The sequence below is a fragment of the Haemaphysalis longicornis genome, unplaced genomic scaffold, assembly GCF_048455015.1.
Source record: "Haemaphysalis longicornis isolate Haplotype H1 unplaced genomic scaffold, Haemaphysalis longicornis Haplotype H1 scaffold_16, whole genome shotgun sequence".
Classification (NCBI taxonomy): Eukaryota; Metazoa; Arthropoda; class Arachnida; order Ixodida; family Ixodidae; genus Haemaphysalis; species Haemaphysalis longicornis.
The window spans coordinates 5,056,231-5,128,319 of record NW_027526266.1 but is presented as its reverse complement, the minus strand read 5'-3'; the positions used below and the strand labels follow the sequence as shown (position 1 = coordinate 5,128,319).

Sequence of the window (72,089 nt, the reverse complement as noted above, 5' to 3'; positions counted from 1 at the left end):
TCTAAGATCATGTCTCTTACCAACCATCCTTTTAATCCTATCATGAACGATACATCAAATTTACAACTCTTTTTAAACAGGCAATCTCCTTACCTTTTTCTCTCAGAGTTAGAGAGGAGGCTTCTGTACTGAAGGTCCCTCTGTCAGACACGCACAAGACACCCATCCATAATTTTAATCCATCATGGCATCTTCGTCCTGTATCATGCGACCTATCATTCACACTAGTAGAAAAAAATAGGGTATCCAGGAGTGCACTTCTGCAGCACTTCCTTTTCTTGCAGGACAAGTACAGGTGCGCAGAATGCTATAGCGACGCGTCGAAAACTGGTTCTACAGTCTCTTGTGCAGCGCACGGACAAAATTTTAGAGTAAGCAAAACAATAAATTTTCATAACAGTATTTACACGGCAGAAGCATATGGCATTTTACTCGTTTCAAACCACATCATCAAACATACAATTCCCAAGTCCATTGGGTACACAGACTCTCAAAGCGTTGTACAGGCAATGTCATTAGGAAGGTCATCTAAAAACTATGAGATCAATGCTCTTTTCAAGGTAATAATGACTGCATATGCCTCAAATCTTGGAATAACTATATGCTGGGTACCAGGGAATTGTGGAATCCTTGGTAATGAGGCCGCCGACCAAATGGCTGGTGATGTTGCTCTCATGACTACAGTTGACATTACAACTGTACCTTACACCAACCTACAGACACACATCAGACGACAGCTTCGCAACACATGGCAATTACACTGGAGTCAACAAACAAACCACAAACTACATGTAATAAAACCACAATTGGGACGCTACACAACTGACTCACACAACAGATACACTGAAGTCGCCCTGGCTAGGCTGCGGATAGGCCATACACATGTGACGCACTCCCATCTGCTCACTGGAACTTCGGGACCCACGTGTAGCAGGTGTGGAAAAAGCCTATCTGTAGTACACATACTAATCACATGCAAGGCACTTGACACAACACGACACAAACATTTCCCTGAATTACACAGACGACACATTCCTTTGCACCCATCCCAGGCGGCACAGAAAGTGTGCCCCAAGACCGGCCCGTCTATGGCCGCTTTCTGGCATGTCCGGCCAGCATCCAGGTTCTGGCAGCCACTGATCATGCGTTGAACGGCCAACATTCGGCAACCAGCGCTTCGGCATTTTTCCGTCCGCCCGTGTCCGGACGCACAACGGCAGCTAACCGGCTGCCAGATATTCAGTTCTCTTACGGCTGCCGATGTTGAGAAAGAGAACGGCCGAAGTACGGCCTTAGGGCATCCGTTTTTTCTTCGGGAAGCTGTAATCGGCCGAAGCACGGCAAGCGACCGGCCACAGAATATGCGTATTCTTGCGGCAGTTGGTGTTCGAAAGGAGACCGGCCGGAGCGCGGCCGCCGTGCATTCGTTGTTTCAACGGTGAACCGCGCGTCCGGCGGACGTACGGCCCCAGAATATACGTTTTGCATTCGGTTAGCTGTCTTCGGCCGAATTACGGCCAGCGAATGGCCACAGAATATTTGGCAACCGGTGTTCAAGAGGAGACCGGCCTACGTAAGGTATCTGGTTATACGTCCTTTTTTCGGCAAACGGCATCCAGCCGAACAACGGCTCGCGCCTGGGCACCGAGAATTCATGCACAGACGTATTTGGAAGGAGACCGACTGGTTTTTTTCTGGGGGGACAAAGAGCCGTTAGGGAGCCGAACGACGGGGACGCGTTTTTCATCCGCTCCGTGTTTCTACGTTTTAAATGAACGAACATCTTTTGTCAAACAGTAATGAGTGTTCTCGGTGAACGGGCAAGGTACAAGGACTCACTGGACATTAGCAGGGAACCTTTTAGGCCATCGAAATGTCATTTATTGCCACAAGAAGACTGTGCCACACCGACGGGTGAGCTAAGCCTCGCCAGTCATCGCCGCTACCACGCTTCTGCCTCCGGCTTCGTCGACGCATCATCTCGAGGCTATTCGCCCGCTCAAGAAATGGAGAGAGAGCATTGGAGACATCGACCCGGCAGAGATGTCCGATCCGAGATGGAGATGGTTCACCAAAATAACTGGCCTTCAAGGGCGTCGAGCAAGCGGCAACCACGCAGGAGCTAAACCGCCACCATGTCAAGGACTCCCCACCAAAGAAAGGCAAGTTCGAGGAAAAGCGCAAGTTATTCTGCTTACAATTAAACTGCGACAAGCAATGTTGCACTATGTTGTTGGTGATAAACGTAGAAGAGACTCGCTCGTGCATTGGTAGGATCAACTTCATGCCCTGCACTATGTTACTTCAGGAGATTTTACGACTGCCTATTTAGAAAAAAAATTATTTTAAATTTGCGATAACAACAGAGCCTTGTCACTGGCGAAGCCTAGCTGTTAATTTAGTTCTGATGTTTGAAGGTGAGCTTAGCTACTCTTGGGATATGACTCATTTGTTTAAACATAATCGCCAGCATCCTAGCAAACACGGATTTTGTCAGGATTTTCTTGCTCAACGCAGATTGTTGAGTTCACGCACGATTTGGCTCTTGCAATAGATAAGCTTAAAGTGGTTGACTGTATATTCTTGGACTGCAGAAAAGCAAATGATGGTGTTGCATATCACCTTCTGCGTAGTACATTTCATCCTATGAACTGAATGAATTGGTTTTTGCATTGTTATTACTATTGGCCCTATAGCTTTGTTCAAAAGTACTGTGTAGTCAACCGGACTATAGCGAATGAACGTGATTCCGTATACCTGCAGCTTTATTCGCATTTAATAACATCCTGGTGTGCTAATTCAGAAAAGTTTTTGGATGTTAAACAGTGGGTTAACGGCACCTTTACAAGAAAACCTTCATTCCAATTGGATACGTATACCGTAAATTATGCTGCTGTGACAACGGCCGAGGAATATAAATACCTAGAGTTTATTTAGGGAGTGGTTAGAGGTTAAATAGGCAGGTTCACACCATAAAAGTTACAGCTGCATATGTTTTTGGCTTTCTGAGACGAAATTTCAGTGAACCTCCATCTAACTGAAAAGAACAACCGTATTTCACTCATGTGCGCTCAATCTTGGAGTACGCATGTGTTTTCGTGGATCCCTACACCAAAGAGCTCGTTGATACGCTCGAAAACATACAGAATATGTCAGTGCAATTCGTATTAGGTAATTGGCACGCTCAACTTAGCATGAGAGAAAGTAAAAGTAAACTGAAATGGCAGGACGTGAAAGATCACAGACGAAACCACAGGTTTAACTTTTTTCGTAATATCTATTATTCGAAAACTGTTGTAGAAGCGGAGAAGTATGTCCAAGCGCCATTCTACATATCTCAAAGTGGGACCGCTAGCTTAAAGCAAATTATTAACGTTTCTTTAAAGGTGACGCCTTGGGCGATTCCTTTTATTTTACATCAATGGTGCAGTGTAATTATCTTCGACGTATGATTGCATTAACTGTTTATATTGACGATTTTCAGCGCACTTTGTAGAATTATTTTGTTATTTTGTCTCATATTTAATGCTTAGTGTTATGTATATCCCTTCTGTAATGCATGCAAAGGAAAGCAGGTATCAAATAAATAAATAAATAAATAAATAAATAAATAAATAAATAAATAAACAAAACAATGAATAAATAAATGAATAAAAATAAATAAAAAAATAACCAATAAATAAATAAATAAATAAATAAACTTCCAGAGGCGCAAGTTTGCCTCCGACGGGTTGAGATGAGAACCCTACGCATTCAACCTTGATCAATAAAATATTTATTGCCCTATTCGTTGCAGTATGCAAGGTTTCCTGTATACATGCTACCATTGCTATGTTATTGGTTTGAAACAAATTATGTAACTCTAATTTTACGCCTTTCCTTGCATGAACACAAAGGGATACAACTGCAGCCACCTGAAGCAGGGCGTCATTCGCGACGGGTCTAGAATTTTTTGAACTTAGTATGACATTAGAAGAAAATTAAGTTCTTTTGGACTATTGAGTGGTGTGGACGTACACTCATGAAAACAACATTAAAATAGATTGAAAATGAAAGTATCTGTTCGCTCCTTCTTAGGATCAGCCCTGCGCAAGATCATCAGAAAAGTTGATCGAGTAGAAAATGTCTTTGCAAGAAAAATGGGCAAAAAACTGGACATACTTTTTTTGTGAAGGAGTTATATTAAATGCTCCTGAGTGTTTTGTTGAGAACCAAAACGCTTCGTAAAGGCATTCACGCCGGTTTTATATACATCAAAATTGGTCAAGCAACTGTTATAAAAATAGTTTATGTAGTCATAGCATGAAAGTGTTCCGGAATATTGCCCTAAAAGAAATTGGCTAAAAGCGGAGCAATTTATCTCTCTGAAATTCAACCCACTAAAGTATGCGCCCTCCGCCGCCCCCCACCCCCTCCTCTTTCCCCGTTTATTACAGGTAAGCCGCCCCACAGAGGATATCAGGATCCGGACAATACATCTATTCAAGCTCTACAAAGAACTGAATATTTTCTTTGTTCGGCAGTAAAAGAGGCACAGCAATTAAAGGACCGACAATTTGTGAGCACTGTTTAATAAATGAATTTTGCTGTCAACTGAGGCTGGTAATTAAGCAAAGCTGCGCTGAAAGCTTGACGGCTGGTGCTTGCGCGCGAACTCACTTTGATGTGGCTGCATTGGACCCAAAATGCTGGGTTTGTGCTGCTTCTGCACTGCGCGAATGAGTCATCTGCTTGCGCGACATGCAGTGACCGGCCTCAGTACAGCTAACGTACTGTGGCTGAACTCCAATGCCCGTAGCACGGCCGTATTTCCGGTAGCTGTAGTCCGGCTGGAGTCCGACGACCGCATCTCGGCTGTCCTCCGGCGGACGTACTTCGGCCGTACACGGGTGGCTTTGGAATGGCCGGAGCCCTACGGCTGGAATCTGGCCGTATGACTGTAAGCCGGTCGACTGGCCGACGGACACTGGCCGTTGGACAGCCATCGGAGTACGGCCGTATACGGCCAAAAGGCCCACATTTGGACATGGGCCGAATACGGCTGCCAGAAAACGGCCGGACAGAAAATCACCGGCCAAAGTACACCGGCCTGTTTTAGGCCGAACAGTCCTGTGCTGCCTGGGATCATACTTTTTAGTCGACGAACCAATGTTTTCTACTCAATGTGTTCTGAAGTTTTAAGCGGAACTGAAATTTCTGCAGCTCTTATCATATCACGTGTAATCATCCTAACCCTATACACCAGCCATCTCCATTGTCTTTTGTTTTGCGTCACTTTTATTTTTAGTCACATGTTTTATTATTTAGGGTGCCATCAAAATTCAGTAATTTCTTCTTTGGCGCTCTTTGCCCATAGTCGGCCGTGCACCAAAAAACCCAACCATCATCATCATCATCGTTTGTATTCCTTGATTCTGTTTCGTTCGCGCTGTTTCGTCTCTTCAAGAGCATGAACGATCTAACTCGCGCCAGAATCCTGCTAAGTTTTGCATATGACCATCACTGCCATGTTCGTCACGACTTTAAAAAGCTGCCCGGATCGTGAGCCTTTGGCTCATGACCACAATGATCCGAGTTCGATCACAGCATCATGGTTCCGTTTTTCTGACCTACACGAAAAACGAAACATCTATGTGTGGCGATTGATCTGTTGGCCTTATAGCACAGGAATAACTTCGCGAAATCAAACACACCATGACTATACGACACGTGTGTTTTCACGGGCTCATCTCTTGGCTTAACCAGTGCACATCTTGGTCATTTTATCGTGTGCAGCGCCAGTCTTGCACCCCGCGAAACGTGAAAGAGCAGACGACGCGATAGCGCCATCCACACGAGGAGCGTTTTGTCCCGCCGCCGCCAGGGGCCTACTGTGTTCTATCTCAGGGGGAATATAGTGTCATCGGGGGCTTTGCGAACCTACCTCCTTCACCCCCTCCCCCTCTTTGTTTCCGGATGTCCCAGTCTTTTCTTTGAGGTTTTCGAAATTGCACTACCACGGTATTATTGCATGTAGTCGCTTATTTTGTCCTGACAGGTGCAAAGGACGCGCGCTCAAGAACATTCTGCTGTCGTTTATAAACACGGGCCGAATTTGTTCGTTCCGGTTTGGCCTTTTTCCCGATTGAAGGAACTGTTTTCACTCTACTGGCACAAATGGGCGAATTGTGCTCGGAGCCGCGCAAGCGCCGCAGATACTAAGTCTGAAAACACAGACCTAATTGGACCGCCAAGAAGGAGCGACGAGCTCAAAAACGCCAGCCAAAAAACAGTAGAAAACTTTAGCCTAGTAGCGTGTTTTTTCTTCGATAAAAACAAAAACTAAAAAACTATTTAGCTTCTCAGCTGTGTTGTGGCATTGTAGGAAATGTCCTTCACTTCCGACTGGCACGTGACAGTCATACAAGAACCGCCAGCATCTTGCGGGTCGAATTACTCCACTTCGCACACGTAGCTTGCTGTACACACCTTCAGACCTTTATTTATTAAGCTTTTTCTTATATCGTCTGCTGGTCATGGTACATTCCCAAATACACACCGCGAAGCGATATGCGACATCGACCCAGGTTAAACCCGGCACAAAATATAAGCCGCACCCGCTGCAGCAGGCACAAACATGTGCGGACAAGTACGGATCCGTTGCTTTCGTACTACTAAAAGTCTCCGAGACGCTTCCTGAGGTGGCACTCAGTGTATGATGTTCGGAGTACCGTCTACCCCGTGATGGATCTTTATTGTCGGTGAGATGTTTGAGTGGCGCCCCCTGGCACCTGACGTCAACTTTCGGACTCGCACCGCTATCGTCGGATACACTCCGCTTGTGAGGGGCGGCAGTGCCTGTGTGATAAATCGCCCGTTTTGAGTATTTAGTACATTAAAAAGTGGATTTCCAGTAAATCAATCACTTTGCCTGCTTGTGACCCGTCTGTACAATTTCAAGCTGCATGGCGAACAAGGTTGCGACACATTACGAGATAACTTTCTTTAGAGCGTCGGTTATTACATTGTGTTTAACTCGGCGTTTCTGGCTTATTCGTGACGTTTCGTGCTCTGAGCTGCTTGATAAGTATTTAAAATTCGTAGACTTCCCCAAAGTATTTTTGAGATGCTTTTATGAAGACTCAACCTTCCGTAATGCTACGCTGCAAGCAACGGGCCCCTACACACGCAACGAACAGCCGCAAATAAAACGGGTATCTTATATTTCTTTCGTTGTGATTAACCTGTACTAGACGAATGTTTTTTTCCGTGTCCAATGCAGTAATTTTTCCGCACCGTCACAAACGTCTTAGTAAGAGGTTTGGAGATGTTTGGAAGGTTTACAAAGTTCGTTTAGACTGAATGGCACGCATTCTCTCCTTCAGAAATTGGTTTTTGGTATGGCAGCATGCAAAAAGGTGCAAATGCACAGTGTGCGTTGTTTATTCACATGCAAATACACTGAGAAGTTTTCTGCTACGCCAACGCGAAACCACGCAGACAAGGGTGTTCAGAGTACTTGAAGGCCGCATTTGTGCCCCGATATTCTATAACAACCATCGTTAAAATAGTGAAATGACTCTCAACTAGAGCGGTTTTAACATAATTCCGGTGTTGAAGGCTTTATATACTCGCTATCGAACGCACTAAACAGTATACATGCCGTATTCCAGAATAAAAAATCAAAACCGAGGAATATGTGAAAGCAGCTCTGTATTGTTTTCCAACCGCGTCGGGGGTAAACAACAAATGCCACCCTACTAGGAACGACGTTCAAATAATTGAATAAAGGTACTCGTGCTCAAGAGAGTGCATTTTTACTATGACGCATGTCTGATAATAGGTAAATTGGTGGGCTCATCAGCTGCAGCATGGTCCATCGGGTAACACCGTTCGTGCTTACAACGCATGTCCTCGCTGCAGTCAGCTTCGCTGACGCCTCCAGCAATGCGGCTAGCGCTTCGTCCACTGGAAGCCGCGACAATGCAGAAGCTATTGTGCATGCGTCGTCCGCCAGTTACTCTTAACGTGGGAGCATCAGCCAAACACCTGGACCGAGTTATGACGCCATCATCGTTTCTACAGAAGAACTCCTATTACGTCAAGCATCACAAAAATCGTCTACATCACATAAACCCTTCTATTGCTTAATAAGAAGAACGCCCGTGAACCAATGCTTCACGGGCTCATCACTTGCGCCTAGGTTCATAGCCTAACGCCATTCGTGTTTATCGCGCAGGTACAAAATTACGACTCTCTTTGTTTAAGATCACAGGCACTCGTTAACTGGTACAGCTGCCGAGCCTCCGCTGCCTTATGCTACTGTTGTGTAGAAGTGTTAACATTAGGGGAGAACTGTTGTTTCTATAGAGGAAAACCGGGGAGATATAGAGGAAAACCCAGGCCCAACCACACTTACCTCCACTACCGAAACTGACGAGACTGTTCACGGTACTAACAACATTATAAGTTGGCCAGGCTGCCATCTTTGCTGAAATATAGTCTATAAGACACAGCTAGCTAGCACTGAACACACCCTTGCTGACTTCGTTAATCCCTATCCTTAAGGCCGAAGAACAGTTACGCTGCTAACCATTATGCGGTCTTACGTTTAGAATTTGCTGACGTCATCCGTCCAGACTTCCGATAGACTCGCCAGCACAGATAAAAGGGTAAATGGCTCAGACAATAGGTCGCGTCGTTGTAATCCTGTCTTCTATGGTGTCAGTTAAGGCAAGTCCGAATCCTCGGGCGATAGCGAAAACCTTGTCACTAATATCTGCCTAGATAACTTTAAAATAACATCTGAACCTGAAGATATTCACAGAGTGCATCGAATGGGCAGAGTTCCTCCTAACAAAAATCACTCTATAATTGTTAGTTTCACTTCCTTCAGGCCTTAGGGTGATGTTCTAATGAAAGCCTTCAAACTGAAGGGCAGAACAGCTTATGTATCAGAGGATTTCCGTCCCGCCACCCGTTGAACCCATCGTAAGCTTATTTGTTTCGCTCGGGGACAGGAGGCTCCCTTTACGCTCCATTACTAAAACATAATCGGCAAGAAGACCTACTACTATGATGCGGCTAACAACTTGGTTGAAGATAATGCACCGCCGCCCAGCTAGGAAAAGAAACAAATAGTCCAAACTTCTCTTCGAAAACCACCCATTTTCGATGCACCAAAATGTGCTTCGAAAAGAACTGATGAGGTCACACATTCTATCCTTTACACCTACATTAGCAGCATAATATTGAAGCGCGTCAAAGTATCCATTATCAAAACTTGTGACTGTGATGTCGTCATTATTACTGCGACATGGCTTTCACCGCTCATGACTGACGCTGAAGTTGCTTCGTCGATGCCTGGGTTTACCATATACCGCCCTGATCGCTTACTAAACCGAGGCGTTTGCGTTCCCATTGAGATATAAAATTTCATGAATCATTTTTAATTAAACACGAAAGCATCTTAGACATAATTTGCGTAGCATGTCGAACCCGATCAGGCCTTACTGTAATTGCAGCATGCTACCGCCCACCGAAATCAGACGCTGATTTTTGGAGGCAAATATACCACTCACTCGACGGTATGCAGAAAAAATTCTCTTCCTAGTTTGATATAATGCAGCAATTTTAACTACCCTGCTATAGACTGGACGGATCAATATCGCGTAACACAGGGGAATCCGGCCAATTTCTGAGTATAATACAAGATTTTCAGTTAGCGGAAATTATAACCCAAACTTTGACATAGATCGCACATGCTTCCAACATTGTTGATTTTTTTTTGACGTACCGCAAGTGCAGTTTCCAAATACTACACTACCTACAAAAAATTACTGGTCATAAAGACATTTAGCGTCTTTTGACTCTTCGTTCAGACGCAAAAACCACCTATAGGGAAATAAACTAAATTTACGACAAGAAAAATTATAAAAGAATGGTCGCTGGGCTGAAGACGTCACCATTTTTCCGAGCTAGGTTTCTACGACCGCTCAGTAGAACAAAACTGGAGCTTGTTTTTCCAGAAAATTTAAGAATTAACTGACCTCTGTGTTCCGATGGTAACACTTGAAGTAAAAGAATCTGCGCCATGGTTTTCTAACGCAATAAATTGAGTATGCAGAAGTAATTAGAGTAGGACCTCGCTGTTACGTTCCTCACTGCTGCGTTTTTCTGACTGTTACGTTGTGTGCCATCGGTCCCAGCATAGCTCCAATAGGATACAATGTATTGCGAACCCCGGCTGTAACTTCAAAACTGTGGGCCCGTTCCCGTATAATGCGTTGCAACCTGACACTCCAAAGCGGCTTGGGCACCGCCATTTTCGCTTTTGATGCGTCTTGGCCAGGCTTCGTTACTGACCTGGCTACAAGAAGCCGCAAGCGAGTATGAGAGGCCGTCAGCAGATGGCCATCCGTTGAACGTGCTTTCACGATCATTACTGAGCTTGCAACAGCAGTTTCACTTCGGAACGCCGGAAGCGCGTTATGTTAGCGCCACCGCAGTGTTGTAATGGTGCCGTCCGGTGTTTCTAGATAAAGTCAGTTGCTAAAGAGCGCGGCCTTCTAGTACCGCGGCATAACCCGGTGCGGCCGCTGACCAGGCGGTGGGGCTGCGGTATCGTTGAGATTGGTCTCGGGGCGTCGTATGCTGCTCCTTCCTTGCTACTCTCGACGCTTTCTACACCACCCATACTGTCAATTGCGGCAGTCCTACACCGCCCTTATACACACTGCGCTTTCTCACCACCCATACCGACGGTCGTAACGGCGGCCGAGTGGTGCGGTTGTTTCACGACGCCCGATTGTGTTGTCGACCTTCACGAGTAGGGTAACGGCGAGCGAGTATTACAGTGATGTTACGACGACTAACATGACTTGACGCCCTCCTAATTGCTCTTGGCAACACTAAATGTGCTCATGAAAATGCAAAAAAGGCTGCTGCATTTCGCACAACGGGTAGAAACAAAGTTGGCAACAATGAAGCTTTCGATTGGGGGTGATTTAACGACGCCAGTTAGACGCCGACCAATTTTTGCGGCTTTCTTCAATGTTATGTTTTCCCGGTTTTTACGTTTTTTCTTCCCGGTCAGGTGAAAAACGTATAACGGGGTTCCAGTGCATTCAGAAAAGCAAAATTCAAAATAGCCCGTCCACGTGGAAACCTATCACCGTGCGCTAAAAAGCTAACAGAAACGATTCGTATTCGCAGGCGAATCTTTTTTGAGACAACACTTCCCAACATGCCACTAGTGGGCATGGGAGCAACGCTTTCGGCACAGCTCCTAATCTTCAAACTTTCACCATGTGCGTCAATCAGGCGGCCCTCGTGCCATAGTTATCGGTTGTGGTTAGTCGCTCCACAAGCTGCTTCGCCACACCGCTGGCGATGACTACTTCATTTGAACTGCCAGAAGAAATGTCAACTGCGCAGACATGCTGCGTGGTCGTTCCCGAGTGGTTGGCAACGCCTGGACTTTACTACTGCCAAACAGCGCAATATACAACTGCATCTCCTACCAGAGACGACATAAGCAGTCGCCCCGCCAACGTTCCCTTCAGTAAGCATGGGAGCAGTGCCTTCGACACCGCTCCTGGTCGTCACTTTCACCATGCAGGTATGTACTTACTTGCTACTGTATGCGAAAAAAGCGACGATCGTTAGTTATTGCTGTTCCCATTCCCACAAGTCTTAAGAGAAACCTTGTCTGAGTGTTTTTCTATGGCTCTGCTCTTACAAGGCTGCGGCGACATTGAAACTAGCCCTGGGCCTACCACTAAAGCAGACGCCCTTCTTGATAGCGAAAAACCCAAGCGAGAAAATAGGGGCTGTATTTTGGTTGATAAAAGAGGTTCAGACACCTTCAATTCAGAGTTCATTACCTGAAACCGGTCTAGCAGCCGACATAAAAAGCATCAAATCAGGACGAAACAGGAGTTACACCAAGGTATGCAATATTCAAAGCAGGCTCGATGGCCAAAAAAAAACATGTAAATTAGACCACCTTGGCGCACAAATAGCACAGGTACAGTCGACGGCTGAATCACTGGCTGTACAGAACGATATCTTCCAGTCACGTATTGCTGAACTTGGAGACCGTTCGCGCAGAAATAACCTAATTTTTTATGGCTTGCATGATGATAATGAAACTTGTCAACAAACGGAGGGCTTTGGCATGGTAAAAAAGCGCACTAAAACGAAGACACAAGAAAAGCCGCCCGCATCTTCCCACGGGGAGAACTCGAGTAAATGCGTCGCATCTACTCGAGTCAAGCAAAGCGTCACGTCAAGCGAAAGCCAAGCAAAGACGCCCTTGACTCAATTCCGAACGCGCGCTCCGCCGCTTATATACGTTGAGGGGACTGCGTAAGCCGGTCCCAGTCGACGACGTTGGCGTACTTGTAAAGCGGCGTGGACTCTAGGTGTTTGAGCCAACCGCGGATGTTGCTTGGCCGGAGAACGGCACACCGGTTATATGCGCAGCGCGCCCGAAGGAGAGGAAACCGCGGAAGAGAGAGTACTGCACATGCGCCGGCCCAAGCGCGTCTGCCGCGGTTATGACGCAACGTGCCGCGGCTATGACGCAACACAATCCAACACAATCCACTTTAATCCAATCCAATCCAAATCCAATCCAAGCCAAGCCAAGACAATCCAATCCAATCCAAGCCAATCCAATCCAATGCCCCTCACGAGAGAGTGTTCGAATCCAATCCAATGCCCCTCGCGAGAGAGTGTTCGCTTTCGCCTCGACTCGACGCGCATGCGCAGTGAGCGTGCGGACTACGGACGCCAACGCGGGTGACATCGTGAGTTACTGAAATGCTCTGCATTTAAAAGGCGGTGACACGGGACGAGCGCTAGCACTAGCGCTCGTCCCGTGTCACCGCCTTTTTCTTGTGTCCTCGTTTTAGTGCGCTTTTTTACCATGTCGAAGTCCTATCACCAACTAGCCCAAATTTCTGCCCTGAAACGGAGGGATGTCAAATAACCAGGGGTGTTGAGCAAAACCATTGATTTATTTCCCACAGGCTCAATTCAACGCTCGCATCGTAAAGGCACGCAATCACCAAACAAATGCCGCCCTTTTGTTTCAACATTTTTGAACTTTAAAACAAAGAAATAGGTATTTTGCGCATGAAAGCTGTTTTAATGAAAAAATTTAACAATATTCGAAGACTTCTATCTGGCTACTCGGATTGCTTATAAAAAAACTAACCGAATTTGGCAGAAGCCAACCCGGTTCCCCTCCCTTTCAAATGAGCTACAACAAGTTCATTATATATAAGAAACGCTGCCATTACAATACAATAATGGATATCATCGAGAAAATTAAGGGCAGTTAACACCCTCAGACACATGATAACGTCACTGCCACAGCAAACGATGTCGCCCAGGAATGCGAGAGGGGCAGTGGACGGCCGCTCGCACAACTGTCTGTCAAATTAACTAATGCCCGCCGTGTCGTAAACAAGCATGATTCTTTGTCATCAGCAATAGATACCTGTTCTGCGCATATTATCGCACTCACAGAAACTTTATGTCTTGAGATGTAGAAAGCTCTCAAATCTTTGAAGGAGCTTCCCACTTTAACATAAATCCATAGGACCGCACTACGTCTCGTGGTGGTAGTGTACTTCTCGCGATTTTTAACAAAATTCTTTCATCGACCGTATCCCTTAGCACCAATCTCAAAATCACCCGGGCTTCAGTAAAAGTTGGCCACCGCCAAATAAGTTTTGGCGTGAGCTATAAATCACCGCCCTCTTCACACGTTTTGTAAATGAACTGCACGACATCCTTCATGAGAATATTACCCGGTTCCCTACATCATCCGTCATACTTTGGGGTGATTTGCACTACCGTAATATAACGTTAAATACTATCCCTCCCACGCTAGCTCCGTTTTCGGCCAAATCGCAAGGACTCTTGGACATGTGTTCCACTTTTTCACTCACCCAGGTTGTTTCAGAGCCAACAAGGCTATCACCAACCGAATCGAACCCACCAGACCTAGTTCTCAAAACTGCCCTACCTCTGCTTTACTTGCTTTCCTGGAATTAGTTACCATCGACTACTTAGTTTCATATAAAACTACAGTGCCCGAACGCTACAAAATGTGCAAAACTACATTCGACTACAAGGGAGCGAACTTCAACGCAATCAATACTGAGCTCGCTACATTTACAGACGCCTTCTGGAGTAACTTCGTCATTAATGCATTGCAATCCCAGTGAGACGCATTCGAAAACAAAGTTCATAAACAAATAAAAATATATATTTCAAATCGTGTCATTACCCCGAATTCTCACGCACCTATTATAACATTCATATCAAATGGTTATCGAACAAGGAGAAACGTCTTTATTGCGCAACTAACTCTTCACCTTCCAGCTCGCGTTGGAATGCTTACAAGACTGCAACAGAAGCATATTTTGCAGCAATAAAATGACAAAAAAAATTTTTTCACCTACCCTGCTTTTCCCCATGCTGTGCGGCACTTCTCAATGAAACATTTATCAGCAATGTTTTCTCTGATTGTTCAAATGAAATGGCCCCACACAAGCGTTCGAATTACGCATCTATGCCTCCCGCACGAACAGACGTATCTGCTGTCACTAAGCTTATTGACGGGTTCAACAACTCGTTATCTCCCTGCTTTGATGATATAACACCAAATATCTGAAGAAAGAAAACAGTACTGCGTATTTTCAGCTTCATTAGGAAAAATATTCCAACAATCGTCGGACAAGGGTAAGCTTCATGAACAGTGAAAAATAAAGAAGGTGATTCCACTCTTTAAATCAGGCAGTAAAAACTCCCCTACAATTATCGCCATATTTTTCTCACCAGTAACTGTCGAAAAAAATTAGAACACATTCTCCACAGTAAATTCGTTAACTTTCTCGAATGTAACTAGTTTTTTACGCAGCTCATCATGAGGTCCGTCAGTCCTATTTCTGTGAAACCCAACAAATACGCTTTACTTACAAATTGCTCCAAATATTAGATCGATCATCCCATGCCGATGGCATCTTCTTACATTTCTCAAAAGCGTTTGCAAGATTTCACATAGATTGCTTGAACAACTCGTCATCTCCCCGCTTTCATGATATAACACCAAATATCTAAAAACAACACTGCTGCTGCTGCAGTGTTTTTGTGGTGTAACCTTGCGAACCAATGCTCAACTGGCGAAGCTAATTGAGCAGTTGGAGGAGTCGTATGATACTTAGGTGGGCAAGGCTGTGGAGGCTGCCGTTTTTTACGCGCTGTCCAAACTGCAGCCTGAGCCCGTTTCGGGGAGCGAACCCCTGCAGAACAAAGTCGCTGAATGCCGGGAAAGCATGACCGCGCTGATTTACCTGGTGGAAGAAGTAACGACTGAACTGGAAGATCTTAAGACTGCCAATAAAAGGCTAAATGCACGCAACGAAGAATTGGAAAACAGAGTAGCGGAACTTGAACAATACTCAAGAAAAACTAACAACGAGATCAGGGGAGTTCCGGAAACGCAATGCGAAGATGTAGTAGCACTAATGGAAACAATTGCGGAAAAATATGAATGCCTGTCTCCGAAGCTGACCTTGATGTCGTATACCAAATACCAGTGAAGGGAAACGTCAAAAATCAAATCGTTCGCTTTTGCTGTCGCGGTAACAAGGCTGAATTCATCGCGAAGGCGCTTAAGGCACGACTGCCAACAAACGAAATCTACTTTCACGGTACTGACTAAAAACCGGTCTGCATTAATGACAACCTCACCCTTGCCAACAAACGATTGTGTGGGGAAGGCTCTAAACCAGAAAAAAGAAAACAACTGGCGATTTCTCTGGACCGAAGATTGCCATTATAAAGCCAGCAAAACCGAAGACAGCAAAGTTCACCGTATTCGCAACGAGGCGGACCTTTCCATCGTCTGTTAATCTGGCACCCGAACAAGCAAATAACACCAAAATATGGCCCACATTGGACAACAAATTTCAATCGTTATGTAGTCACACATGCTACTCTGCTGTCCACGCACATGCTACTCTGCTGTTCACGTTACCGCCAGTTGCCTCCGAAAACATTACAACAAATTTCACACTTTATTTTAGTCAACGACCTCCCCCATTTCGTTCATTTGTGTATCGGAAACATGGCGATCAGAAAGTGATAACAACCTGTATGGCTTCCCGTCGTATACCGCAGAATACTGCCAACGACGAAATTCAAACCATGGTGGATCAGACCTCTTTGTACTAGGTAGCGTAGCCTATAAACGTAGACTTGACCTTTCTCTCAATGCACCGGATCGCGAATCTGTATGGATTGAAGTTGAAAGTCTCAATTTTGTAACGATAACAAGGAAACCGTTTTTGGCTGCGTCTACCGTTCCTCTAGCTCTCCTATCCTCAAACATCTGCTTCGCTTTTGATAATCTCTTGTATTCTCTGTCAAAGAAAACAAAAACGCCGTGATCTTAGGGGATATCAACATAAACCTCCTAGATGACTCGGTCATGCACGTTAATGAATACAATAATTGCTTTCTTGGCTATGAATATGAGATTGTGAAGTTCGGGACACCCAAAATGAACACAACAGAAACAGATACAGTGATGAGAGAATAGCAAAAGTTGAGCTTGGCCAACTGTTGGCACAACGTTACAGTCCAAACAAAAGTAGAGAAAGTACGTGGTTTGTCACCGAGAATGGTCCACCGCACCTCACTTCCCGGTAGAACAGTCAGGGCGTGACATCTCGTGACTGGAGGTAGGGCAACGCGCTTCAAGCTCCCGTCGCTGAAGAGCCGACGCAGCTCTCTTGGAACGTCGCTGCCGCTGTCCGACGAGACAACTTGCTTGCGGGAGAGGGCGTCAGGTGCTTTGTTGTGAAGGACCTCTTGGACGTGACCCGGGGCAGGGCACCCGGCCGCCAGAGTTCCGGTCTCTTTTCACTCTCGGTCTTCCTCTTCGGCTGCTCCTACCGCCAGCTGCTGTCGCTGGCCGTGTCCCATTGGCTTGTCGCCGGCGCAAGCTCGTGCCGTGGTCGCGAGCCTTCGGCGCCATAGCCGGTGTCGATGACCTTCGCGCCGCGTGCCTTGCGTCTTCTTTGTTGTCGTCTTCTTTGGGCGTTTCTTGTGGTGTTACCCTTTTGTCATACCATTCCTTCGCATGACACGTCCCCCCGCTTAAGCAATTTTTCAGTTGAAAAATGTCTTTTGACAGTCCTACACACGTAGTTCCGGTAACTAACCCTCACATAATCGCACTCAAACACATCCCACGATAATACATCCTAGACAGATTTCCGGTATTCTATGCGCGGCTCAAGTAATCGGCACCAATATTGTCTGCACCCTTAATGTGTCGTACTCGGAAGGAAAACTCCTGCAGCGTTAAAGCCCAGCGTAGTACGCGGGAGTTCTCCATTTTAGCTTTGTTCAAGTATAGCAAGCGCTGATTGACCATCAGCGCAGGATGATAAAGTGTGTGTCATACAGATATAAGTGAAACTTGTGCACTGCCCACACCAGCGCTAGGCATTCGCGTTCTATAGCAGATTACCTGGTTTCCCTGGGTAGAAGTCTCCTACTCGCCTGTAGAACTGGGTGTAGGGTGCCTTCGTGTTCTTGCATTAGGATAGCCCCCAGGGCAGTTTCTGACGCGTCTGTGCACACCGCAAACTCCTTGGAAAAGTCCGGGGAAGTCAATAACGTATGGGTTGAGAGTGCTATCTTTAGCTTGTGGAAGGCATCTTCACAGGTAGTGTCCCACACAACTTTGTTAGGCATGTTCTTTCGAGTTATAGCTACCAAATGCTCAGCTAGTGTCGCATAGTCTGGAATAATCGGTCGGTAGTAGCCGGCTAGCCCGAGAAGGGCGCGGACTTGCCTCTTGGTTTGTGGCCGTTCGACATCTAGTACTTTCCTCATCGTCGCAGGCAGGGGTTCTACCACTCCAGAGCCGATGACATGTCCGAGAAACCCTAAGCTTGGTTAACCTATCTCGCATATCTCTGGCTTTACTTTCAGGCCCACTGCTGATAATGCGTCAAAGACTTGGTTGAGCGCGATTACATGGTCTTCCCAATTATCGGTGGCCACCAACACGTCATCAATGCAGTGTTGAAAATTGGGAATCCCTTCTAATGCACGCCTCATGAGCCGCGTGAAGACAGCCGATGCGGTCTTGATGCCGAAGGGCATAAACCGGAACTGGTAGTGGCCCGAACTTGTTGAGAAGGAGGTTTTCGTTTTCGACGACTCTGTCAAGGGAACCTCCCAATACCCTTTGACAAGATCGCATTTTGAAAAGTAGCGTTCCTTGCTAACTTCAGCGAAAACCACATCTGTTCGGGGGATAGGTTCCCCGTCGGCTACCAGCACGCTGTTAAGCCGACGAAAGTCAATGCATATCCGGTAAGATCCATCGGGCTTCTTACCCACATCAGAGGGGAATTATAGGGTGACGTTGACTTCTCAGCAATGCCCAGTTTCAGCATTTCCGCCGAGTCCACGATTCCTGCCCAAGCGCCCCTAGTTCTCATAGCTGCCACCACGTGCCGTCGTCGAATGGAATTTTGCCTACACGGCTGTTTTCTCTTATTCTTCTCGGGGCGGTCGCGGCGTTCGACCGGTTTGACTGTCAAGTGCGACGGCGCGGTCAACTCCTTCTCCTCAAGTTAATTGTTCGTCTGTGAGCGGGGAGTCAATTCAATAGAGTTCCCCCGCGACTATTGTGGGATGGCAAGCGGATGCCTCAGAATAGTTGAAGCTTGAGCCGGTCGGTGCAAAAGTTGGGACGAAGCGAAGGCGAGACACACACAAGCGCTTTGTGCTTGTCTCGTCTTCGCTTCGTCCCGTTCATTGCGCTGCCCTCTACTCTGAAAGCGGATGCCCTCTGCGTTAGGATTTTGGTGGAGCTTGGAAAGGTTGTCCGCTGCGAAGTAATTCACGACAACTACTAGATATACGGCTTATGTCTATCTACGACACTATTTTCCGGTTTATCGCACATTTCATACCACCAGAAAAAAAAGCATTCGATAATAACTACTTATTTCGGACAGCTACAACTGCGGAACGATATTTTTGAGTAAAAAAATGCTACGGCAGCAGCCGCCGTTTCTTGGTTCCGAAATTTGGTATTCTTTAATGGCTTTTGAGAAAATTCAAATTGCAGGGACGCATCTAATTATGTGAGCAGAAAGCATGAAATTTCAAAACGCGTTCAAAACAGTACCTGCGAGCGATGTTCCCGGCGCGTCACCTTAGCTACTTCAATGAAGTTCTGGAATTGATTCATTTTATGACATCGTGACGTATCAATAATTAGTTTTAGAATTCCTCTGTCACTGCTCATTATTACCTTTCCGCACGATGCGAACTCACGGACACACCACTAGAGATAAAGATTTGTAACTAGTGCTTTAACTAAGGGCTTAGCTTCCATATGAGTAATATTCTACATATATTTATTTATTTATTTATAACTATCTCTCAGTTTCCTCGATAAGGCATTGAGTAAGGTAAGCTAAAAAAGACACAAGTACAAGTTTTAGCATGTGTGACAAGTAATGCGTGAACGGGGTATATAAAAATGAACGCTAAACATAGGAAACGCATAAAACAAACCTACACATAAATGAGGATCTCACCTCATGGGAGAACAAAAACTGCAATTCACTGCACGGATATCGCATCTGATGAATATTACATTTTACTGCATTTCCTGCAAACGATGTCGATCGCATGAAGACTCCTAACCTTCGGCGGCTTCAGTAATTTATGTTGTCGGTCGCCCTCCAAGCCCGTGGTATTCGCGAGAATTATTCGTTTTAAAAGTATTCACATATACTGTTTTCTTTTCCGTTTTTCTTGTTTTTCTAGAAATAAGAATTCCCGTTGCCAACACGCCATTTACCACAGCAGAACGCCTTTGAGGCGATATAAGATTAACAAGGACACTGCGCTAACATGAGTGCTCACTGTATATGAACTCCGAAACGTATTGTAGAAAAATTCTGAATTTAAATCACCCCGAATATGTGTACTCCAGTTACAAGGCCGAATACAATCAGCGAATTGGAGTGAATTGGTAAACATTCATGTTGGATACACATAAAGAAGTGCGGGGGTCATGAGCAATAGCGTTAGGTCAAAAGGGGGAAATCCCCGCTTCACGTTTTATGAGGCGCACCACAGTGGATTCCTCCGGATTAATTTTGAACACCTAGGGATCTTTAAAGTGCGCCGAAATCCCGGACACACGGTGGTTCTTGCTTTTCACCTCCACCAGAAAAGCTGCCGCCGCAGCAGGGAATCGAACCCGCGTCCTTGTGCTTAGCAGCGCAACGCCTAAGCCCCGCTTTACCCACACCCTCTCTTTTCGGAACCGGCTTCGGAAACAACGACAGCGAGCCGCCTCATGACAAATACATTTTTTAGGCGAAGCTCATTTGAATGTATAGTGTTTTTTTGTATTTTGCATGTATGCAAACAAAAAGTTACGTATCTGAAGAGTGAGGCGTTCTTTACCGTGGGGCGTTCGAAAAAAAATGTCCCGGTGTAGGCATTGTCAGTACGCGGTCACCACCAATGTGACTCGCCGTTCTTGACCTCAAGCTTATGCGTCTCAACACTCGATCCGCACCATCAGTAGACTAGTTAATATGATGCACCGTCTGCACGTTCGCTAGAATCAAAATAAAAGTGCGTGGATAAATGTATATGTCTTTCTTGAGGATGCCCATCGTCAACTTTCAACAGAAATTAAATTTGTTTACACCTTTCTGGTAAATTTCGCGCCACCTGCGTGTCACGTACCAAGACAAGCTTAGCTGGTAATCCACATTCACCAGGAATGTCTCGTGATTTTTCTTTTCGATTATTCCTCACAAAATTGGGAGCTACCAATCTACATTTAATCTACTATAACACTTACATGTTCCAGCGTGACCAATTCGACACTTATTGTTGCTGCGGACATAAATTCTTACGCAGTAATATTACCACTCCAGGCACATCGGATAACCTAAAAAAAAACTGCGCGCAAATTAACGGGGTCAAGAACACACGAAGACAGCAGAGAACCCCGTTAATTTGCGCGCAGTTTTTTTTTAAATGCAATATTACCAACTCGCCCAAATCTCAACCCTTTTACATCGGATAACTTGGAAACCCGCTCAAAACATTTTAAAAGTGTAGCTTTTCTGTGTGGACTCAACACGCAAACCCTTCTGTCCGTCTGGGGTGCAGGATGTGCCAGACTTTCCTGCATGCGAAAATTGTAAGAATAAACGGCCCTGAACCTTCGTGTTTTAATACAAGAGCACTCATATCGGCCTTCCCAGGGAAATCGAGAAAACGGCCGCAACAGCACTCAATTGTCGTCGTCATGATTCCACAGCTCAGACGACAAGGACAGAAAGAAAAACGCAAGACAGGCGCTATGTGCGACCGGCGCATGCGATTCGCATGCGACTGATCCGCCAAAACCCGTCCTAACAATCAGTCGAAACGATCAGTCGCATGCGAATCGCATGCGCCGGTCGTTCATGTGTCTAGCGCTTTAAACAATTCCTCGCCAAAAACGAGCATCTGCAGTATCTGCGAGCTTCCAAAAAAAAGAGAAAGGTATGACATCATGAAAAGTATGTCATATATGTGGGCTTTTGTTTCCGTTCCATGGATGTATTATATATACATGGTGGTTTCGTCAATAAACTTTCAGCGCCTGTTTGGTGTGCTTTCTTTTATCTTTTTACTGGCCTAAAATAACGTAAAATTACGAGCAACAACAGTTGTAATAAACACGTTCGATTTGCGTGCTTGCAACTCCCATGGTAACAACGGGCGCGGATTTTGCTGCCTCAAACGCTCGCTCGAATTCGTTTTCGTACCGAAACGACCTGTACCGAACCGCCCTGTACCGAAATGTCCTGTACCGAAACGTCCGTGTACCGAAAAGACCGTACCGAAACGCCCTGTACCGAAAAGACCACGACCCCCGAAATGTCCGTGCACCGAAATGTCCGTGTACCGAAAAGACCGTACCGAAACGCCCTGTACCGAAAAGACCTAGACCCCCGAAATGTCCGTGCACCGAAATGTCCGTCCACCGCAATGTCTGCGCCGAAATGTCCTACACTGAAATGTCCGGATCCCCATTTGACTAAAATGCCACCTTTGAGCTGACACACAACGTTTTTCAAAACGATTTGATTGAAATGCCGTTTGAGACAAAAGAGCTCGACTATCGACCTTTAAAAATCTCCAAGGCCTTTGAAACGCGAAAGCTTGTACTCTCGCACCCAGTTTGTTCATGCCGATTTGCAATTATTTGCGAGTAAAACATTGTTAGTAAAGAGCTCGTTCATAATCACTTTTCTTTTGTTTTTGTTTACTATCACTTGGTCGACTACTAGAAAGTAGCTTAGACTCCCAACACCGGTGGTACGAAAAAAGGAAAAACAACTGCCTATGTTGTGCACGTTTTGTGAGCTGCGGGATGACGTGCCTTCGAATATCTATAAAAGTTCGTATGCACACGTGCTTGTGGGGTCGCAAATGATCGTCATTCAGCGGAATCAATGGGAAATTGGGTAGGCCCATTACCAATTGGTTCCTCTGTAGGACCCACACAACATGCCGCGAAGGTAAACTTTTGGCTGCGACCTGTGTGGTTGGGAGGCTACAAATGAAAAGCTATAATTACACTGCAAACAATGGTACAATAAATGGAGAAGCCGACGTTTCACAACCAGCTTTCTTTCTCAGGGGTGACTGGGGTCAGCCTGCTGCCGCGTCCGATAGCCTTTCAACGCGTTAGGTATCTCACAAAGCCCCTCTCTGTCCAGCGCAGGCCATGCGTGTACACAAAAGTGAGAGTCCCAAGGTAGCGATTAAGGTATTGTGACATTGTGCCACCAAGTTTTCTATCTCGACGATGGCCGTCCCGACGAAGTCGATTCTGTGGCCGGGTGCATGGCAGTGCTATAGCTATACATGCACCATGAGCTGACATAATCTCTTTACTGCACAACAAAGAGCCACCGAAAAAGCCCCCCAGGACACAATGACCAGTCTCATTCGCCCCAGTGTCGCCCATCTCAAGGAACAGGCTTGATCCCTGCACCCTTCCGCGCGTCGCCGTCACACCTAAGGGCCTTAGTCATACCGATGGCTCCCCTTTCCAGGAATCGCTCCTTTTTCGCCCCCTTGGCCTCCACGGCTTCAAGCCGGGTATAATAACACTTCCGACATTGTTGGATGCAGACGTCTCCTCGCCTGCTCCCATTATAATAGAAGGAACTTTTAATCGGGTGGTGTGGCGAGAGCTGCAACAGTTGTCTATACGCTTTCGGCGCCCACTTTGCACAGTGCAAAAGCACAAATGCCCCCCCCCCGACATAGGAGGCTGGTTCTCCAGCAACACCCCCCCCCCCTCTCTGGTCAATCCCCTTAGCAACGCCACTGTAAGTGCGATCGCTGATTATTTTTGAGTAGAACCAGAGTCCTTTAATACACCGAATGCAACGACGACGGGGTTATAGAGAATATCAAGAAAGGCGAATGCACACGTGCTTAAATTACAAGGCACTTTGGTTTCTTTCCTTTTTATTTTTTTTAGTGACGGTTGAGGGGCTCATTAAACGCGGAAAGTTTGGTCTCTCTCTTCGTCTGTTTGTCAGCCTCTCTTTCTGTTCTTCGATTCAGCCGTCCGGCCAAAGTTAATGCAGATGAGAGTTCTAAACAATTAAGTCCGCTGGCAATGTCAATACTTGTGATTATTGTTGAGCCGAAACAAAACATTAAGCATATTTGAAATAAAACACCAATGCATACCAGGTATTTGCATTGTTCCTTAGAAAAATTCCAAATGAGTAGTCCTTGAGAAGCTAATTATCTGTACGTATGCTGCAGAAAACATTATTACAAAGCATTTCCAACTTCTGATAAAACAAACAATGCAAACCCGCCGCAGCCCCTGCTAACAACGAAGCCGGGACGGAAGCGTGCGGCGATAAAAAGAGAAAGAGAGAGAGAGTAATTTATTGCATGGAAAGAAAACACAGAGAGGTCGGCCTGATCGTATAGTCTCTGACCTGCTACTTTGTGTGGGGATGGGCAAGGGGGAATAAGCATAGATGGAGAGGGTGACAGGTATGACGAATATAATAGGTGCCTTCCGTAATGCATTTCTAAAAACGCCTGATTAAGCACTTGCGTTATCAAAAAAAACGAACGCATACAAATGCGGAATGCCGAGAAATTGCCCTACATCATTTAGCGGTCTAAAAAGGCACAGGCTCTTTTTCCCGCTCAGTGGCCTTCATTTCCGCAGCCTTTGTCGTAGGGGATCCGCAAAGTGTGAAAATAAAATAGTTACTCACTGATTTTTAAAAAAAAAAGCGATAATAAGTCGTCAAAACACGACCGAGGAAATACGGTGATACTGTCACTGATTTGTTATATAAAATACTAATAAGTCGCTAAAAAAATAATGAACAATCAGGTTTTATAAATGCTACAAATATCCCAGCTAGTATTCAACCAATAAACAGAAGTTTTTTTTGGCAAGGCCGCACAACCAACTGCTGGCCTAAAATAACGCAGAACTGCGAACAAGAACATCTGTAATAATTAGGTACGAATTGCGTGCTCGCAACCACCACGTAAACAACGCGCGCAGCCTACAGTGCATGCCGGAATTCGCCTCTGTACCGAAACACCCGTGTCCCGAAAGGTCCGTGTCCCGAAACGCCCGTGTCCCGAAAGGTCTGTGCGCCGGAAAGACCGTACCGAAACGCACTGTACTGAAACGTCCTGCACCGAAAAGACCGGAGCCGAGCGGGGCTGCCGGCGGCCCGCCGCCGGCAGCCGACCGCGGAGGCTATGGGGGCTGTAGAGGATGCCGGCCACTACGAGAGAGGGCACCACACGTTCCCACTCTCTAACCTGGCATCACACTCCAGACAAAAAAGTGCCCAGTAACATTTTTCTGTGAACCAATCACGTGGAATTTTATGGCGTCTTGAAGTTAACATACTGTAGTACTCAAATCCGGGAGATCAATTGGATATCTGATCTTGCAGCGACACAGTGCTTGATTTAGGAGAGCCAAGTGGTCCATTTTTCAAAGACTGCCCATAGACGCCATTGACAAAAAGTTATATGCCCAGGTAACACGCATCATTCGAGTTACATGATTGAAAATATACAGTAATGGAGAGTGAAAGCTGTTCTGCATACAACCGGGAGAGCAATTAGCTCACTGGTTTGGGTGAGGAGCTATTGATTTTTAATTTTTCGCTCCCTTCAGTTACGGAGCGTCGCGCCGCCACACGCCGACAGAAGGCGCTGCTCTCTACGGAGGCGCTTGGGCAGGAATCCTGGGTTCTTTTACTTCTGCTTCAGCTACCTCTTTAAGGGCGAAAGGTATGGGGTACTGGGGCGTGCTCACAGGCACATCCGTGGTTAGTTCGAGATGGCAGGGAACCAAAGCAGTTTGGCCGGGTTTGCTTGAGAATAGGACGCTGTGTTTCTTAAGAATTTCCCTTATCTGGAGTTGTTCCTCAGAGGTGAGATGCTTGGAGATTGCTACATCTTCAACTCTGCGTCGTACCTTCACGTCGACTGTAGGCAGTGCTTGTTCGGCCTCATCATCGTCCACGGCCATAAAGGCTGCGACGATTTCACCTCTGGGCCCTGGGTCACTTTCTTTGTACGGTTTCAGCATGTTGAGATGAAACAGCTGTTTCTTGTGTCCCAGATCCAGTAAGTAGTCCATTTCGTTCCGTTTCTCAATCACTAGAAACAGCCCTTTCCAGTGGAGCAGCAGTTTGTTGTGGCTTGTAGGCACGAGTAAGAGCGCCTTGTCTCCAACCTTGAGCTGCCGACGTGAAGAGCGCATGTCATAGTGCCCTTTTTGGTTCTTCTGTGCTTCCCTTAGCCTTTCATGGGCGATTTTCGTCGTCGCTTCCAGGCGTTCTCTCAGCTCAAGGATGTACTGTTAGGTTGTCTTGATTTCACTGCTGATAATTCTTCTTTTGTCTAGAGCTCTTTCATCAGCGTGAGTGGTCCTCTGACGTGCCTGCCATATATAAGCTCGAATGGTGAGAATCCCAGACTTCACTGCGGGACTTCACGATAGGCGAACAAGAGGGAAGCCAGATAAGTGTCCCAGAACTTCGGGTTCTCTTGGTTTATCTTTTGATCTTTTGCAGCATATGCCTAAATGTTCCATTGAAGCGCTCCACTAAACCATCGCACATAGGGTGGCAAGGCGTTGTATGTAGCCGTTTTACTGACATCAGATGGTTCACCTCCCTCATGAGGTCTGACGTAAATGTTGAGCTTCGGTCGCAGAGAATCTCTCTTGGGAATCCGACCGTTGAGAACATCTCTACGAGTCCTTCGGCGACAGATGCTGAGTCCATTGACTTTAAGGCTACAGCGTCAGGGTATCGGGTGGTGAAGTCTACCAAGGTCAGAATGTACCGCTTGCCAGAACAGGACGTGGGTGACAAAGGGCCTATGATGTCGACTGCAATTCGTTGAAATGGTGCATTTATAATAGGAATCTTGCCCATGGCGACCCGCTGTATCATTCGAGCAAGCATTACTGATCATTATCCAATAGCCCTTCGTTTTCACTGTGCAAAAAACGTTTTAAGAGATCAGTAATACAGAACAATATTCAGCAAACAGCAATTCTGAGAGTTATTATCATGCGACCCCCCGTCCCGCGTCTTGTCGTGTCAAGAGGCTCAATCCTCCAACCGAGATTTTACGGCGCTAATAACAACTGCATAAGGTAGTCTACATCTACAGTAAAGTGCCGTAAAAACTACTCATTCCCAGAGAACTCCTGGTTAACTTCCGGATTGCTCAAAAGCATTGGTAAAAAAAACCTGTACAAAAAAACTCAGCTGCAACCTTTCAACACCGCGGTTCTCAGGCGGTACAAAAATTTTTTTATTACCTTGACGCAATTGCTAAAAACCGCTAAAAAGAATTATGACTAATGACGAATAAGTGAAACCGCTGATGATTAATCACTGATTGTGGGGGTTTAACGCGCCGACGCAACGCAGGCGATGAGGCGCGCCGTAGTGGAGGGCTCCGGATTAATTTTGACCACCTGGGGATCTTTATCGTGCGCCGAAATCTCGTACACATGGGCGTTTTTGCTTTTCGCTTCCATCAGAAAAGCGGCTGCCGCGGTCGGGAATCGAACCCGCGACCTCGTGCTCAGTAGCGCAACGCCTTAGCCACTGAGCCACCGCGGCGGGTATTAAGTGAAACCGGTAGTAACAGTGGAACGCAGTGGGGCATCATTAACAAATATCTGAACAACAACACTCCTCCGAATTTTGTCTCAAAAATACAATACAGCGGTCTTTCGTTGAGAACAAACAAATAAATCGCTAACGCCTTCAGCTCATTTTTTTCGACATCAATTGTAACGAATGCACCCTTTACTTTTGCACAACGATAGGTTTTACAATCATTCTTTCTTTCCCCAGTTTCACCCAGTGAAGTTAGTTATACTATCATCAATCTTAAAACAACCATTGCCTGCCTTGATAATATTCATGCGCGCTACATCAATGACACTGTTGATATTATATCTGAATACAAGCTTACATTGTAAATTTATTCTTTAAAAGTGCTGTCGTCCCGCAGGACCTAAAAAGAAGTAAATTATTTCCTGTCTTCAAAAAAGGGAATCGTACTGCCGTGAATAACTCCAGCACACTTTCTATACTTCCATTTCTAGTCAATTGATGGAAAAGCTAAATTACCCAACGTCTTTTAAACTACCTCAACAAGTTCGCATTTCTGAGGCCTCGACAGTTCAGTTTCGGGACCGGTTACTCCACTAATCTAGCTTTAATAGCGCTGACTGCTCAATTTAAGAAAGGCAATTGATGAAGGTAAAACAGTTGAACCCGTCTTCATAGATTTTGGTAAGGCATTTTATTTCATGAATCAGAATATTCTTTTTCAAAAATTACCCTCGTATGGTATACTTGGTCCACCTTTAAACGTTATTAGGAATTACTTGCTTGGAAGAGAACCAACCGTTAACGTATCAGGTGCAATGTCGGATATACAAATAGGAAATATAGGGATACCCCAAGGGTTTAATTTTGTTCCAGTCTTATTCTTAATTTACATAAAGACCAGCCAAACTGCCTAACACCTCCAGCCGACTGCCTACTTACAGCGGGATAGACACCCGTTTGCACCGCCCAGAAAAATATCGATTAAATAACACTGAAGCTAATTAAAGACCTTACGAATCTTAGCGTGTGGTGCCACAGGAATACGCTAGTAATTAATCCCACTAAAACATAATTCACGACATGTAGTTCCCGTAAGCTCAGGCACGATAATGTGGCCATACTCATTATCTCCCACGCCATATTCCCAAGCGATAAATGCTTGTTTTTTAGTGTACAACTGGACTGCTCCCTCAAATTCACTGCCCACGTTGAATATTTCAAAAAGAAGACGGCATATTCTTTCAGAGTTTCGTTAAAAGCGCGTCAATATTTCAGCTTATCAACGCTCATTTCCCTGTACTATGCATCATTTGTTCATAGTAACATCAACTACTGTATCGTGTCTGGGGGCCTTACTTATCATTCGCACCTCACCCCCCTTTAGCCCATTCAAATTCAAGCGGTACGACTGCTATCATCCGTTTAGATAGATGTTATGACAGCCCCCACTTTTTCGGAAACTAAGCCTTTTTACAGTTTACAAACTCGTTCTGTTTAACCCGGGAATATTTGTTCACCGTTTAACCAAAAAAATTGGAAATAATTATACATATTCCATAAAAAGCAACTTACCAATCCTGACAACACACTGTTCTCACATCAACACAACTATCTGCTTTCGAGAGTGCGCACAAACTATCAAAAACAATCGGCAGAATTCGCTGCTATAAAAAACTGGAACAGCCTCTCCCTTTAACCTAAATATCTTTCGCCTCTTTCTTCATTTAAACACTCACTCAGGACATGTTTATCCCGCTAATTCTTGTGCTCTGGTTTTTACTGTGATTACCTTGAAAGTTCATTGACCCCATCTATAAATCTGTTGCACTGTGTACTTGGAATGTCTTAGAAAAATTTCTGTGACCCAAACGTATATTATTTAGTAGCCTTGTTTGTCGTATTTTTCACATTATCTACTGTACGCGTGACTGCATTGTCTGTACATTTTTATATCAGTTCTCTCATTTACTAACAAGAGGTCCTACTACAGTGTTTACTTTAAAACTTCTTTCTGTATATTGTGTTGTGTGGCATTCACCAGGATCCAATAAACCTCGTTTCAATTCAATTCAATTCAATTCATGAACTAAACGGTTTAAATTTGGACAATTAGTGGTTGAAATAGATAGAATTCTTTTTAACTAATCGTTCTCAGTTAGTTGCTGCTAATCAGTGTGGTTCTGTTTTAGTCACGTTGCCTCACGTTTTCCACAGGAATCAGTTCTTGGGCAGCTATTTTTTCCTTACTTATGTCAAAGACTTGGCTAACTTCTTAAAAACACGCGCGGAAATACGTTGACTAAGATGAGAAATACACCCGACGACGCGCGTCGTACTGTGTATTTCTCTTCTTAGTCAACGTATTTCCGCGCCTGTTTTCAAGATGAATTAACACCAACTCGCCCAACTTGCCATCCTGTTAGACTTGGCTACTTTTTTACTATCCAATGTTCTTCTATTTGCAGTGAAGTTACGAGTTACGAATGTTCTTCTATTTGAAGTTACTCATCAGCGGGTCTAGATGGAGAACAAGCAGATCAGTGTTCCCTTCATTAAGGCGGGGTGACGAGTTGTAGGGGACCACAGCCTGCTGGTTGGGAAGCGGAGTAACTTCGTGATCTAAAAATATATTGGCATATATCTGAGGTTTCCGGACGCAGGGTTGGCTGAGCCAATCAGTTTCCGAGGCTGTTTGAAAAAGTGGCAGCCTCTATGATAGCGCTCATTCAAGGACCAGTGAAGCTATCTTACCTCAGGGTGGTAGTGCAGGTCTTTGAAGGAAGGGCGGCACGGGAACCCACACCTTTCAGCCATTGTCAAAACGTGTTCTCGCAGCGGCCTTAACGTCGTCTGTGCCAACTGTGAGGATGAGCTCATTACTGAGCAACGGCCAGCACCCACTCCACGTCACCAAGGAACTTACCCATCGGATAGACGTGTTCTTCGGTCACCGCACCTGCCTTGAACACAGAAGACTCAGCAACATTTTCTGTCTTCGTGGCTGCTTTGTGGCGGCGCCATTTACAAACGGCGTCCCTCGCCGCCGTTACACACGTACTGGCCGTAGACACAACCCGCACCTTCAAGATGACCATACCACCTACAGCCACAGCGCTGGAGCTTCGCGCCATCGACGAGGGCGTCCAGCTGGTGGTACGCCTACTGGCAGCTGATCCCCAAACGTACCGAAGCGTCAGCATATTTACGGACAGCGCAGATGCTTTACGTTATCTCATTGAACCACCCAGACGGCAATAAGTCGCTCATAACATTAAACGTTCCTGTGCAACGTTGCGACTGCGCACTGGCATTACTGTGACCATTCGCCTGACACCCGGGCACGCAAGAGACCTCGGTAGTGAGTGGGCCCATCAGCTGGCTTGTCGAAATTTCCGCCCCCAGCTTGACGGCTCCCGCACTGAGGTGTTCTGCTTTGATCCCGATGGCGCACGCCGCTGCCGCAAACAGCGCCGCCGACAGGAGATCCTTTCAGCAGTGCCCATCAGCCCGGAGCCAGTGCCTCCTGGGCTTAGCCGCGCTGCACATGTCTTCCTTAACCGTGCGCGCTCCGGATACGCCTTAACTGATGACGTCGTGGCCAGGTGGAGTCACGCCTCGAATAGAACAATGAGGAGCGGCTATTCCACGGCAGCAGCTTCCGAAGACCTTTCATCTGCGGTGGCATCACCATCCGACCCTTCGTACGTCTGCTACGCATGTGGGCAGTCACTGAAGCCAACCATCTATCACCTTGTATGGGACTGCATTGGTCTCGTAGGGCCACGTGAGATACATCGGCCTGCCTGGACACTCGCTTACGAGGACTGGATCCGTCCGAAGGGCCGCATCAAACAGACTTTATCCGCACTTTGGCGGTTCGTTCTGGACTCCTCCATGTTGGGATACTATTGAGGTCTTCATCTCCCCTCCTTCCTCTTTCCCATGTGGCCTTGAGCCATCCATTTTAATTAAGTTCGTTTGCGTTTTTTTTGCAGCGACTGTTGTTTTTAGGGAAAAACTTAGTGATGATGACACTACCGAGATAAATTCTGATCCTAATGCTGTAGCTAGCTGGTCTAAAGCATGGTTATTAAGACTGAACTTTAGGGAATGCAACGTGATGCGTATTTCCCGTACCACGCCTGTCCCACCACCCTTTTATCTTAACAGTGACCAATCGGAACCAGTCTTATCTTATAAATACCTTGGCATCCACATTAGCAATAACCTATCCTCGAACATTCACACCGAATGCGTAATTAGAACTCAACCGCATGTTAGGTTACTTACTTCGTCATTTTTATAAGGCGCCATCGAAACCTAAAATATTGGTCTACAAAAGCCTAATACGTGCCAAAATGGAATACGCATGCTCCGTATGGAACCCAAGTGAGAATAAACTTTTAAATTCCCTTGAACATGTTTAAAATAACTCTGGTTTATTTTGTCCAACTACAATCGAGCAGCCAATATTACTGCCATAAAATGTAACCTTGCCCTCCCATCCCTGTTGGCACACGGTCAAATTTTCCGACTAACTTCTTCAAAAACTGTATCAATACCATGTTCTGCATAACCAGCTTATCGCCGCGCCCTATTATCGATCTCATCGTATCGACCACAGCCACAAAGTTGGAATTGAAATTTGCGACACCCAGCACTTCTTGCAATCTTCCTTGGCAAAGACTAGTAGGAAATGTAATCGCCTTCCTTCTGGCCCTGTATCTATTGCTGATAACGAAGAGTTCCAAAGTTTTCTTGCTAGAATTGTATAAATACGAGCTCTGCAATGTTTGTTTTCTTGTTGTGTTCGTGAGTTTTTTCCCCGGGGATTAACTAATATTGTATAATTACCTAATATTGTATTGTATTTTTCCATTGTTTGTTTGCCTGTATTACCCCCCCCTCCCTTCCCTCTGTAATGCCTTTGGCCCTGAGGGTATCATAAATAAATAAAATAATAAATAAATAAATATACGAAAAAAACACTGTAAAGCCGTAAACTCATATTCTTCTATAGCAGTAAACCCCTGCAACGTTAAGTACGTGGAACGCAGTCATAGTGACTCGGCTATCACACTTAACATGACATTCTCGTAAATTGTCATAAAAAAAACCAGCCTGAATACCGCCGTTTCCTCGGAACCATTTATTACAGTACAAATGCCCCTGATACAGATTACACCCGGTGGAATAATAAACATAAAAAGCAAAATGAAGCTTTCGTCGGCAACTGGACAACTCGAAATCAACTCTCAAATCCCCCCAAAAAGCCAAAGACCCTGTCAGTGTCACGCTTGCTTTGCTATTCTCTAACTAATTATCGTCAATCGACATCTCTGTTAAATGAAAGCTAGATAACATCGTCCCAACCTGGAAAAGCGGTAATACCTGCCACAGAATAGCGAGTTGGGCTAGTTGCTTAAATTACATTGTGAAACCTTCAGAAAGCGCAACACAGAAAAATACGCGAGACGAAGAAGGGGAACACAAGACGACCGCTTACTCACAACTAAACTTTAATTAGAAAAGGCGAAAAACATATGCCATACCAATCATCATACCAGGCATGCGTCACCTATAATCAGATGGGAACAAACCAAAAACCACAAATAACCATAAGAACCCACAAAAAACAAAACCAAACACCTACATCATCAACTGCCACAGGGTGTACAACTCAATGTCTACCAAGATACGCAATTCCTTTGTCGTGTAAAGCAACAGATGCCTGACTAACACAATCATCCCCTCTATGGATTATCTGGAACGTTTCAGCTACTTCCCTTGTCAATTGCCGCACATATCTGAACATGATCTTTGCATCAGAGAAAAGCGGCCTGCAACCACCACGATGCCGTTTAGTAAGCGCTCGTCCTGTGTTCTCTTTCTTCGTGTCGCGTTTTTTCTGCGTTTCAAAATACAAACAAAAGCTGTAAAAGGACATCCCTGTTAAACTACCGCCCAATATTTATCACGTCCCTATCATAAACAATGTTGGAACATGTGCTTTTTCGCGTATCATTATTCACATTGAGGGCCATAATTTTCTCTCCTACTGACAGCACGGTTCCCGCAAAGGGCTACCTTTTGAAATGCGCCTAGCATCATTCACAAATGATCTGCACGTAAACCTCGACAGTAACATACAACCAGATGTAATTTTCTCGATTTAGAAAAAAGCATTTGACTAGGTACCACATCGCCGCGTACGGCATAAACTATAGGTGCTCAATCTCGACACGTTTGTACTTCATTGGTTTGAAAACTTCCTCCCTAAACGAAAACAATTTGCCGCCGTAAGTAGCGCCCAATCTCGCACAGCACCCGTTTCTCCAGCCGCGTCACAGGGTACACTGTTCGGGCCCTTCTTGTTCATGATTTATATTGACAACCTCCCGTATGAAATTACTAAGAACATGCGCCTATTTGTGTGTTGTATGTAAAACTATATCAAAGCAAGAGAGTTGAACTTGCAATCTGGCCTTATGCGTATTGAAAACTGGTGTAAGAATCGTAAAATGTCGTTAAATGTATCATAACGCAAATATGTCACTTACCCGACGCGCACGCCTTTTAGTTTTTAATTACACTATCCATGGCTCATCTTTACAGACCACAAAAGTGTAGAAATACTTAGGCGTTCATATTACCGAAGACTTACCTGAAACCGCACATGGTAACAAAGTAATTCGCAGCACTTGTAGATTGATCTGGTATCTGCAACGTACGGTGAAACTCGCCTGTGCAAACTTAATGCTAGCCGCACAGCACACTAATCTACCCAAAACCTCAATACGCCGTAGCCATATATGGGGCTCACATAAACGTTAGCGTGTCGATAATATAGATGCTATTAGAAACTTTACAGTTAAGTTGACTTTTTCCCATTATTCTTTATTTACCAGCATCACAAATCTCAAATCGCGCGCAGCCCTCCCTTCCGCCACCCATCGTCGGATGCTCACAAGCCTGCTGTTATTTCACAGGTTTCACTACTCATTATCACCCAACACTTACGTCACGCCAAAGTCACTAGCATAATTTCGTTGGAAAAACGAATTACAAGTTTCATACTCTCGCCCGCGTACCAACACATTCCCGCAATCATCGCCTCGCCAAGGGATGGAACGATCTCCCCATCACGTGGTATTCAGCGAAGATCTTCCCTTCTTTAACTGTTTGCTTACGGAGCTAGGAATTGTGTGATGTGCTTGTGCGTGGTTTCTTTCTTGTCGTTATTTTTTCCTCTGCTGTTATTTCTTTTACTTTTTGTTTGTTTATTCTGTCTTCATCGTGATCACTGCAGTTGGAGTACTGTAGTGTTGCATATTCATATAATGTTGACATAAGTTGTTTTTGCGTCACACATACTGCTCTTTCTCTTTGTCGTCTTATGAATACCTATTGTACAACTACAGTAATACACTTGTACAGTTGTACAACTATACAACTGTACTACGGTGATTTTCGTTACAAGCTGTTTCATTACTTATTACTTCTCGATCTAAAACGCGCTCTGCTATCAAGCTTTTTCAGATCAGTTATTTTTTATGTAGAAAAATTCTGTATCATGCTCGAACAACCCCCCTTTGTTCTTGTACTAGTCCACCACTTATTGTACCACACCTTATGTAATTCATCCAATACAGAGGCCCTCGCGGTGCGAAAAAAATAAAAAAAAAATAAATAAAAAAATAAATAAATAAATAAATAAATAAATAAATAAAAATAAATAAATAAATAATGAAGATAAATAAAATTAAAAGTGAAAATATGGCTTTGGAAACTCTATGGTAATATACCACCAGGTATCAGCAAGCATACTGTTAAAGTTTTTAAATGCAGAGCATTTCTTTAAATCACGATGTCACCCGGCGTTGTCGGCGTGCCTCGGCGTCCGCAACAGCCGTTCCAGGTGCGCCCTCTGCCCCACTCCTTCTCTCCCGCATCACGCTACCCTCCTCGCTCTCAACAACAGGTCCGCACCCCTCCCCCTACACTATATAAAAAGGTAATTCTTACCGGCGCCTGGTTTCGATCCCACGACCCTGCGGGCGGGACGCAAGGTACATGGTGCTCTACCCACTGCGCCACAAAACCGACACAGAATGAAAGGCTACGAACGCGCCTTATATCCTTGACTCATTCAAACTACGCCAAGAAGCTGCTGGTACAACGCATTCACTACCACCAACTCCCCAAACACTGAACGTTAACGCAATACACCCACCCCCTATGCGACGCATTTACTCGAGTCCCCCTCACGGGGAGATGGGCCCCTTTTTTACTTTATACGTGATTAGCATGTCTGTATGTGCGCATGCGTGCGTCCGTACATTGTCTGTGTGTGCCCGTGTGTGTGCCTGCCTGTGTGCATGTGAATGCGTGTGCGTGTGTGTGCATGTGCGTGTGTGCTCGCTTGTGCGTGTGCGTCTGCTATTGAAAATTTATGTTATTACACCTCCAGGTCTGAACAAGCATACTGTTTGTTTTTTACTGTATGCGTGACTAGCATGTGCGTGCGCGTGCATGCGTACGTGATTGTTGATGTGTGTGTGTGTGTGTGTGTGTTTGTGTTTGTGTTTGTGTGTGTGTGTCTGTGTGTGTGTAACACAAGAGTAATTAAACAGGAACATCAGTAAAATCAGTAAGCGACAATTATAATGGCTGGGTTAGGCCAGGTTGTGATTATGCGTGATTTGAAATTACATCTAAAAATTTTGCTTCCGCTAAATATTTAAAAACATTCTTGGCAGAGAACATGGGATCGTCATACAGGACAAACGCTGAGTGCAGTGAGATGTGCAGCCTGTCAAGTTGTGGAAGTGTTTGCGTCGGGTTGTGTCAAATGCATTGCATTGAATGAGTATGTGAACTCCGGATAGGGCGTCTCCGCCCCTGCTACAAATTGGTATTGAAGACCCCGTGAGCAGATACGGGTGTATTGATTGTGTGTGCCCTTTCCGAAGCCTAGCAAATGCAAAGTTTGTGTATCCGCTGCGTGTGTCAGTGGTGTATTGCCCCAAGTGTGGTTTTATCACGTGTGGCTTGTTATCTGTCTGTACACTCCAGAGTGTTTGCGATGCCTTGCGAAGTTGTCTGACGTATGGCTGCATATCGGTGTAAAGTAATGTTGTTATGTCTACTGTCTACTGTATTCAAGAGCGTCGCAGCAGATCTGCGGTTTTGTTCCTGGCTATATCACGGTGGCCAGGACCCCAGCATAGTGTAATCTCAAAACCTCGGGCGTATGCCGACATAAAGGCCTTAAAAGAAGATTAATTCCATACGTTTTGAACGTTCTCTGGACAAAAGTATATGTACAACACTAAGAGAATCCGTATACACGATGGACGTTAAAATTTGAAGTTAGACACTGGGGTGCAAAAGAAGTAAAATGCGCTGTTCGTCAGACAAACAAATGCTGTTCGGGATGTTCATTCTTTAACACACGCCAAATTTCTGTCCGTGCGCAGCACATGACACAGCCTTACCTGTCTTTAATGCGTCGCAGTAAAACTGCATACTGGTGCTTCCGATGCACGAAGAGCACATTCTGCATAAGTGCTACTCTTGGTGCCCCCTTTTTGCTGAATTTTAATGGCAGGGCACACCAAAACGCCCATATTTGTCATGGAGCAATAAAATCAGTGCTGCGTGTCTTGTGAATGTCTGAAAATGACTCTGCTAGCTCAGAAGCTTCTGCACTCACTGTGAGGAGGAACGGCATGGAAATAGATGGACGGTTTGAAAATGCCAGCTGTGATTATGCGGCATGAATAGTCGAATAATAATGATGATGCATCATAGACATTATTTTGGGGCATACAACATGTCACTGTATATCTTCTGGTGGTATAGAAACCATTTGTGATATTCCTCATTGAAGCTTTGGAGAGGTGTCACAGGCAAGGCGAAGCCCCAAATGCTGCAGCCAGCCGAGCATTTTTGTGCCCATTATGTCGCCGACCCATACATGTCAGTGCCGTAGTCCAAGCGAGGTCCTTCTAATGCACTATAAAACGCAGGATGGGGTGCTTGTCTGCCCCTTAGAATTGGTGTTGCAGCAGCCCGGACTGTCGTCTGATAAAGGAGGCGAGAAAGCAGACGTGGAGCTGGTTTGCAGTTCCAAGGCAAGACTGTTTATTTGGAAAAGATGCGTATGCTGAGAGCATCCTTCGACGATCCCCTGCGTCCTTCAAAAGAGAGAGGAAAAAGGCTCCCCAAGAGAGCAGACGGAAACCGGGCCAGGACTTATGCCAGGAGTCGGCCAGATAACAAGTAATGCCTCCCCCGGCGGCAACCGTTGCAGAAAGCGGAGGAATGACCCCCGAAGTAAGCAGGCGGTGCCGTCAACAATGCGCGTCTTCCACAAAGGCGCACAGTCGTCAAGCCGGCGGTAGACCGGATCACTGTAAACGCAAACTAGCCGGAAATGGAGTTTTAATCAAGTAATGTGCCCTTAAAATACCTATAGCAAAAAATGTACTCCCTAGGCATGATCTAAAAAAGTGGACGAACCTCCATGGTAGTACCGTTGCCCATCCGTGTAGCAAAAGAGAGGATTTAGAACGACTTAACACCATTTGTGAGATGGCGTTCGGTTCTTTGTAAACTACCACGTCCACAAAAAACTCCCATTCTGAGGTAATCATCTCAAGCGGGCGGTCGACATGTTAGTCTTGTGTTGTTTCTGTGTATCAGCACTTCAACCGTGGCCTAATGCTAATTAAAACGAGCAAGCAGGAAGCGATGGTCGCATGCAGCTACAAAACCGATACCGTACGTATACCCGTATAGATGCTTAAACCTGCGCGATCACAGGCAGACAGCGCGGCCGTGTTTTTTCAATCTGTTTATTTTGGCGATAGGTTTGGTCAAACTCTGCTGCTAACGAAGAGACAGTTCTCGCCGTTGCAAACAATTGCAATGTTCATCTGCTTCGCTTGCATGCGCATACATAGACGATTTATATTCTCGCGCCAACGCGACAACGCACCCGACTGCAGCGACTCAACTTGCCCTGGCGGCACGACTGGCTGCCCCGATGCAAACAACCTCTGTGCTATCAACGCAGCGCTGCCGGTGACTTGGTGCGGCCGGAGCTTCAAGCCTTGCCTTGGGCCGCCGTTTTTTCTTATTTGTGAAGGACTAGTAGTGCCATTTCGTGGAAAGATTTTCATGTGCCCCTGTCACACGAGGAGCGGCCGCAAACAGCATTTAGATACGGTGACAGCTGTGGACAGCTCGCTGGTAAGTGGTCTTTCATCAGTCGATGCGTTCCTCAAACGTTTGGATAGGGTTAACAGCGAAGTACCCGGGTACCCGTGCCGCTCACAGCACGTACACGCACGGGCAAAGGAAAAGCGCACGCTCGTATTACCGTATTTACCCGATTCCAACGCGCACTTTTTTTCCGAAAAAATAGGCCGAAAAATCGCTTGCGCGTTAGAATCGGATACAAAACCGAAACTGCCGAAACAGCGAAAATTTCGTCCCGCCCATCGCCATCGCCATCATTCCAAAGCTTTTAGCAACGATTTTTCGGACGCAGCAAGCGTAGGCGCCTAGGCTTTTCTATCGGAGTTCACACAAATCATCAAATCGTTTCACTTGCGCGCCTAATTACAGCAATGGCAGCAGCGGCTCCCACGCGTTCAAAACGAGTGGTCGGCTGAAGCGTGCACCTCTGGAGAAGCTCTTGGGATGGGCGTGCGAGGCGTGGACCACGATCCCATAGACCATGGTTGAACGTTCGTTCAGAAGTGTAGCATCGCGAACGCGCTTGAAGGCACTGAGGCCGAGATGTTGTGGTCAGCGGAGAGCGACGAGGAGTGAGATGAGTGAGATTACTTCGGGAAATAAATCCTTACTTTTTTCGCATTCGTTTGTCTGGGTCACAAAGTCCCGTGCGCGTTACAAACGGAGGTGCAAGTTTTTTCGGTTTTTTTGCCAGGAAAATCGGGTGCGCGTTAGAATCAGGTAAATACGGTATTTTACTTGTTTGTGGGTTGTGGGGTATGCATTCGCTTTCTTTTGTAGGCAGGTTTGTAACAGGGCATTCGAGATAAAATCGTTTGTCGCGCGCGGCGTCGTTTTAAAGCAACGTGACGGTTACTTCGTGCTGGCGAAAATCAGCGCAGTCAGACGCAAGCGGGAAGGAAGGTAGAGAGATCGGGAAAGAGGGCGCTAATATATAAAAGAAAGCGTAATGCAAGACGAGAAATGGAACGCAACCCGCCTGCGTTTCTCCGAACTTCAGGACAGAGCCGCACACGGGTACGTTGTCACAAACTCGAGCGTACGACGTCTAAAAGTACCGTATATTTTTTTTCATTTTTCAACGTGACCTGAGCCACTTATCTTCGCATTGCCGCGCATGCAGACCTGATTGTGTCCCTGTGTTTGAGTGCACAGCCATCCTTTTTCGACATAAGAACCAGCAAACGCGAGAAATTGTAGAAACTCGCCACATCAGAAAAGCTGGTTCCGAATGTATCAGTCATCCCTATATCGCCCTGCTTATTCGAGAAGACGCATATTTAGACGCACATTGAGCGCTATTTCGGTGCCTCTTCTGGGCATGCGTATTGGGGGTGGGAGGGGGGGTCTTAACAAAGGTGTGACGCGGTTATCTTTGCTGATTTTTCGCCTTTCGTGCGCCTAAAAGTTCGTTTTGTGGTTTTGTTGTTACGGTTTTTTAGTATTTTCGGCTGAGTGCGCCGAGAACTGTCACGCATTGGGGGCGCGGCAATTGGGCGCTTGGGCATTTAAAGCTTTCAATTGTGCAATAATAAATTAGTTGAGAGTCTGCGCTTGTGCTGTCTTCATGTGTTCTTATCCTCGTTAATTTGCGCGCAGTTTGTTTTTGGAGATGCATCATTACCAACTCGCCCAACTCTCAACCCTTTTACAGATCATATACTCCGTAAAAATGAGTTGCCTGTCCTTTTGGGTACGGCAAAATCTCGCGCAGCGCATCATTCTGCCAGGGGGCCATATCCTAATGTACATGCACACACTATGAAAGCAGCTTGCACCTAATGCGTCACATTGTCTGCTGATAAGCATTTTAGCTTCGCCACTCTTATCATCATTCACTTCGTGGAGATGGCGGGATTTTCTTTCATAGCTTGTTATCACTGCAGTAATTATTACCAGAATCAGTCCTACAAATCAAGGAAACGGTTCGTTTCACGTTGAAAATACTCACAGTAACACACTTGGCACCACACGGAGGAACAATCGGTTGCAGTGATGAGGCATAAGGGTAACTTGTTGTTAAAGGGTCATTGAAGACAACCAGCAAGTTAATTTCAAACGGAAGTCGGACCTCTGCATAGCCGTTTCAGCATTTATTTCGTGCCATGCCTTAAGTGCTGAGAAATCGCTGTTCAAATGCTCATCAAACCTGGCGCAAACACGACTGCAGTCGCTGTTTGCATCAGGATAAACCGGAAGCAAGTGAAGCAGCGGTGATTAATAGCAGTATACGAGCAACTGAATACATTACCACGTACCAAGCAGTATGGTCAGTTTCAGTCAAATCGCTCATGCTTCCCCAAACTCCCCTGTCATTTGCCGTTCGAGATCATTAAGCAAAATCTTCCTCCATTGGACCCGTGATCAGTATTTACGCTTCATTGAAGAAAAACATTGGCCTTTTGAGGCCCCGCAATTGTTGGCGTCGAACGATTTTATCGTGCGTACTTCGCATGCTCCCTGGGAAAGCGGTACTGCCACCCCAAGTATGGACGAGTAGCACCATCCAGCGGCAGCCAAGAAAGAAGTGGCGCGCGTCAGGCCATGTAGGCCCTTCCGGTGAAACCGTGTTTTTGCTAGTTTCAACCTCATCTAAACTTTTTAACACCCTTTAAGGTGCTAAAAGGGTGCACTCAACATTTTGCACCCTTTTTGCACCTCTTAGGGACCAAAACATTGCTCCGGCACCCAATCATGAGGGTTCCACAAATTAAGGGGTGTAAATCTTAACATTTTTACACCCTTTAAGGTGCTAGAAGGGTGTACTGAACACTTTGCACCTTTCAAGCGCCCAAATATTGCTCGGGCACCCCACCTCGAGGGTGCCAAAATTCAGGGGTGTAATCAACAGTGTCAAAGGGTGCTACGACCATTAAAGGGGTGCTAAAAAGTATTTCTTCTCCATTGGGGTGTTACCACGGCACCCTATCATTAGGGTGCCTAAAAGAACGGTGTAAGAATGCAAGCGTGCCAAATTGCACAAAAACAGGCTGAATGTTTAAACTGCACATTGCACTATTTCACCTCCCGTTGAGAGGTTTAAATATGAACTTTCCACATAGACCAGGGGAAATGCTCTAAAATTGCTGTTCGTAAATTGAACAAAATGTGCTGAATGTTTCAATTCCACTCTGCACTAATCTACACACTAAAAATTTTTACGCCCAAAAGGGTGCTTCAGCTTGTCGCCGCAGGAGCACCCTAAAAACTGAATATTTTACGCCCTTTAGGGTGCTTGGATTTTGTCGCCGCAGGAGCACCCTCTGTGAAGCACCCCAGAAGACAGGTGCCTTATAACACCCTTGTCCGCCTAAAAGTATCCTAGGGTGCTACTTAGCACCCCAATCTGTAGGAGCATCTTCTGCAAAAGCACCCACCTAAAGGGGTACAAAACGGGTGCGTCATCCTCGGTTCACAGGTGCAGCAGGTGTGAGACCACATATTGCACAATATCACACACGATTATGGTATGAAACATTCGTGCTTTCCAAGCTCGGTTCTGTGAGACATTCCATTGAAGCTCAACATCAGCTGATAATTTCCTTGAACTTGTGTCACCGATTGTTAAAACATCAATTTAAAAAGTCAGGAGCCACATCTCAGTACAGTTATAACTTTAGAGGTAGTTGATTACCCAAAACTTCGTAAAAAACCAATTATATGTTCACTTTGCCGAACTGCAGTACACATCCTTCGAGATTCACTGCAGAGCCTAACCATGCTGTGCAGTGAAAGCAATTAGGTGTGCAACACTTCAACCACACAAAACTTCCTTGAACCTTAAAACCCTTGGCTTCTTAGTATTGCATCAAACTTCCAATCAAGGTAGCTACCTGCAATGTTTAGTGCCTTATTGAGCTGAGCAGGAAGGTTCAATATCAAGGAAGACCAAATGCAAAATGTATAGTTCCCTCCGTACTGCGGCTCATAATCTACGTATAAAAGTTGGGTACCCAAGCCATTTATTTTCGTTTGCATTATTCTTTTTGCTCTACGGAAAAATATTCATATGGTACAGCACTTGCAAGGTTTGGTGGTATTTGGAGTTTTATAAACATACCTTTAGACTAAATGACCCCACATAGCAATAACAAGAACTGCAAACATCACAGAACAATGCATACAAGTTCCCTGGTGAAGCCCATGGTTGAAATGTAATGCCATTGTTCAGAAAACATTATTTTATCATGAGGCTAGCTTGTACATGGTGCCTTGCATTATGTCCCTGCCGGTGGATGTGGGGTCATTTGTCACTGTTGCAAATGAAAAGCCAACAGCCAGGGCCCATTAGTTTTGGCTAGTATTACGAGGTGCCTCACGGTAAGCATTCTACGTCGATAGACTTTTTTAGAGTTGACTAGAACTGAAATCAGCAAAAGATTCTCTACAAAACATTCATTCTATCCGCAGCTTTAGGGTTTGCTAATTTCCATAGTTGGGTTTCTTCTGCCTTTCTTAACAACATTTTTCTTTTGATAAGAAGGTGCACAACCAAAAGCAAAAAGCTTTTCTGTAAACCTTTGGTAGCTATATAATTGTTACAAAATATTTTACTCTAAATATGGCAGCTTAAACTGAGAATATTTGCATCTAAAAACATTAAAATAAGTTTAAATTGATCATAAATTTTTAGCTGTTTTTACGCAAAACTGTACATGGGATATGAAGTGCACCACAAGGAGGGCTTTGGATTAGCTTTAGCAAATTTGGGACATTTAAGGTGCACTGAAATCTCTACACATGCGCTTTTTCACTTTCTGTATCCACCAGGAAAATGGCTGCCAATTTAGACAGCGATTCTAAATAGTAGTTGACGTGCATTTTAAAATAATTACAAACATTATAGCCACAAAATTAATTTTTACAAGTTGTAGACATTGCCCGTTACACCAGACATTGGACTACACTGTCAAGAGCTTTGACATCTACAATGACGTCTACAAAGCAGGCTTATACTGGTAGAATGTTTCATACCATAATTACTGTGTGTTCAGAGCTCACATGTGAAGTATGGATACTGCTGCTTCAGCAAAAACCGAGGATGAGCACCCTTCCTGGTTCTGAAAAAAAATAACAGAGGAAATGCCTTAAGCAGGATTCTGAAACGGGGTTGAATGAAACAAGAATGTACAAGAAATTCTTTCAAAACATGTAAAGCAATGCAAACAAATATTTATTTCAACTTATTTCTACAAAAGACCACCTTATGAAGACTGGTGGTGGGGTATTGGCTCAAAAAAAAAAGCAGAGAGCACTTATACAAATGCTACAGGGAGCCTTCGCAGCCAACAATTGTTTGAACACACCTAAACTAATCACTGTTCAACAAACTCATAAAAAATGTTTGAATGCATAAAAAACCAGTGGTAAACACAGGAAACAGTTAAAACAGAATGACGGCACAAGTTTGTCCCGTCGTTCTCTTCTGTGTCCTGGGTTTTCCTATGGTTTTTCATCCATTCAAACATATACCAGCTAGCCCAGTCCAACGCCTTGGTATCATAAAAATATGGATAGTCAATCCTTACACAAAGTTGAAAAAAAAAAGAAAGTATTAAGTAGGTGACAAAATTAAAACGACAGCAAATTGGTTGGCTTTTAATTTTAAATGATAATATAAAAAATAATGGCATGAATGAAAGTGAGCAGCACGCGAAGTACCTTGTTGCTAGCCCGACATTCCACTTTGAAGCAAAATGTCCGCTTTCAACACTACATAGGCTAAACATGCAATGAGGCATTCCTTTAGGCACACAAAATATACCATAATTGTTAAAAAAGCTACGAATTAGTTGAAAAAACCTGACCACGACAAATTGGAATTAGTGACTAGATACAGTTTCAGAAATACACAGCGACATCATATAAAAATATATGGTTCCCATACAAAGATTGATCATAACAAAAATTCAGGACATTTATCAGACTGGCATCAATGTGCAAAGCAGCTTAATGAAGGAAGACGGTCTTCACTAAAAACATGTTAATATTGGGAGCTCATGTGCTTCCCTGCAAGTTGGGTGTGTAAACCCACTGACATCTTAACTAACCCGCCTGAATCATCACTTGATAGACATTGAGGAATTTTACGAATTGGTTTATTGTAGCCAGCTGTCTAGTTTATTTCCCTATTTTTCTTGGCATTTCGTGTCTAATTCTAAATTTGGTGACTAGCTTTTACTATGGTCATGCACTGGTGACAACGAACATTTGATTTTACTTTAAAAAAATTTCAGTTTTGTTTTATTGCTCACCAGCCAACGATCTGAAATATCAGAGGCGCTTAAAACGTATGTTGGCATTTCCTTCCTCCAGTGTAGTACAACTAGTCATGACTTTTACCATAATTTGTTCACAAATCGTAATATGTGGAAAGTATTCAGCTTAATGAAAATGTCATTTCAGAAGCATGCACAATCAACAAGGCCTCAATGACTCTCATGACGTGGTCTACTTGTTTCTGTCACAAATAACCTGAGTGCAGACACATTCCACCGAAGACGAAGGTAACATGCCCTCTTGGGTGATGAATATTTAAAAAGCCTTACGAGAAAATTTGCTGCTGAGCACGTGAAATTGTGGCATTAAAACAAAAGATCCCTCTGCGGCATCTTTCACTTGGAGGAGCGCTTGACCACAAACTTTGAGAAGCTGGAAAATGCTCCATGAACCGCTCCAGCCAGCAGAAACGATGCAGGACACAAGTTGGTAGGCGGACCGTTGGCATCCTGCGATTGTGAAGATATTTCTGTTTAGTAGATGCTCTTCTTTTTGTACCACTGTTTATTTCACCTTTAACAAGCAGCTGAACTCCTTAACGTTCGCATAATAAAATGCTGCAATGCGGAACAGTTAGCAGGGTTACCTCAATTTTGCTTTTCTACGAATTAACACAATGTAGGTAATCTGCACACAACTACAATCAAACTACAATTTTCACCTACTTCACTGCTAACATCAGCGTTTGACTGCTCAAGCACAAATACAGGTTAGACATGTGAGCAATCTGCTAAACGTATCCCCACAAACTGAACAATCAGGCATCAGAAATCGGCAAGGAAGGAGGTGTCACGTTTAAATGGCACTTTTTTGTTCAAAACATAAACAACACCTGGAAGCTTGAAGCGTGAGAGGGGGTCTTTCACGCTGACAATGTCAGATCATAGCTTGCTAGTGGGCACCTGCACGATGTGCACAATGTGTTTCTTGAAAATGCGTGCGAAAGTTTGATTGATGTGTAGGACGAGAATTGCAGCACGTTTTGACACAGGCCTTGTGGACGCTTCTGCCTGCTAATGTCAATGTGGATTCTTGCTAGTCGCCCTCTTCACTTCTTTCTGAATATAATGCTTTAGGCATTATATTCAGGACAACGACTGCATCAAAACGTGTAGCAATTACCTACGTCCCACACATAGGTGAAACTCTCGCACACATTTTCAAGACACGCAGTGCATACATTGTGCATGTGCCCACTAGCAAGCTGCGTTCTGACATTGTCAGCGTGAGAGACCCCCTCTCACGCTCCAAGCTTCCGGGTATTGTTTATTAGATTCCATGCGCTGAATGCAAATCAGTGTACATTGGCGAAACGGGCAATCTGCACAGAAGATTAATGCAGCACTGGAACGAAGTGAACAAGGGCCATGCAAAAACAAGTCCACTGGCAGAGCACCGTGAGAGGACGGGACACGTGGTCGACTGGAACAAGACAAAATTACTGACAACTGAGTGCAATCTATCTTCTCGATTACTGCTTGAGTCCCTCATTGTTCAGACGACGCCCAACATTATCAACATAATGGATGGCAATCTGCACCATATCTATGCAAACTCATTGCGACGCGTAATGCCCAATATATAGCTTCGTTTTCCACGACACATGCTCACCGTGAACAAGCAACAAACCGTTAAATGGCTTTCTTGACTTGGTCAGTGACCTACGTTTCATCACTGCAATAATGCTTTTACCTGCCTACACGGCATTCCGTCAAACACTGGACTACACCACATGAGCCATTGGCGTTCTTAACCTGCACCAGAGTATATAACCTTTCACTACTGCTATGATATAGACCCATAAACGCACTTCAATATGGCCTTTATATTTAGCTCTTGGAAACATTATGTATACTTTTACCTTTAACTTGCACCTGCTACAGCAGCTGGTACTATACCAAAAACATGAAAAAAAAACGGTGGTTTAACACGCCAAAGCTACACTTGGGATATGGGGAGCACTGTAGGGGAAGGCTTCGCATTAATTTTGACCATCTGGGTATTTTTGTGCGCACCGAAATCTCCAAACACGGGCGTCTTTACGTGTTGCCTCCATCTGAAAAGCGGCTACACCAAGCGGTATCTAACCGACATTCGCCTCCACAACACACCACCCTAGCCACGGCAGTGGGTTAAACATATGAAATAAAGCGAGTTTTGGAGTGCAAATGAAAATATTAATCACACGTCTTATTTTCCCAATCGATGTACCTTTTGAAATCCACCATGCAATCCCCCCTCCCCTACCGGCCTACCAAACACCTTTGTCTCAAGAGGTTATCAGGCTGTTGTTAATGAAGTAAGTAATGAAGTACAATCCGAGACTTGCCACCGTTAAAGCCATGCACTTTGTTTTAGAGATAAGCGACATTAGCCATTTGCAGCACCAGGAGTTAATTGTGTTAAGATCAGATTGAAAGCATTGACGGTAGTAGTTGAAAGAAATTGTGTGATAAATTACAACATCATCTGCAAATAGACCTACATGGGAGGATATGCAACATGGAAGATAGACCAAGCAACCTGCCTGGGGGGACAACAAAGTGGCACGAGCAAAAGAAGTATATAGTTATTAGAAGTAAACTGCATTTGAGAAGAATGAAAATCTTTTGCTCAAGTGAGGACATTAGGGTGAAGTTTGAGAAGTAGTCTGTGGTGTGCAATGCGATTGAATGCTTTAGAAAAATCGAGAAAAACTACCGCAGTTTGTAAGTCTGTGTCAATGGATCAATGTAGATCGTGAACTAATCCTGAAAGTTATGTTTCTCAAGTAACCCTTGTGAAAACCGTGGTGATACTCGAATGTGATATTGTGATTTTATAAATAATTAGCGACCTGAGAGTGGATGAAATGTTTCCTGACCTTGCATATGGTGCTTGTTAGGGAAATTTAATGGTGAAGTACCGTCTCCTGATTTAAAGACTGGTGCTACCTCGACTATCTTCCAACCATTGAGATTAGTGCCTGTCAGGAGAGACTGCGAAAAAAGCGCTGTCAGAATTCTACAGACTGCGGGATGTACTTTTCGGTATAGTATGATTATTACCAGTATGATCTGAAGTAGACCAGTTTGTATTGCAAGTTTAAAACCATATCGAAAGATCCTAAATGTTTGCTTGGCTTGATTACATACGAATACTTGCTTCAAAGTCAGTTCAATTTCTCTTCTTGCCCTTTAGTCGTCAGCCCCAGATTCTCTTCAATATCTCTGCTAAGCAATGACACGCTCCATACGCACAGCACTGCTTCATGAAAATGTTTCAAATAATCAGAGGCCACAGCACTGCTAACAGGTATACATCATGGCAAGTTCCACAACATGCAATAACTAACCTGAAAGTACATAATCGGTGGGTGCACTGATATGGCAGCAGTGCCTGGACCGATGTGTCGAGCAAATGCGCTGACTTCTGAACGGGTGGTCCAAGCGGCCAGATGATGGATGAATGACCATTCCTGGCGGCAAAGCGTACGGAGCACCAACGAAAGGCCAGGCAGTACTTGGGTACAGCAGGTGCAGTGTCGGTTGGCCAAGGGAGGCCCTGGCAAAGCCTTTGAAACTGGACTGGAAGGCAGCTGACCCAGGACAGCCAGCAGCAGCACCTGCAGGTGCATAATCTGTGAGTGTGCTGACACTTGTTGAAATACAAGAAGAGCACACACAAAGCACGAATGCTTACATCAAGTAGATTTTTAATCGTTTAAAGACAGTAACCTCCAAGGCACTAATAAGAACATTCCCGGAACACCCCAAGTGAAATTTAGGTCACAGTAAGAATGTATTTATTAGACCCGCAGGTACTGTGAGTAGGGTATGCTTGATATATGCAAAGCTAGCTACTGAGCTAATTTGCATGGAACGCATGCTAGCAGCTCATCTGTATCCCTTGCTTTCAATCGGAACTGGTGTGTGATAGTTGAAGCTCCTCCATTTCAATGTCTGACTTGTATCTGCACATTCAATTCTCCAATATAAATCGAGTTGAGCGAGTGCCTACAGCTTTCTTGTTAGTCTCTGTATGGCCTGCGGTTTTGCGAAAATGAGAACTTGCGAATTGGCTCAATTTTCTGCACTAATTTAAACAATACATATGCCTCTGATATCAAGCTCCAGACTTCCCGAGAGCCACTCTGACAGAATCGGCAGGCGCCTCGTAGGCGTTGTGAAATCTCCCCCACTACCGCGAGACTATGCTAACTCCCTGCGAGGCCACATGCGCGCATTTCACCTTCAATTTGCACGTATGTGAATTCTATACCTCTATGAACTCTCAGACGGGCGTCGTCATATTCGTGCCGGACTCGTGAAGCTCGGCAACGTAAATTACCGCACTCGCTCGCTGGCGCGCGGCCCGAACTCTCTCACCGTTTCCGGCCCTTGCATACTATTTTCTCCACCTTGCACTTTGTAAATTCTCATGTTTAACTACACCTCGTGCGCCCTCATCTCTTGCCTGCTTTTCTTCCAGCACAACTCCGTCAGCACCCGGTCGACGCGTACGCTGTCGGGGCGCGTTGGCGAGCGAGTACGGCAATTTTGCTGTTGTCGAGCTTCACGAGAACAGCACACATATCGCGGCCCGAAGACCGCGAGGCGTACGGTCGCCGGTCTCGCGAGCGCAATAGCTGCGAAGCGCACTGCACGGAATTCAAGGGGGGGGGGGGAGAGATTTCACAACACCTACGAGACGCCAGCCATGGAATCACGTGTACGCGTTTTCACATGCACTTCCAGGGAACCTCCTGTTCATGTTATTTCTTGGTATACCGCGGGTATTCACGAGGGAGGACTAATCACAGCATTGTGCCACTCACGCGAAATTGCGACTGCGATCTGCAACCGCAAAGGCACTGTTTGAGAGACACATAAACAAACGCCCGGTGTTAAAGAGCCTTGCGTGATGTGAAATTATTAGCAGCCGTGTACCATAGCGCGAGCATCGTAGCCAAGGTCTAGCTTCAGCGTAAATTGATGCTGACTTCTGCGGAAACGGTGGACTGGGCGCCAAACAAGTATACTAACTCACGTAGGCTCTCAGAGCAAACGAGATGGGGGTCTAGCGAATTACTCACCCATAAACACCAGAACTCGTTCCAACCAAATACAGAATAATAAAAAATGCGTACTTACCCGAGCAAAAACGATGTTTCCAACGTACAATTCTCCTTCACTGTCGTCTTCATCTCGCGGACACACGAACACGCTTTGTTCTGATGCAATGTCATCCACTTTTGACGCGCAGTATTTTATCCGGCGATGATCGTTCTTCCAGGGTTCCCATGTTCAACACACGCGTAGGTTGGAAGGGTAGACATCACCCATAAAGCTTCTATAACTATGATTTAAGCTTGAAATAGATAAAACAGATTAAATCACGCCACCAACCACTCGGCACAAAACGCCATGAAAAAACACACACAAAAGTGAGAGATAGTTGCCAGACTTCAAAAGCAGCACCTCTATGTTTGACGAAAATTGTGTTACTACTGTAATGTTGGTAATTATCTTTCTGCTTTCAAAGTCTGAAATGTGTTTATAACTTAAATTTCAGGTTTTTAAACACAAAAAGTGAATACGCATAAAGTAATTGACATATATACTGATATTGTAAAGAGGTTTGACGTTTGTTTTGGTTTTGTTTTCACGGCGGGCTTCTCAAGAGAGAACGTGCGAGAAAACGAGCTACTTTGGGTTTAGGAAGAGGGCGGTAAATGTCGGCGTGGTAGAAAGCAAGGAACAGGTGCTTACCCTGGTCGTAAAAAAGGAGCTAATGAAACCCTCACGTAAAAAAAAAAAAAAAAAAAAAAAAAAAAACGTTCGACGAGCAATTGAACCATTGACCTACAAAACAGTAGACGGACGCGTTAACAAACAGCTATGCCGGCGGGGGGTGTTCGAGGCGCCTAAAACAACTCTATACTTACGTAAGTTGTCAACGAATATTGTCGCTTGTGTCTAGTCATCGCCTCCTTTAACGATGGTCTAGTTTATGCTGCCTTTTTTAAATTCTGGCTGTCCTAACGCTTGTTTCTCACGCACCGGTCTTGCAGACGAGGCCGCATTGCTAGCGCTGCAAGCGATTGAGCCAAAGCTCCATTATTTGACTCAAGAAAAGCTATCGCAGTCAACCCGACCTTTTCTGCGCAAGCCACGGCAGCCACGAAATAAATGGAATGTGCCGTTAGAATTATGGCGTTGATAACGCTTGTTTGACCGGCACCGTCTTGCAGACAAGCAACGTCGCTCTAATACTACAAGCGATGTCACTCCTGGCATGTCAGGCGCATCAAACCCATCGTGTAAAACGACTGCTAACAGTGCGAAAACCTCTGAGTTTGTAACAAATGGGGATTTGCGGTGGCGGCGACGTAATAGGTACAGCAAGCAGGTAGGCAGAACAGCAGCGTAGGGTTACAACCTTTCCCCGAAAAAAAAAACGGGGCTTCCGGGGGGGGGGGGGGGGGGGGAGGGGGGATTGTGTTGAAAAAAGACGCAATGTTTTTTAACATGCAGTGCCATTTATTGTAGTGTTTTCTTAGAGAGAAATCAACATAACGTTTGTACTGAAAGAGATTGAGAGCTTGGTTAATCGCTCTGCATGTGCTTCACTGAAAAGTAACCGCAATTGCTGACCGCGGCGGTAGAATTTCGTTATTTTGTTCTTCCCTTAGGTCCTCCTCCATCTGAGGCAGCGCGCTCGCCCGCGTATTTTCTCTGCTCGCGTGTCTTTGCGCAGCTTGTCGTGTCGACACGTATTCATCGTCTTAGTTGTTGAATTGACGCTTATAAAACGCCAAAACGGGCATAATCACGGCACAAAAGCCAAAAAACCGGCTGATGACGGCTGGTTTTAGATATGGACCGGCAACCGGCCCGCTGTTTAAAAAACCGGTCGGGCCGGTCCAAAACCAGGAAGGTGGCAACCCTGCGGCAGCGACGAGCGAAAATGATTCTACACGACCGCCCCCGTCGGCCTGCGCAAAAAAGGAAGATAGAACCCCTGCATACACGCCCTCGAAGAAAGCTGTACAGCCGATTCAGTTTGTTGTGGACAAAGAGCAACCGAGGCTGCAGCCACAAACCATTGCGCTTGCCGTGGTATGAGCCAAAGCATATCTTCACATAGTTATGTTATCGTCCGTCTGACTGTTACTTACTGAAGGGAAAATTCAGAACACAAACGTTGACGTCTAGCGTCTATGCCAGACATAGACGCTGCTGTTTAGGCCCTAAAAACCACCTTCAGGGCGTCTGTCGGTTCTGTCTGATGGCGCGCTCGCGCCGCTGATTACGAACGAGGCGTCTGTTGGCGTTGACTTATCGTGTTGGCGAGCCGGTAAACGCCATCACGGTTAAACTCCCTGTTGGAAGACTACGCTGTTGGGATGATAGAGTGCCGACAGAGCTTCTTATTGGCCCCACAAACGCCATCAAGGTTAAACTCCCTGTTGGAAGACTAGGCTATTGGAACGATAGAGTGCCGACAGAACTTCGTATTGGCCCCACAGGCGTGCTGTGAGCCCAACAAGAAAGTCTTGTTGGAATTTTTGCCCGGGGCATAATAATACGGGAACAAATTCTTAGGTAAATTCGATTTCGTTGAGGACACCGATGCCTCGCGTAAAAGTTTTATTTATAGGACTACAAGAGGCATTTTGTAGCCTTTCCTTCCCGTGCACCCAGACATCGAAACGAACCTTGTGATACACTCGAAGCAGTAGATTAGTGCAGAGTGGAATTTAAACATTCAGCACGTTTTGTTCAATTTACGAACAGCAATTTTAGAGCCTTTCCCCTGGTCTATGTGGAGAGTTCATATTTATTCTCTCAACGGGCGGTGAAATAGTGCAATGTGCGGTTTAAACATTCAGCCGGTTTTTGTGCAATTTTGCATGCTTGCATTCACACACCGTTCTTTTAGGCACCCTAACGATAAGGTGCCGTGGTAACACCCCAATCGAGAAGAAAAACTTTTTAGCACCCCTTTAACGGTCGTAGCACCCTATGAAACTGTTGATTACACCCCTGAATTTCGGCACCCTCGAGGTGGGGTGCCCGAGCAATATTTGGGTGCTTGAAAAGTTCAAAAAGGGTGCAAAATGTTCAGTACACCCTCCTTGCACCTTAAAGGGTGTAAAAATGTTAAGATTTACACCCCTTAATATGTGGCACCCTCATGATTGGGTGCCGGAGCAATGTTTTAGTCCTTAAAAGGTGCAAAAAGGGTGCAAAATGTTGAGTGCACCCTTTTAGCACCTTTAAGGGTGTTAAAAAGTTTAGTGTGTACTTCTTCGGGTGTATCACAAGGTTCGTTTCGATGTCTGGGTGCACGGGAAGGGAAGGCTACAAAATGCCTCTTGTAGTCCTATAAATAAAACTTTTATGCGAGGCATCGGTGTCCTCAACGAAATCGAATTTACCTAAGAATTGGTTCCCGTATTATTATGCCCCGGGCAAAAAGTCTAACATGACTTTCTTGTTGGGCTCACAGCACGCCTGTGGGGCCAATACGAAGTTCTGTCGGCACTCTATCGTTCCCATAGCCTAGTCTTCCAACAGGGAGTTTAACCTTGATGGCGTTTGTGGGGCCAATAAGAAGCTCTGTCGGCACTCTATCGTCCCAACAGCGTAGTCTTCCAACAGGGAGTTTAACCATGATGGCGTTTACCGGCTCGCCAACACGATCAGTGAACGCCAACAGACGCTTTGTTCGTAATCAGCGGCGCGAGCGCGCCATCCGACAGAACCGACAGACGCCCTGAAGGTGGTTTTTAGGGCCTAAACAGGAGCGTCTATGTCTGGCATAGACGCTAGACGTTACCGTTTGTGTTCTGAATTTTCCCTTCAATAAGTAACAATCAGACGGACGATAACATAACGATGTGAAGATATTCTGTGGCTCATACCACGGCAAGCACAATCGTTTGTGGCTGCAGCCTCGGCTGCTCTTCGTCCACAACAAACTGAATCGGCTGTACAGCTTTCTTTGAGGGCGCGTATGCAGGGGTTCTATCTTCCTTTTTTGCGCAGGCCCACGGAGGCGGTCGTGTAAAATCATTTTCGCTCGTAGCTGCCGTTCTGCCTACCTGTTTGCTGTGCCTATTACGTCACCGCCACTGCATGTTTCGGTCGCTTTATAATAATCCCCATTTGTTACAAACTCAGAGGTTTTCGCACTGTTAGCAGTCGTTTTACACGACGGGTTTGATGCGCCTGACATGCCAGGTGTGACATCGCTTGTAGTATTAGCGCGACGTTGCTTGTCGGCAAGACAGGTGCCGGACATACAAGCGTTGTCAACGCCATAATTCTAACGGCACATTCCATTTATTTCGTGGCTACCGTGGCTTGCGCCGAAAAGGTCGGGTTGACTGCGATAGCTTTTCTTGAGTCAAATAAGGGAGCTTTGGCTCAATCGCTTGCAGCGCTAGCAATGCGGCCTCGTCTGCAAGACCGGTGCGTGAGAAACAAGCGTTAGGACAGCCAGAATTTCAAAAATGCAGCATAAACTAGACACAAGCGACAATATTCATTGAAAACTTACGTAAGTATAGAGTTGTTTTAGGCGTACCAAACACCGCCCGCCGAGATAGCTGAGTATTAACGCGTCCGTTTACTGTTTTGTAGGTCAATGGTTCGATTCCTCGTCGAACCTGGTTTTTTTTAGGTAAGGGTTTCATTAGCTCTTTTTTTTTACGGCCAGGGTAAGCGCCTGTTCCTTGCTTCCTATCACGCCGACATTTACCGCCCTCTTCCTGAACCCAAAGTAGCTCGTTTTTTCGCACCTTCTCTCTTGAGAAGCCCGCCGTGAAAACAAAACCAACACAAACGTCAAAACCGCTTTACAATATCAGTATATATGTTAATTACTTTACGTGTATTTACTTTTTGTGTAAAAACCTTAAATTTAAGTTATAAACACATTTCAGATTTTGAAAGCAGAAAGATAACTACAAACATTACAGTACTAACACAATTTTCGTCAAACATAGAGGTGCTGCATTTGAAGTCTGGCGACAATCTCTCACTTTTTGTGTGTTTTTCATGGCGTTTTGTACCGAGTGGTTGCTGGAGTGATTTGATCAGTTTTATCTATTTCAAGCTTAAATCGTAGTTATAAAAGCTTTATGGGTGATGTCTACCCTTCCAACCTACGCGTGTGTTGAACATGGGGACCCCGGAAGAGCGATCATCGCCGGATAAAATACTGCGCGTCAAAAGTGGATGACATTGCATCAGAACAAAGCGTGTTTGTGTGTCCGCGAGATGAAGACGACAGTGAAGGAGAATTGTACGTTGGAAACATCGGTTTTGCTCGGGTTAGTACGCATTTTTTATTATTCTGTATTTGGTTGAACTAGTTCTGGTGTCTATGGGTCAGTAATTCGCTAGACCCCCATCTCGTTGGCTCTGAGAGCCTACGTGAGTTAGTATACTTGTTTGGCGCCCAGTCCACCGTTTCCGCAGAAGTCAGCATCAATTTACGCTGAAGCTAGACCTTGGCTACGATGCTCGCGCTGTGGTACACGTCTGCTAATAATTTCACACCACGCAAGGCTCGTTAACACCGGGGCGTTTGTTTATGTGTCTCTCAAACAGTGCCTTTGCAGTTGCAGATCCCAGTCGCAATTTCGCGTGAGTGGCACAACGCTATGATTAGTCCTCCCTCGCGAATACCCGCGGTATACCAAGAAATAACATAAACAATAGGTTCCCTGGAAGTGCACGTGAAAAAGCGTACACTTGATTCCTTGGCTGGCGTCTCGTAGGTGTTGTCAAATCTCCCCCCCCCCCTACACGAATTCCGTGCAGTGCGCTTCGCAGCTATTGCGCTCGCGACCGGCGACCGTACGCCTCGCGGTCTTCGGGCCGTGATATGCGTGCCGTTCTCGTGAAGCTCGGCAGCAGCGTTGTGAAACTGCCGTACTCGCTCGCCAACGCGCCCCGACAGCGTACGCGTCGACCGGGTGCGGACGGAGTTGTGCTGGAAGAAAAGCAGGCAAGAGATGAGGACGCAGGAGGTGTAGTTAAACAGTTGAGAATTTACAAAGTGCAAGGTGGAGAAAATAGTATGCAAGGGCCGGAAACGGTGAGAGAGTTCGGGCCGCGTTAAACAGATGAGAATTTACAAAGTGCAAGGGCAGGAAACGGTGAGAGAGTTCAGGCCGCGCGCCAGCGAGCGAGTACGGTAATTTACGTTGCCGAGCTTCACGAGTCCGGCACGAATATGACGACGCCCGTCTGAGAGTTCATAGAGGTATAGAATTCACATACGTGCAAACTGAAGGTCAAATGCGCGCATGTGGCCTCGCAGGGAGTTAGCATAGTCTCGGGGTAGTGGGGGAGATTTCACAACGCCTACGAGGCGCCTGCCGATTCCGTCAGAGTAGCTCTCGGGAAGTCTGGGGCTTGATATCAGAGGCATATGTATTGTTTAAATTAGTGCAGAAAATTGAGCCAATTCGCAAGTTCTCATTTTCGCAAAACCGCAGGCCATACAGAGACTAACAAGAAAGCTTTAGGCACAAACTCAACTTGATTTATATTGGAGAATTGAACGTGCAGATACAAGTCAGACATAAAATGGAGGAGCCTCAACTATCACACAACAGTTCCGATTGAAAGCAAGGGATACAGATGGGCTGCTAGCATGCGTTCTATGCAAATTAGCTCAGCAGTGGGCTTTGCATATTTAATGCATTCCCCACTCACAGTACCTGCGGCTCTAATAAATACATTCTTACTGTGACCTAAATTTCACTTGGGGTGTTCCGGGAATGTTCTTATTGGTGCCTTGGAGGTTACTGTCTTTAAACGAATATATAAGTTTTTCCTCTTGCACAGCCATGTTTTCCCTCGCGCCACAAAACCCAGCAACCGGCTCACGAGCCTTGGTTTTCTAAATAGCTGAGTCGTGGGAACGATCTTCTGCAACTTTTATAGAGAATTCAAGCTCACAGGTCCGGCTGCCTAACCTGCCTAGCAAACACAAAAAGAGGCCCGACATAGTATGTCATTCAAATACTACATCCACTGCAGAAACTCTGGCCCTGGTATTTGTTTTTCTTGCAGAGCCTTTCAGTTTGATCATATGCAAATGTCATTTCAATTCGCGCCATCAGCCGCAAAGGGTTAGCACAACATCCGACAGATGGCGACGAGTGTACTGGTCAGTAGAAAGACGCATTGAAACACCCCCCTCGCGAGGGGCACGATCAAATGCAGAGCATTTCCGGGGGCGCACGACGTCAAGTAGTTTGCGTTACGTTAATGTTGTTGCACTTGTGGCAACTGCTGACGAGAGAGCGCTCGTCAGCAGTAATTTGAATGAGTCAACGATATAAGGCGCGTTCATAGCGTCCCATTCTGTGTCGGCTTTGTCACGCAGTGCTTAGAGCACCATGTACATTGCGTTCCGCCCGCAGGGTCGAGGGATCGAAACCTGGCGCCGGATAGTATTTCTTTTTTTTATATAGTAGGGAGGGGTGCGGTGCGGACTACGGACGTCAACGCGGGTGACATCGTGAGTTACTGAAATGCTCTGCATTTAAAATCTACTTGTTGTAAGCATTCGTGCTTTGTGTGTGCTCTTCTTGTATTTCAACAAGTGTCAGCACACTCACAGATTATGCAGCTGCAGGTGCTGCTGCTGGCTGTCCTGGGTCAGCTGCCTTCCAGTCCAGTTTCAAAGGCTTTGCCAGGGCCTCCCTTGGCCAACCGACACTGCACCTGCTGTACCCAAGTACTGCCTGGCCTTTCGTTGGTGCTCCGTACGCTTTGCCGCCAGGAATGGCCATTCATCCATCATCTGGCCGCTTGGACCACCCGTTCAGAAGTCAGCGCATTTGCTCGACACATCGGTCCAGGCACTGCTGCCATATCGGTGCACCCACCAATTATGTACTTTCAGGTTAGTTATTGCTTGTTGTGGAACCTGCCATGACGTATACCTGTTAGCAGTGCTGTGGCCTCTGATTATTTGAAACATTTTCATGAAGCAATGCTGTGCGTTTGGAGCGTGTCATTGCTTAGCAGAGATATTGAAGAGAATCTCGGGCCGCTGAATAAAGGGCAAGACGAGAAATTGAACTGCTTTGAAGCAAGTATTCGTATGTAATCAAGCCAAGCAAACATTTAGGATCTTTCGATATGGTTTTGAGCTTGCAATACAAACTGGTCTACTTCAGATCATACTGGTATTAATCATACTATACCGAAAAGTACATCCCGCAGTCTGTAGAATTCTGATAGCGCTTTTTTCGCTGCTCTCATGACAGGCACTATTCTCAATGGTTGGAAGATAGTCGAGGTAGCACCAATCTTTAAATCAAGAGATGGTACTTCACCATTAAATTTCCGTAGCAAGCACCATATGCAAGGTCGGGAAACATTTCATCCACTCTCGGGTCACTAATTATTTATAAAATCACAATATCACATTCGAGTATCACCACGGTTTTCACAAGGGTTACTTGAGAAACACAACTTTCAGGATTTGTTCACGATCTACATTGATCCATTGACGCAGGCTTACAAACTGCGGTAGTTTTTCTCGATTTTTCTAAAGCATTTAATCGCATTGCACACCACAGACTACTTCTCAAACTTCACCCTAATGTCCTCACTTGAGCGAAAGATTTTCATTCTTCTCAAATGCAGTTTACTTCTAATAGCTAGATACTTCTTTTGCTCGTGCCACTTTGTTGTCCCCCCAGGCAGCTTGCTTGGTCCTATCTTCCATGTTGCATATCCTCCCATGTAGGTCTATTTGCAGATGATGTTGTAATTTATCACACAATTTCTTTCAACTACTACTGTCAATGCTTTCAATCTGATCTTAACACAATTAACTCCTGGTGCTGCAAATGGCTAATATTGCTTATCTCTAAAACAAAGTGCATGACTTTAACGGTGGCAAGTCTCGAATTGTAAATACTTACTTCAATAACAACAGCCTGATTACCTCTTGAGACAAAGGTGTTTTGGTAGGCCGGTAGGGGAGGGGGGATTGCATGGTGAATTTCAAAATGTAGATCGATTGGGAAAATAAGACGTGTGATTAATATTTTCATTTGCACTCACTCCAAAACTCGCTTTATATCATATGTTTAACCCACTGCAGTGGCTAGGGTGGTGTGCTGTGGAGGCGAATGTCGGTTGGATACCGCTTGGTGTGGCCGCTTTTCAGATGAAGGCAACACGTAAAGACGCCCGTGTTTTGAGATTACGGTGCGCACAAAAATACCCAGGTGGTCAAAATTAATGCGAAGCCTTCCCCTACAGTGCTCCCCATATCCAGAGTGTAGCTTTGGCATGTTAAACTACCGTTTTTTTGTTTTTGGTATATGTTTTTGAAGTTTTTGGTATATGTTTTTCATGTTTTTGGTACCAGCTGCTGTAGCAGGTGCTACATAAAGGGGAAATTATACATAATGTTTCCAAGAGCTAAATATAAAGGCCATATTGAAGTGCGTTTATGGGTCAATCTCATAGCAGTAGTGAAAGGTTATATACTCTGGTGTAGCTTAAGAACGGCAATGGCTCATGTGGTGTAGTCCAGTGTTTGACAGAATGCCGTGTAGGCAGGTAAAAGCATTATTGCAGTCATGAAACGTAGGTCACTGACCAAGTCAAGAAAGCCATTTAATGGTTTGGTGCTTGTTCACGGTGAGCATGTGTCGTGGAAAACGAAGCTATATATTGGGCATTACGCGGCGCAATGAGTTTGCATAGATATGGTGCAGATTGCCATCCATTATGTTGATAATGTTGGGCGTCGTCTGAACGATGAGGGACTCGAGCAGTAATCGAGAAGATAGATTGCACTCAGTTGTCAGTAATTTTGTCTTGTTCCAGTCGACCACGTGTCCCGTCCTCTCATGGTGCTCTGCCAGTGGACTTGTTTTTGCATGGCCCTTGTTCACTTCGTTCCAGTGCTGCGTTTCTCTTCTGTGCAGATTGCACGTTTCGCCAATGTACACTGATTTGCATTCAGCGCATGGAATCTTAAACAATAGCCGGAAGCTAGGAGCGTGAGAGGGGGTCTTTCACGCTGACAATGTCAGAACGCAGCTTGTTATAGGCACATGCACGGTGTATGCACTGCGTTTCTTGAAAATGTGTGCGAGAGTTTCACCGATGTGTGGGACGTAGGTAATTGCTGCACGTTTTGATGCAGTCCTTGTGGCTGCCTAAAGCATTATATTAAAAAAGAAGAGAAGAGGGCGACTAGCAGGAATCCGCATTGACATTAGTAGGCAGAAGCGTCCACAAGGCCTGTGTCAAAACGTGCTGCAATTCTCGTACTACACATCAATGAAGCTTTTGCACACATTTTCAAGAGACACATTGTGCACATCGTGCACGTGCCCACTAGCAAGCTATGTTCTGACATTGTCAGGGTGAAAGACCCCCTCTCACGCTTCAAGCTTCCAGGTGTTTATGTTTTGAACGAAAAAAGTGCCATTTAAAGGTGACACCTCCTTCCTTGCCGATTTCTGATGCCTGATTGTTCAGTCTGTGGGGATAAGTATAGCAGATTGCTCACATGTTAACCTGTATTTGTGCTTGAGCAGTCACACGCTCATGTTAGCAGTGAAGTAGGCGAAAATTGTAGTTTGATTGTAGTTGTGTGCAGATTACCTACCTGGTGTTAATTCGTAGAAAAGCAAAATTGAGGTAACCCTGCTAACTGTTCCACATTGCAGCATTTTATTATGCGAACGTTAAGGAGTTCAGCTGCTTGTTAAAGGTGAAATAAACAGTGGTACAAAAAGAAGAGCATCTACTAAACAGAAATATCTTCACAATCGCAGGATGCCAACGGTCCGCCTACCAACTTGTGTCCTGCATCGTTTCTGCTGGCTGCAGCGGCTCATGGAGAATTTTCCAGCTTCTCAACGTTTGTGGTCAAGCGCTCCTAAATTTACTCGTAAGGCTTTTTAAATATTCATCACCCAATAGGGCATGTTACCTTCGTCTTCGGTGGAATGTGTCTGCACTCGGGTTATTTGTGACAGAAACAAGTGAACCGCGTCGTGAGAGTCATTGAGGCCTTGTTGATTGTGCATGCTTCTGAAATGACACTTTCATTCGGCTGAATACTTTTCAAATATTACGATTTGTCAACAAATTGTGGCAAAAGTATTGATTAGTTGTACTACATTGCAGGAAGGAAACGAGAAACGCCAACATACGTTTTAAGCGCCTCTGATATTTCAGATCGGCTGGTGAGCAATAAAACAAAACTGAAATTTTTAAAAGTCAAATATTTATTGTCACCAGTGGATGACCATAGTAAAAGTAAAAGCTATCTAGTCACCAAATTTAAAATTAGACACAAAATGCCAACAAAAATAGGGAAATAAACTAGACAGCTCGCTATAATAAACCAATTCGTAAAATTCCTCAATGTCTATAAAGTGATGATTCAGGCGGGTTAGTTAAGATGTCAGTGGGTTTACACACCCAACTTGCAGGGAAGCACATGAGCTCTCAATATGAACATGTTTGTCGTGAATACCGTCTTCCTTCATTAAGCTGCTTTGCACATTGATGCCAGTCTGATAAATGTAGTCCTGAATTTTTGTTATGATCAATCTTTGTATGGGAACCATATATTTTTATATGATGTCGCTGTGTATTTCTGAAACTGTATCAGTCACCAATTCCAATTTGTTGTGGTCAGGTTTTTCAACTAATTCCTAGCTTTTTTAACAAATATGGTATATTTTGTGTGCCTAAATGAATGCCTCGTTGCATGTTTACCCTATGTACTGTTGAAAGCGGACATTTTGCTTCAAAGTGGAATGTCGGGCTAGCAACAAGGTACTTCGCGTGCTGCTCACTTTCATTCATGCCATTATTTTTGTATTATCATTTAAAATAAAAGCCAACCAATTTGCTGTCGTTTTAATTTTGTCACCTACTTTGTATTTTCTTTTTTTTTTCAACTTTCTGTAAGGATTGACTATCCATATTTTTATGATACCAAGGCGTTGGACTGGGCTAGCTGGTACATGTTTGAATGTATGAAAAACCCTAGGAAAACCCAGGACACAGACGAGAACGACGGGAAAAACTTGTGCCGTCATTCTGTTTTAACTGTTTCCTGTGTTTACCACTGGTTTTTTATGCAATCAAACATTTTTTATGAGTTTGTTGAACAGTGATTAGTTTAGGTGCTCAAACAATTCTTGGCTGTGAAGGCTCCCTGCAGCATTTATATAAGTGCTCTCTGCTCTTTTTTTGAGCCAATACCCCATCAGCAGTCTTCATTGGTGGTCTTTTGTAGAAATGAAGTTGAAATAAATATTTGTTTGCATTGCTTTACATGTTTTGAAATAATTTCTTGTTCATTCTTGTTTCTTTCAACCCTGTTTCAGAATCCTGCTTAAGGCATTTCCTCTGTTACTTTTTTTCAGAACCAGGAAGGGTGCTCATCCTCGGTTCTTGCTGAAGCAGCAGTATCCATACTTCACACGTGAGCTCTGAACACAGAGTAATTATGGTATAAAACATTCTACCAGTATAAGCTTGCTTTGTAGACGTCATTGTAAATGTCAAAGCTCTTGACAGTGTAGTCCAATGTCTGGTGTAACGGGCAATGTCTACAACTTGTAAAAATGGATTTTGTGGCTATAATGTTTGAGATTACTATAAAATGCACGTCAACTACTATTTAGAATCGCTGTCTAAATTGGCAGCCATTTTCCTGGTGAATACAGAAAGGGAAAAAGCGCATGTGTAGAGATTTCAGTGCACCTTAAATGTCCCAAATTTGCTAAAGCTAATCCAAAGCCCTCCTTGTGGTGCACTTTATATCCCATGTACAGTTTTGCGTAAAAACAGATAAAAATTTATGATCAATTTAAACTTATTTTAATGATTTTAAATGCAAATATTCTCAGTTTAAGCTGCCATATTTAGAGCAAGATATTTTGTAACAATTATATAGCTACCAAAGGTTTACAGAAAAGCTTTTTGCTTTTGGTTATGCACCTTCTTATCAAAAGAAAAATGTTTTTAAGAAAGGCAGAAGAAACCCAAATATGGAAATTAGCAAACCCTAAACCTGCGGATAGACTGAATGTTTTGTAGAGAATCTTTTGCTGATTTCAGTTCGAGTCAACTTTAAAAAAGTCTATCGACGTAGAATGCTTGCCGTGAGGGACCTCATAATACTAGCCAAAACTAATGGGCCCTGGCTGTTGGCTTTTCATTTGCAACAGCGACAAATGACCCCCCATCCACCGGCAGAGACATAATGCAAGGCACCATGTACAAGCTTACCTCATAATAAAATAATGGTTTATGAACAATGACATTACATTTAAACCATGGGCTTCACCAGGGAACTTGTATGCATTGTTCTGTGATGTTTGCAGTTCTTGTTATTGCTATGTGGGGTGATTTAGTTTAAATGTATGCTTATAAAACTCCATATATCACCAAACCTTGCAAGTGCTGTACCATATGAATATTTTTTCGTAAAGCAAAAAGAATAATGCAAACGAAAATAAATGGCTTGGGTACCGAACTTTTATAAGTACATTATGCGCCGCAGTACGGAGGGAACTATATTATGAGCCGCATTACGGAGAAAACTATACATTTTGCATTTGGTCTTCCTTCATATTGAACCTTCCTGCTCAGCTCAAGAATAACGCACTAAACATTGCAGGTAGCTACCGTGTTTGGAAGCTTGATGCAATACTGAGAATCCAAGGGTTTTAAGGTTCAAGGAAGTTTTGTGTGGTTGAAGTGTTGCACACCTAATTCCTTTCACTGCACAGCATGGTTAGGCTGTGCGGTGAAGCTCGAAGGATGTGTACTGCAGTTTGGCAAAGTGAACATATAATTGGTTTTTTATGAAGTTTTGGATAATCAACTACCTCTAAAGTTATAACTCTGTACTGAGATGTGGCTCCTGACTCTTTAAATTGATGTTTTAACAATCGGTGACACAAGTTAAAGGAAATTATCAGCTGAAGTTGAGCTTCAACGGAATGTCTCACAGAACTGAGCTTGGAAAGCACGAATGTTTCATACCATAATCGTGTGTCATATTGTGTAATATGTGGTCTCCCACCTGCTGCACCATTTGTGAACCGAGGATGACGCACCCGTTTTGTACCCCTTTAGGTGGGTCCTTTTGCAGAAGACGCTCCTACAGATTGGGGTGCTAAGTAGCACCCTAGGATACTTTTAGGCCGAAAAGGGTGTTATAAGGCACCTGTCTTCTGGGGTGCTTCACAAAGGGGGGCTCCTGCGGCGACAGAATCCAAGCACCCTAAAGGGTGTAGAATATTCAGTTTTTAGGGTGCTCCTCCGGCGACAAGCTGAAGCACCCTTCTGGGCGTAAAAGTTTGTAGTGTGCTTATTTATAAAAAAGCCAGGTGTAAGAGGGGTATAATAGTGTTCTCCGTGAGCTAATCTGTCAACCTAGAGAGACTTGTATTTTAACTTCACTGTCATTTAAAGTTGTGCTCGAGTATATTATGCGGAAGTAATATCTTTTTTATTGCTGCCAAAGCCACAATTGGTTAATGTACTGGGACTTGGTTTTATGAAGCCTTTGCATTCCTAATTCAAGTACTGAAATTCGCAGGGAACCTGGCCTAACAATTTTATTAGTGTACCGAATTATTAGGTTCATTTAACCATAGTGTCTGTTTGAAATTTTACATGTGGGGCATTTCTTTCTCTTTTTTTCTTTTTCAGGCAGATGTTCTTTTGAATCCCTGCCTGTATTCCGTGAACGGGGAAGTTAGCCTCCGTAGCGATGGCCAGAGTGTCTTGACTGCATCATCTTTACTGGGAGGACGGTGTAGTCTGTTTGCATCGTTCTGGGTTTTCAACATTCAATATCCGAAGAAGGCATACAGAGGTCTAACGTTTGTGGAATATGCCTTTTTGGACCTTGCAAGCACCAAACCACGTGTGAAGTATTCAGAAATAATTAACTTTTATCGCATCAATATCCCTCACTAATATTTTATTTGTTTTCAATGCTGTAATCATTGGATGGTAGTCTAAAAGAATTGCGTATTATGTTTCTGACTTTTTCTTTTTTTACTGAACAGGGGATGTTTGATGGGCCCTTCTGTATGCTGATGATACAGCTATCTTTTAGTGAAGCAATAATATTAATGAACTAATTTAACTTGAAACAATTATCTAAATAATGTTGGCAACAGGTTCCAAATGAATCAACTAATAATTATCCGAAAAACACGAATTGCATGGCTTTTTCTTCTCACTCTAAAGAAGCTGTCGCGATACCACCCATTCTGTTCTATATCCTTGCAATTAACCCCTCAGACTCGGTCACTTTTCTTGGCGCATATGTCTTTATCAAAACGCGCTGGTATTTTCCGCAACATATTTCTCGTTCTTTACTCATTTATCGATAGCCATCTCATTGCTGTCTGTCTCCTACATCATTTATCTCTTGTGCCTTCACCATCTACAAAATGCTCGTTACCTTTCAATATCAAATCGTTACAAAGCTCTCGCTCATTTCACTACCAATTGAAACATTTTTTGTTGTTGTAAACCGCTCAAACCATTTTTTTTTTCACTTTGTGTACTGAGTACTGATGCATACTGATAAGTACTCACACGTTATCAATCCTCTAGTATTATATAATGATGTCACTTACCATGTCGTTGTGTTTGTGCCTTTATGTTTTTCTCATATTTAGAGTTCTTGTAGTAATATTGTTTCTTAAGTTTGTTCAACTAGCACACAGTTCGCTCATTTCTACACCAACTGAAATTTTTTTGTTGTTCTTGTAAACCACTGCTACCATTTTTTTTCACTTTGTGTACTGAGTACTGATGCGTACCGATAAGTTCTGATAAGTACTGACGCGTTCTCGATCCGCTAGTATTATATAATGATTTCACTTACCATGCCGTTGTGTTTGCGCATATCTTTTTGGTTTTCGCGTATTTCAGTTCTTGTAGTAATATTAATTCTGCGGTTTGTGCAACTGGCATTGTATTGCTGTCGTCCATTCCTAACTGGCGTATTATTTAGCAATGTACCATTTGTGGTTTCTTATAGGAGGTCGCCCTAATTTTTATTTCGGAACCTCCATGTGTACACCATGTACCATGTAAACTTATATGCGAAAGTTCGTTTGAAATAAGCCTGAAACCGAGAAAAACCGTGTGAAATCAGTACTCCCGCAGGGAACTAAAAACTCTCTCTTGTGGCCTTTAAAAAACGCCTTTCGGAAGGCCTACAGAACCGCCCCAACTTTCGCAAAACTTCATTCCAAAGAAATATATGCTTCCCTTGAACCTCCTAAAAACTTTCCTCCCGAGGCCTACAAAACGTAAAACTCCATGCAAAAGAAGTAAATGCTTCCCTTGAACCTCCTAAAAATGCCCCTTAAATAACATAAGTACTTCCCAAGGGAGACATAATAGTTCCTATTCAACCGCCTGAAAAGTCCATAAACATCACTTAAAAACGCCTTCAGGAAGTAAAGAATACTCCATTTTCAACTCCTTAAATTCTCCCAAACATTTCTTAACACACCCTAACTACCTCCTTTCTATCACCTAAAAACGCCCTGTTTTGAGGAGGTAAACAAAACCTCCCTGTTCCATGTAGTAAAAAAACTCCTACAAGGAGGATCACTAGAGGGCAGGTGAAAAAGAATCTCTAGGGAGTATATGGGAGGAAAAAAAGTTTAGAGTGGATAGAAAGGAAAAGCCCCGTCTCATGGGAGCCGCTTGCGCTGGGGTGGCGAGCGGCTTCCGCTACAGAGGAGCTTTTAAGTGGGGACGCGGGTAATAGAATGGTCCAAAATCGCGAAGAAACGTATTTTGGGAAAAAAACGCATTTTTGAAGTCTTTATACCTTCAAGCACCTACTCTAAAAGTTTCACCGCTGAATTCGATCGGGAATAATCTCAAAAATGACTTTGAAAACGCAGCGGGAGCCGCAAAACGCCGAAAACCGGGCTAAAAAAGCTTAAACTTCGCGCGCGCGCCACACTCGAAACAGACTGCCGGCGGCGGCCATCTTGGGCTCGTTTTGTAGCTGATTTCGTTGTGCGTATTTTGCGCTATCTCAAAATGGCGTGGCATGAGGAGAACGAGCGTTACCGCCGATTTACCAAAGGTCGTTTTGGAGCCGCTGATTGGCAGCATCGAGTCGAACCCCCCGTTCCGCGTCTCTGATTGGCCGGCGCCGTTGAGCCGCCATTTTTTTTTCGTTTTGTTTTGGCATGCGCGCGTTCACCGCCGCAGTATTTTCAATTCGGATGTGTTTTTTCCGCAGTTAGGGACTGCGATTTTGTCACAACGTCTTTATGTCTCGTGCCGCAATGCCTGGACACCTTGACCTCACGGAACTACGCGCTGCAAGCTTACCAAAACACCATGGAAGACGCCGTAGACGGCTGTACCGAGATCGCCTGTCACGTACGAACCTGGTCCGAGAAGCGCCGCGTGGAAACTTCCAGATTGAGTTAGCTGTTGTGCTTTGGTTTTATTTGTGCAAAAAAGTCTGCAGCACAATATGTTTGTGCTTTTCTTCAGTTTGCATCGACGTTGAAGGAAGTGCAAAGTAGGAACTACCGTAGATGAAGTTCAGCAAAAAGTGCAGTTTTCCAGCGCTGTTTAGAAAAGTTTTTCATTACTTGCATATAGCCTTGCTGGTTATGTTTGTGGTACGGTCGCATACTTGGTTCTTTTTTTGAGGAACAGAGTGGCAAAGCGCTTTTTATATTGGGCCATGCTGTAGCAAGACTTAGAAACTGAAGATGCGTTTTTCTCTCTTATTTTGCGACGTCATGCTCTGCCTTACTGAGTGTTTCACTATCCAGCTTTTGACCTAGGATGATAAGACTGGTATCATTTAATTTGCAACAAATATATCTAGCAGGTAATGCTGTTTGTATCCCTCTGGTATCCATCGCCAAATTGAAGTCCACCTGCAGCTGTACAGTTTATTTTGTGAGGTCATGCTCTTCCTTGCGGGGTGTTTTCTTATCTTACTCTTGAGCCAGGATAACAAGACTGATATAATTTCATTTTTACTGAATTGGTCACGCAGCTGATGCTATTTGTATCACTGAAGCATTGATCGCCGAAGTGCATTTCACCTACAGCTTTGCTGTATGTTGGAGATGCATTCCAGGACAATCTCTAATTCTAGGTGGCTGCTGTGCTTTAGTCTCATTTTAGCACAAACATAACAGCAGCACATGGTATTTCTGCCTTTCTGTATTCTGTAAAGACACTGACAGAAAAGGGGAATGAGGATATAATTTGCCTGAAGTGTAACAGTGTAAAATTTAATTTTCCTTCGCAACGAAATCCGTGTGAATTCACGTTAATATTTCCAGAGTTATTTTTGTGTTACAGTCACATACTTGGTATGCTTTTCTTCGTGAAGAATAGAGCTACTAAATATTGTTGTATGTTGTAGCTATGCTGTAGCAAAAGTTACCGTGATCTGTAACTTCAAATGCATGTTTCTCAGTTCTTTTTTTGCAAGACCAAGCTATGCTTTACGGGGTTTTTGTAGTGTTGCTCTTAGGCTAGGATGACAAGACTGGTACCATTGTATTCGTATTGCATTGATCAAGGGGGTGATTCTATTTTTATTGCTCTGTCATTGTTTACCTATTTTCAAAAATTGATAAAAATGAGGCAATTTTATACGATTTGTTGATATCAAATGTTCACCTCTTTCACGCTTTGCAAAAGTCTCGAAATAAATAAAAATAGCATTGCGCCCCAGAGTAGACCTTTGGCATTATGTCCGTATAAATCATCAATGAGTTTGCTAAAGCGAAATTGCTCTAAACCCCCGTAAGAAATGCCCCAATAAATAAATTTCAAAGTGTTGTATTTCTTGAAGAAATGAAGCTTCGTTAAAACCAATTGCATTATTGAAATCAGTGTAAAAAACCGCTTAAGTCTGCCAATTTCCATCTAGCTGGCACTGATAATAAAAAAAATTGTCTAAAGACTCACCTTCCCCCTTAAAGAAAGAGAGCAGTTACCAGCTGAATGACGAAAGGTCACAGTCCACTGGTTATCACTGAAAACGTACGTGAGAGGGTGCATGAACAGAAACCTCAATATTAGCAGGTTTGGCATGGTCGACGGCAACGACTTCTCGTTTGCCCCGCACGTCGATTGTGATGGTCGTGTTATTACGTCCTGAAACTTTGAAAGGGCCGCCGTACGGCGGATAGAGGGGCGGTTTCGTTGCGTCGTCTCGCACTGACACATATGTAGCTGAGTTCATTTCGGGAAAAGTGAAAACCTTTCTGTTGCCGGCGATGCGTGGGGCTGTTGGCCTTAGTTGCGCAAGCCATGCGCGTAGCTTCTCGATGTGGTCGGAGGCTGCTGGGGCGGAAAGTTTCTGGTCATAGAAGCATTCTCCTGGGAGGCGCACTGTTGAGCCGTACACCATTTCCGCTGCGCTGAAGCCGAGGTCTTCCTTCACCGTTGAGCGTAGGAGAAGAAGAACGAGCGCTAGCTTTTCAAACCAGTGCTGGCGATCGAGTTTCGCTGTAGGTGCATCTTTGAGTTGCCTGTACAAGCGTTCGACCATTCCTTTGCTGGCGGGGTGGTAGGCCGCTGTATGCTGCAGCCTCGTGCCGCGGAGGGTCGAAAGCGCGGAGAATAAGTTGCTCTGGAATTGCCGTCCCCGGTGAGTTGTTATGCGGGCGGGGCAGCCAAAGCGGGACACCCATGTCTGAATAAAGGCCTGCGCGACGGTCTCAGCTGATATGTCCGCAATTGGTATAACTTCGGGCCATCGGCTGTATGTGTCGATGCATGTGAGCAGGTACCTGAAACCTTGGCAGGGCGGTAGCGGACACACGAGGTGGAGGTGAACGTGGTCAAACCGCGACTCAGGAGTCGGAAATTCCTGTAGTGCAGCCCGAGTGTGGCACGTAAACTTCGCTTGCTGACACGTTTCACATCTCTGAGCCCAACGTCGCACGTCCGCGTTGACTCCGGGCCAAACGAAGCGTTCTGTTATCAGCCGCTGGGTGGCGCGGACAATTGTGTGGCTGATGGAGTGGAAAGTGTTGAATACCACTCAGCGAACATTCAGTGGGACGAAAGGTCATGAGGTTGCCTAGGGAATATGTCAAGGTATCGTGCCCTGGACGTAGGGAAGGGCAACCTCCGAAAGCACAAGTAAAGATCCTCCACTTTTCAGTCTCGTCAACTCAGTGTCCTCCCGCTGAGCCGCGGCCATCGCCTCGAAGTCCAGGACTTTCGTGCTAGAAGCGTTGACGCGAGACAAGGCGTCGGCCGCTTCGGTTTCGGCTCCAAGAACATGGTGGATGTCTGTAAAAAACTCAGAGTTGAATGAGAGCTGACGAATTTGCCGTTCTGAGTAGAAGGAACTGTTGCTGTTGAATACGTACGTGAGGGGCTTGTGGTCTGCCAAGATTTAGAAATCACGATCTCCGAGGAAGTAGCGGAAATGCCTAATGGAACAATAGATGGCGAGCATCTCCCTTCCAAAAGTACTGTAAGGAACATCTGCAGGCTTCAGGCATTTCGAAGAGAAACCCAGTGTCTTCCACTCTGCACAATCCTGTTGCGGCAGCACTGCTCCGACCGATGTGGAGAAGGCGTCCCCAATGAGGCGCGTAGGAGCCTCAAGCAGTGGATGAATGAGAAGGGTAGCCGCGGCCAGCTCGTATTTAGCCTTCTGGCAAGCGTTCTGGTGCTCGTCAGACAAACAAAATTCTGGTGCCGTTTGGTAGTCTCAGCGCAGCAGATCGGTCAATGGCTGGAGTACTCGAGCACAAGACGGAATGAACCGCCGGTGGGTGTTTAAGAGCCCCAGGAACTCTCGCAGCTTGCGGAAAGCTGTTGGAGCAGAAAACTTCTTGACGGATTTCACCCTCGATTCCAATGGCATTACGCCTTCAGTAGTGATGTGGTGGCCGAGGAAGTTGAGAACCTCGACACGAAACACGCACTTTTGACGTTTCAACACCAGACCGTGCTCGTCCGGTCGCTGAAAGAGCTGGTGAAGGTGCTATTCGTGCTCGGTAGGAGTTCTGCTGGCCACCAAATATTCACAGGTAGGCAAATACTTGTTTTTCTTGTACAATCGGCGTGGCGTGGATGGCAACGCAAAACAACCCTCAGGCGAGAACGATAACGCACACTCAGACGTGACTTTTTCGCGCTGCAATCCGGAAAAGGTAACCGGCGATGCATAAAACCAGAAGCAAGCGGTTGAGGGAAAATCCGGAATAGCAGAAATTTACCACCAGCAATAAAGTTGAAAGTCACTACTCCAGCTGACGAATATAAGTTCTTTCGCGCGTTGCATTATACCACCAAATGAAGAATTTTTAGCTAAGGTTTTTATGTTCGCTCAAGTGAATTCGTCCTGAAAAACTACTTTTTGGCGGGGACTCCCTCAAAAAAACTTGGCGCCAATCGCTCCCTGGAGGTGCAAGGTGGTCGGCCGCGACGTCACATTGATATAGCGGCACCGTTGGCTGGAAAGGGGATACTTTGACTTGGCGAAGCCACTGTTTTCTTGACTTGTATCCGACTGTGGAAGCAGCCAGCCACACGAATTTATAGCCGGGCTTGGGAAGATCAATTTTGCACCGTAACCCTATCTGTCGAGACAGAGTGGGGGCAGAAGGCCGGTTTGTTGTTCAGGGAGTCGCTGGTTCGAATCTCTCCGGAGAAGTCGTTTTTTATCTTCCTTTAATGCTTTGGAGAACTGAGAACACAACGTTTCAGCACAAAAAACGCCCCCAACTACCGAAGAATCTCAAACGGCGTACAATGCAAGCGGGAAGCTTCTTAACTGGGTCTGTTTACTGAACGCTGACGTTCGTTCTTGGCATGGAGGTTCAGTTAGCACACCGAGAGCAATCCAGCGGGGGCCAGCGGCGGACGCCGTGTCTTCACTCGATGTAGTTTAGCCCGACCACAGCCGCTCGATGGAAAATTCGTTTCCATCGAGCGGTCATGCCTATCCCATTCCACATGAATGCTGTGAATTGGAATATCATTGCTTTTGAGCATTCATACGTCCGCTATCGCTTCCGCCACCCTGGTCGTTTTGCCAAGGCCCTCGATCAAGGCGTTTATTTATTTATTTATTTATTTATTTCAATACCTTCAAAGCCCAGAGGGCGTTACAGAAGGGAGTGGTGACTGGCATTATCACCAGAAAACAAAAACAAAAGTGAAACAAAACATTGCGGACAAACATAAAAAAACAATAGTGGACGACAAAAATGCAAGGTAGTATACA

The 72,089-nt window shown here is 44.9% G+C and overlaps 2 long non-coding RNA genes across 2 annotated transcripts; one reads left to right on the top strand and one right to left on the bottom strand.

The window, feature by feature from the left end:
• Positions 1 to 43,707: 43,707 nt before the first annotated feature.
• LOC144166157 (uncharacterized) lies at positions 43,708 to 50,400 on the bottom strand. Its single transcript, XR_013321602.1, has 3 exons — positions 49,937 to 50,400; positions 48,139 to 48,408; positions 43,708 to 45,253 (listed from the first exon to the last, which is right to left on the bottom strand). It is a non-coding gene; the product is annotated as an uncharacterized LOC144166157 (long non-coding RNA).
• A 4,485-nt stretch (positions 50,401 to 54,885) lies between these two features.
• On the top strand, positions 54,886 to 60,723 carry LOC144166087 (uncharacterized). Its single transcript, XR_013321561.1, has 3 exons — positions 54,886 to 55,125; positions 57,447 to 57,716; positions 60,622 to 60,723. It is a non-coding gene; the product is annotated as an uncharacterized LOC144166087 (long non-coding RNA).
• Positions 60,724 to 72,089: the final 11,366 nt, after the last annotated feature.